Source organism: Asparagus officinalis, chromosome 1 (assembly GCF_001876935.1).
Source record: "Asparagus officinalis chromosome 1, Aspof.V1, whole genome shotgun sequence".
In the NCBI taxonomy this organism is placed as follows: Eukaryota; Viridiplantae; Streptophyta; class Magnoliopsida; order Asparagales; family Asparagaceae; genus Asparagus; species Asparagus officinalis.
In genome coordinates, this window is record NC_033794.1 from 23045239 (window position 1) to 23108417 (window position 63179).

At 38.9% G+C, this 63179-nt stretch overlaps 1 protein-coding gene across 1 annotated transcript; it reads right to left on the reverse strand.

Moving 5' to 3' along the window:
* LOC109821395 (rop guanine nucleotide exchange factor 1) lies at positions 29507 to 37545 on the reverse strand. Its single transcript, XM_020387586.1, has 5 exons — positions 37284 to 37545; positions 36389 to 36505; positions 35760 to 36301; positions 30387 to 30737; positions 29507 to 30012 (listed from the first exon to the last, which is right to left on the reverse strand). The coding sequence occupies exons 1-5, from the start codon at positions 37543 to 37545 to the stop codon at positions 29578 to 29580; spliced, it is 1707 nt and encodes a 568-aa protein (XP_020243175.1). The 3' UTR covers positions 29507 to 29577.

Genomic DNA, 63179 nt, shown 5'->3' on the forward strand with positions numbered 1-63179 from the left:
ACCTGCGCCAGCACGGGTCAGCTGCTGCTGACCGGCAACCCACACGGGTCAGCCGTTGCTGACCCGCACCCCCCGCGGGTCAGCAGGTCCTATAGCACAGTCTTGATCCTCAAACGCATTTTTAACGGGTCTTTTGTTGTTTTCTCAGGATTTGTTTATTCCTGAGTGTCTCAACTGCTTGAATATCATCCATAAACGTGGTTAAGCTATTATTAACTGAAGATAGGGTCAAATCATTTGTTCTTATCCAAATACCCTGCATCCGAAGCCCTATAAATACAAACCTAGGGTCTCCTTACAGAGGGGGCGAATTATTATCAAGACGAGGAGGTGATGTCGAACTTCAGAGCCAAGAGCCATGAATTTCAGCAAGAGCTAGCGATATCCCAGCGAACTTCGGCATAAAGAATGAGTCTTTCGAAGGATCTAAAGCATGTTTCCACCTTTCCTTGAGATTAGGCTTGGTCTTAATCTCGAGAAGAGTACTGATTTTGTTTGGTCGATATCAGTACTTCAGCGAATACTTCTTTGGTGAAGTTAGAGCTCTGATCAATTATTCTGTCAACCGGATCTGATACGTAGGCGGTCCATGGATATCAACGTTCCCGGCACAGGCAAAGATCCAACGCAAGCAGAGACTAATAAATAGGATATGTGTGTTGTTTGAAAGAGATTGTAATCAGTTATTTCCATTGTGTAAAAGTCTTATAAAAAGACTAACTTTTTGTTGAGTTTATTGTAATGCCTGAAGTTGTAATAGATTCAATCACAATGAAGAAAACAATTTCCGACCCAAACATCGATATCTTCAAAGGGATGTATCGGTCAATATTTTTTATAACGATCGATATATTAGGAAAAAAACCCTAAATAGAAAAAAATAAATACTAAACCATAAATATTATCAAGTAAGGTCTTTAACATGATATCTCGGCCAATATAGCGATATACTGGCCGATATTTTAATACATTGCCTATAAGAGTAATATTTAAAGATAATTTAAATATAAGTTTTTTGATTTTAGATCTCCAATAATTCTATATTATTCCCTCAAAATTTTAAAATTGCTTATAATTTAAGGGACGGATATCGAGTTATTCAAAATTTAAGGGACAAAAATGTGAACAAGCCAAATTTTAGAAAAGTGTTTTTTAAACTCTCTCAGCTATGGAGATTGTCTCAAAAAACCCACTCAATTAATTTAATTTGGCAAAACATCCTAGCTATAAGAGTGTTATAAATAACCCCACTTAACTTTGGTACGATTTTGGAAAGCACCCCTCGACTATAGCGTGTCTCATAAAAACTCCCTTGATCTTTTACACTTCTCTCAACAAAACCCCTTAATGTAGTTACTTGAATATGTAATTTAGAGAAAATACCCTCTTGAAGAAAGCTATTGTAGTTATAAACTCTCAATCGATAATAAAAGGATCACGGCCAATTTTTTTCCCTTCTATATCTCCTCTTTTTCTTTAATCTAGAAAAAACTAAGCTAATTCTTTTTTGGTTGAGGGATATTTTTGTCTTTCCAAATCAAATACTTGTCAAATAATAGATTAGACTCAATGATATTAGTTCTGAGAGGTTAAGTGAGAAAAGTTTATAGGATTAAATCAAAGAATTGAAGTTGAGAAAGATTATTAGTTGAGAAAGATTATCTACAACACCTCAAATTTGACGAAGATTTACTCAGTTTCAAGTTAGTAATTTTCATGGCCAAAGGCCCGGGTTCGAGGTTTATCAACCATGTCCCTTTAGTATCCTACTAACTTGGTGACTGGATGGGGTAGAGGACCCACTTCACATATGGTTTACTGGTCAGGCTGGATAGCTCAAACTTAGGTCTTGGCTCGGGGATCCTTCTGCCTGACTAAGTTTCCCTCATATCAAAAAAAAAAAAAAGTTGAGGGAGGTTTTTTAACATTGTCCCCTGTAAAACCCCTTAAATTTGAGTATATTGTGATATATAATAATAAATATATTATATGATGATAAATAACATATTTTGATGTTTGAATATGCTAGAGATTGATTTGAGATCAATCCAATGTATATATACGAGTATAGAAGAGAATCATGCACGAAAACATGCAAAATCTGAATCTGTGTTGTTAGTAGTCGATTAGTAAGGCCATTAGTCGACTAATAGTAGTATTAGTCGACTAGCCGGGTTGTTTTTAGTTTTCTTATGGGTTTTGGGTTGGATTCGTTTTGTTTCGAACCCAGTTGTATATATGCGTACATATACTCATACTAAAGCTCTTTTTACCCTCTTTCACATAAGTTTAACACCAACCACCTTCCTCATCAAACCCTAACCCTAAAGTGTGAGTTTTGGGAGAGATCTCGAGGTATTTGTCGAGAGAAAGACGAGGCTTTACGGTTCTGACAAAGAAGGGATCTTGCACGCGTGTTCAGGAGTTCAACACATCGTTTGAGGTAAGATCATCTTCATCCAAATCTGTTCCTATAGTTAGTTAAAGTTTTGAAGATGTTTAATTGATGTTTTCATGATTAAGTATAACCTAATGTGATAAAAATCAGATTTTTGATGATAAATCTTAACACTATGCTAGGTCTGAAGTTAAATCTTTGCTGTTGATGATAGAAACTTGATCATGGTCATTAGGTGTTTGCGTCGAAAGTTAGTTTATTTGTAGCGGAATCCATTACACTTGTTTATCAATTAAAAATTCAAAAAGAGTTAATCTTTTTATAAGATTACTCGGTTATACAAATAAATCAAAAATTACAACTCTCTTCAAACACACGCAGAGGACGTTTATCACTCGCTACTTACGTGGGATCTTTACTTGTGCCAGGGACGTGTTAGTCCTTGGACCACCACGGATTAGATTCGGTTGACAGAATAAAAATTTAATACTCTTACTTCAGAAAGGAAACAATCACAGAAGTGATAATCTCGACTATGCGAGAATACAACTCTTCTCGAGATCAAAACCAAGTTTGATCCGAGGAAAGGTGAATAGGACCTCAGATCTTTCGAATAGCTCCCTCTTTATGCTGAAGTTCACCAAGATCTGCTAACCCTCCTTTGAAATTCGTTCTCCACTCTTCAATTTGGCAGCACCTCGCCCAGATTTTAGATCCTCTTAAATGAAGGCTCTAGGCTTGTATTGATAGGCTTTAGTTACAGTATTTTTTGATAAGAGTTGATGATCTGGCATTATCCTTAGTTAATAACCGCTTAACCATGTTTAGGGATAGTATCAAGCAGTTGGGGGCTCTGGAATAGAAGAATCCCATGAAATCTCGTCGAAAAATGCGTTTTGGGCTCTTTCAGGCGCAAGCCACCCCACGGTGACTCGGTCTTGATTGAGCCACCATTTAGTGGCTCGGTCTTGCTGAGCTATTGGCTTTGGCTGAGTCCTTTCAATGTGACTCGGTCGTCAGGGGCTATTTTGGTCTTTTGGGTTTTGACTTGTTTTGTCGTTACACGTATTTTGTTGTTTCGTTGACTTGTACGCTTCATCAGTTCACTTGATGCTTTTTGTTAACTTGGAGGTGGCCGACGAGTGTGTGGGCCACTTGGAGCTTACTGATGAGCGTGCGGGCCACTTAGAACGGTGAGCGCGCAGGCCACTTGGAGCTGGCCGGTGAGTGCGCGGGCCACTTGGAGGTGGATGATGAGAGCGTTGACCACTTGGAGGTGGCTGATGAGCGCGCAGGCCACTTGGAGCTGGTCGATGAGCGTACGGGCCACTTGGAACTGGTCGGTGAGTGCGCGGGCTACTTAGAACTGATCGGTAAGCGCGTGGGCCACATGGAGCTGGTCGGTGAGCACGCGGGCCACTTGGAGCTAGCCAGTAAGCGCATGGGACACTTGGAAGTGGCCTGTGAGTACGCGTTCACTTGCTTTGTCATTCCGGTGATTTGTTACTACATCATCAACGCTTCGCCGAATCACTTTATGCGCTTGTCGATGTCAGATATTCCTCCTTGACTTGGATAATGACGTTCATCATCTTCTCTTCATCTTAAACTGCATGTGGGAATCTATAGGCAATTTTTGACATCTACAGATACCACTTCCAAAGTGTTTCAGTCTCGTTTTTTTTATAGAAGTACCTGAAATACTTTGGATGTGATAGGCCCAACCTTTAGTCAGTGTAAAGGACCTATAATTACCTCCAGTTCTTAACTTCTTTAATTCTCAGTCTATTTAGTATTTTATTGAATAGCTAAAGTTATTCTGGGTCTGTGTTTATCGTCTGACCGTTGTCGAAGTCTCAAGTTGAAACTGCTGTGTTGATCTCTAATTTTAGCTCGTGCCATTGAGTCGACGTTGAACTAACTATCTTTATCGAGGATTCGTATCTGAATTATGGTTGAAATCCTTAGGATTATCCTTTGTTTCGGAGTTGATCTGAGCCTTGTTTTGGTAAGAATTGACAATACGTTGACTGACATTGATATTGATTGCAACGCGTTGGCCGGCGTTAACCTTCATTGTAGCACGTTCAAAGTCCTTTGTGGAAACTTCAGCTGGAATTGATGTTCTCCCGTGTGTTCAAGTCACGAGACCAACTGATGAAGCTGGTGCGTCACTGACTATCGTACTTATAGGATTTTTGGCAAATCCTCAGCCATAAACAGGTTTGACGAGCCTTTACCAACTACCATTTGAGTTGGGCTAACATGCGGTTTGTTTAAGTCCGTTCCACAGGTGACGTTATGCTAAAAGAATGAACTCTCTTAGACTTGATGCTATGATATTGAATACTTAGACTTCGTTATTTTTTACGGGAATAGACTACCCGATAATACGTGTTAGGTGTTAACTTATCTCTACTTAGGATTCAAGATAAAATTCCCCGTATGTGTAAGGCACAGATTTTGACATTATTAATAACAACCTGCCACGATGTCGAATACGTGGGCTTTTATCCTTTTTACGGTGAAAGACTAACCGGCAATGCATGTTAGGTGCTGACTTATCCTTACTTAGGATTCGGGATAAAATTCCCCGTACATGTAAGGAATGAATTTTGGCATTATTAATAACGGCCTGTCACGATGTTGAATACGTGGGCTTTTATCCTTTTATGATAAAAGACTAACCAGCAACGCGTGTTAGCCGTTGACTTATCCCTATATAGGATTCGAGATAAAATTCCCCGTGTATGTAAAGAACAAATTTTTGCATTATTAATAAGAGCCTACCACGATGTTGAATACGTAGGCTTCTGTCCTTTTTACGACGAAAGACTAACCGACAACGCGTGTAAGGCGTTGACTTATCCCTACTTAGGATTCATGATAAAATTCTCCATACGTATAATGCATGGATTATGGCGTTATTAATAACAGCCTTCTACGATGTCGAATATGTGGGCTTTTGTCCTTTTTTCGGCGAAAGAACTAACTGGCAACGCGTGTCAGGCGTTAACTTATCCCTACTTAGGATTCGGGATAAAATTCCCCATGGGTGTAATGCATGGATTATGGCGTTATTAATAACGGCCTGCCACGATGTCGAATACGTGGGCTTTTATCCTTTTTACGGCGAAAGGACTAATCGGCAACGCATGTTAGGCGTTGACTTATCTCTACTTAGGATTCGGGATAAAATTCTTCATGCGTGTAAGGTATGGATTCTGGTGTTGGAAGGTGGTGTCTTTTCTTTGGGCAAAGACGAACCCGATGCTGGAGAGAAAAATTTTTATATTATATCTCCAGATGCAAAAGAAACTCAAAGTGGAATGTCCACTTCAAAAATTCGGATAACCATAAATGTCGGAAGGTTTAATTACCTAATCTGAAGGCGGATTTCTCATTTATCGAGAGGTAACTCCAGTTTTGGCCCTAACTATAGGAAGGTTTGACCAAGTGGGAGGTTTGAGATGATCCTAACTGTAGGAAGATTTGATCGCTCGATTTGAATGTGAACCTCTCGTTCATGAAAGTAATCGAGAGAGGATTTTGTCTTTGGTCCTAACTATAGGAAGGTTTGACCAAAAAATAATGGGAGTGAAGATACAACTAACACTGGGAATGTTGACTCGTAAAGATCACTCGGTGGGTTTTTTAGTGTCAAGTGGCTAGGACTTAATACGAAGGGGTTTGATGATTGCCATGGATTAGCAGCTTGAATTTTTTAATACCATGTTGAGAATTTAACATTGGAAGTTTTAAGTGTACCAACACAATGGGAGTGTGGATGGACTCAGTCGAAAGAATTTCGGTGGACCCACTGTCAATTAATTTGATTAGTGAGAGACTTTATGATGGAGGACCGTAAATCATCAAGCACTCCATAGTTACACTATGGGAGTTTCATGAGGGAAGATTGACCGAATGAAGTCATCTCATCTCGACGAAAGAGTGCTCGAAAAATCACAGTGGGTGGGTTTTAATCATCTTGGAATGATTAAATAGCCATAGTGGGAGGTTCTTAATCATAATTTAGAATGAATTATTCCGACGACTGGTTTTTACCATGAATAATCGGTTTTGGGTTATCCTTAAGAATACTATGTGTAGTATCCTTCCGGAATTTCCCTTTGGAATGCATTGAGGTATCCCACCCCTAACTCTTTGGCGCACCTGAATCCAATTGTATTCGGCCATATTGTTGGGTTATCTTTTAGAATATTAAGAGTAATATTCTCCAAGAGCTTCTCGTTATTGGAAATAAGGGAAGCAGTTTAACCCCGTATACCCGTCGGAGGAATGGGAGAAGCAATTTAACCTCTTATACTCATCGGAGGAATGAGAGAAGCAGTTTAACCTCTTATACTCATTTGAGGAATGGCAAAAGCAGTTTAACCTCCTATACTCATCAAAGGAATGGGGAAATTAGTTTAACCTCTTATACTCATTGGAGGAAACGTTCTCATTCAGCTTATTTCGGCGTTATGATGTCGGCGTCGACCAAGGCTTGAATGCCGTTCTTGAGAGTGAAGCAAGCCTTGGTAGGATGAAGAATACTCCTGTGGTACGCACAGTACTTTGGATCCAAAGTATTGTTAGCTTCCTCCTGATTCATAATAGGTGGCAGCTTGATTTTGTTATTTTCAATGAGGTATTTGAAGATAGCTAGAACATCTTTATCCTTGAAAGAGTACTCTTTTGGAGTTCCAGATCCGGAGTTCTTTGCTGCTTCTAAGGTTGCTATTGTGACGTCTGATTAGCATCAACAACCGCTGCATATGCCTTTCCCTTACCACGAGAAGAAAAATTCAAGTTCAGGGGGTTAGTCGTTGGTTGGCCTCTTTCAAGATTTTTTTTCTTTTGATAAAGTGTTTGGCTTGTTCCCCGCATAATTTTAATTCTTTTCATGTTGTGGATGGAACGACCCCCAATTGGCTTGTAGCACATCAATGGAGAGATTATTATGGCATGTCTACAAGATGAATTCCTCTATGACAGGATCCCTACAATTCATTGCCTTATTGTGGAAGTGTTTAACAAAGCTATCAACTAACTCCCCGTCCTTTTGCTTCTCATCCAAAAGGGCTCCAATCGACACTTCGGTGTCATCATCAAAGAAGTTGTTGAGGAACGAGTTTTTCATATCATTCTAACTGTTGATACTTCCTGACTTGAGATGGCAGTACCAATCGAAGGTGGCCCCGTGAAGGATGCCAACGAATGACCGGACCATCAAAGGTTCATTGCCGGAGATCACACCCAGGTGGGACTTGAAGTAAATTAGGTGTTGAGTGGGTGAGTCCTTTCCGTCAAACGACGTAAAGTTAATTAGATTGAACTTCACCGGATATAGGATTGACTCCTACTCCCTTAGGTAAGGACATGGAATACCAGTCTTCTTTACCTCTTGAGCGGACATCAATACGTTGATCTTGCTCTCCAGGTCTTTCATTTTCTCGTCCTCACTCGCATTTTCCTTCGGGCAATTTCGAGGAGGAATAACTGGACCACCCCCAGCATTTTGGTCAAAAGAATGGGTATCATCATTGAGATTCTCATCCACATCTGAATTGCTATCTACCTGATTAGTAGCGTTGTGACGGCTAGATTCACTAATCTGATTTGATAAAGCTTGAATCTGTTGATCATGCAATTCCCTTATCTGTTGCACAATCATTTCCATTTTGAATTTGAAATTCTCTTTCTGCTTGGCTAGAGCGTCTTCGAGGATTTTGGCCATTTGTTTAGTGTTAATCATGAACACCTCACGAGATTGTCCTGTGCTAGACACTGTATTGTCGGAAGCGTTCGCAAAGTTGGCGTCTGATATTTCATCCTCCGAGTGTCCTCCATTCGGTCTGGCCTGGGTTTTCGAGCCAAACCCGGGCCCAGACCGGCAGGCCAAATGGATAGCCCTACTTTTGACCGTCTCTCCTTTTTATATCTTGACAGAAAATCGTCCACACTCTACATCACTTTGGTCCCACTTCAATGCAAACTAGTTAAAGGATGTTGGAATTATCTCGTGCAAGCATAGATTTAAATCCTCTTCAGTTATATGATAATTCACGAGTATCCAATTAATCCGATTATTATCATTCATTCAAATAGTGGTAATCCTGTGTGACATAATCTTATCTTTTAAAATCGGATCTACGGTAAGATTGAGCTAATTGGACTCTCTCTAATTACCATTAATTGAAGAGGATCTTCATCCAGTGAGCATATATACTCCCATATTTTTAGTTGGAGTTAATAGTTATTGTACCTTACATTTTTGAAATTTTAATTTGATCACTAGCCTCTAGTAGGTCCTTTAGGCCCCGTTTGGCAAAGGGTTAAAGAAGAGGGGTTAAAGAAAATGATTAATGTACTTAGCCCATTCGATAATCTGAATGACTAAATTATTAACCCGTTAAATAAGTTTAATTTTAGCCCTTGTGGACAATTTTAGTATTTGGGAATAACAATCATTTTGACTATTTTCTTTATAATTAAAAGAGTTAACTCTTAATCATTCTAAATGGGAGTATTAGTAAATCTCTCATTTTGAGAGGTTAACTCATTTTAATCTCTCTAGAGGGGTTAACTTAACCCTTCAATATTTTTTATGTTTGGTAAATTATGAAAGGTTAACTCACTTTAACCCTTATATAGATTTTTTGTATTTAGCGGGTTAAGAAGGGGTTAAGTCTCCAACATAGGAGGTCTTTGGTCTGACTTCAAATACGTCATCGATAAATTAGTCAGAAAATACTTCTCCACTCATAAAAGGTTGTCATGGTTTTTCTATTCTTTGGATTTTATTTTATTTTATTTTATTTTACTTTATATTTTTTGAAAATTGTTATGGCAATTCACCATACAGAGTTAGAGATGCCGAAAGAATGTCTGCATAGGCCCAAGAGAGCTATGGTCCAAACCAACTTAGAGGCTCAAAAGCCCAACCAAGGTTAAGTCTCTCGGCCAGATGAGCAGATAAGCCATCTTTCGACCAAGGGTCATCATGACCGACTCGAAGTGTGGGATCAGTCGCCCCATCGTAATTAAAACGACTCTTCGAGCAGACGACTCGACCATACACTCGACCGAAAGCTCACTCGACTATCAAATTATAATGATGGCTCGCAGATCAAACCGCCTCGACTAAAGGGATAAGTTCCGACCAAACTCACTTCAGATGTCAATCGACACAACAGTATTGATTAGTCCCATCAAGATTTCCATTCTGACAAACCTTGTGCCCAAGCTGCTTATTCTGCTTACAAGTCACTTCCCAAAGATTGTCATGATGCTCTCCTGTGCGCGAGTGACTTCTCCTCTAATCGTCAGCCTCCATCTGGAGAGAGAAGGACGGCTAAGCAGTCGACCTATTCTATGCCCTGCCTCTTCTGACAAATCTAGGATACTGAGAAACCATTTCTCTCCTATACCTGAGTGACCTCCCTTCCAATCACCAGCTGACATCTGGATGGAGAAGGATGACTCAGCAGCTCTACTGCTCACCTCTCAACTGCCTCCTGTGTATCAAAGCCGAGGATCAACCTCTCACAGGCAAGGAACAATAAAAGGAGGTAAGTTTTTCTGTGAACTTCTTCTTCACAAAAACAAGGAACCTACCTTGGTTGAAAAAGAACTAATAAACTCTCAAAAGAGTATGCTCCAAGGACCTCAATGGCCCAAGGAGCTTCCCTCAAACCTCACTCAAGCTCTCAAACTGACTTGACCGTCGGAAGTACCACGGGAGAAACAGTGTTGGACCCTAGAGGGGGGTGATTAGGGTCTTGAGGTAATAATAGTGCAATAAAAAATATGACAAGCAATACACCACAAAATGAAAAGCCAAAGTAAAAGAGATAATGTAAGAAATCCTTATCCAAGTGAAACGCGATGTGTTCACGAGGTTCGGTCCATTGACCTACGTCCCCGCTCCCTACTCTCGAGGAGAATCCACTACACAACCCGATTTGAAAGCCGGAACTTCTTCTACACAATGATCTCCACGAGATCTCACGACCACACAATTGATCTCCACGAGATCACACTCATAACAGTAGCAATCGCAGGAAAGACTCTCTCTTTACAGTAGCCCTATGGCAAGAAGATAGATTGCGCTTGAAGCTTGGGATGTGAAAACAAAACAGTGAATAACAAGATGGAAGTTGAAGCTCTTTGAAAACAATAAACTTGAAAATAAGAGTTTTGCAATTAAAGCTTAGGTCTGAAGTAGTTGGGGTGTTGGGTATTTATAGGAAAAGAAAATAGCAGCCAAAACCCTAAAGAATAAGACAAAATCCCCCAAAACGAGATTTCTGATTATGTACAAAAATAGTCGTTACAATGTTATGAGTCGACTCAGTACTGTTCATGAGTCGACTCATAAGTAGCCGTTACAGGCTAAAAACTAACTTATAGGTCGACTCATAAAATTCATGAGTCGACTCATCATACATGGGTCGACTCATGAAGTTATGGATCGACTCAGCAGAAACAAAACACATTTTCCTGCACAGTTTATGAGTCGACTTATGACAGGCATGAGTCGACTCAACCTGTCTGGGTCGACTCATGATGTTATGAGTCGACTCATCAGAAACAAAATATAAACTACACAACAGTTTATGAGTTGACTCAACACTGTTCATGAGTCGACTCAAGACATACACATAGCCTGTTTTAAAAAAAATGATTTTCAAACATCTTTTAAAAATAGCAAATAAAATCATAAAAATATAAAACTTTTGAAAATGATTATAAACATGATAATAAACATGCTACAAAAACTAGTTTTCAAAAAGGATCTTCCAAATAAAAAATATCATTATTTTACAAAATAGTCCAAAACATGAAAATGTAAACATATGAGTTTTGACATTTTAGCTTAACCATGTTTTGAAACATTACAAAATAATTTTGTAGACTTAGTAAAAGATGTATATATTTATTGGTAAGTCCAAAAACTAAGAATATAATATTTTCACAAAATTGTATATTTTGCAAACTTTTCAAAAACAATAAATATTATTTCATTGAACTAAATAAAATTGATATTTATGAAATCATATATATGCATATAAGTATGAAACAAGAAATGTATTTTCAATTGTATTCAATTGTTTCATATTAAAACTTAAAAACTATGAAACCAAAACATATATGTATATATATAACTATATATATACATAGAAACCACAGTTAAAGTGTGTATATATATATAACTACATATATATACAAATAAACTAATAAAATGTGTGTGTATATATGATTGAGCTTAAAGTACTTAACACACATAATATAAACTCCTAAACTAGATTATACCCAAGCTTGTGATCTTCAACGAAGCTCTATCTTGGTACACTTACGGATGAAGCTTGAACTTGGATCTTCAACTTGAATTGCAAGGCTTCACTCCACGATTCCTCCAACCTCCCTTGGATATGATTGTTTTGACGCAATTCCATCCAACCTCCAATAAATGGTACTAACAAGCTTGATATTCATATTAACTACAATATCACTCAACAAGTAATTAGTACCGATAATGGTGGTTGTAAATCATCATCAAAACATAAGGGCTAACAAACGGTCCCCGCCCTCCCAAGGGTTTCTTCTTGTTTGTGCAGATGGATCAGGAATTCCAGTCCAAGGATCGGGCGTAAAGTCGGAGGAGGAGTCGGCCCCAACATTCATCCTCTCCATTCTCCTTAGCACCGCCAGGATCGAAACTGCATCCTATGGCAGAAACCTCCCATCGACTGTTTGTTCACGAACATCAACAGTTTGGCGCCCACAGTGGGGCTTCACGAACATCAACAGTTTGGCGCCCACAGTGGGGCCCACTCTCTTCTCTGAGAAGAAATGCCTAATTCCAAACAGGAGCCTGATCCTTGTTCCTAAAGAATATTTGAATTGCACCACTCAAACTAAACAAAGCCTGGAATCGCATCATTCAAGCTAAGGAGGATTAGCCTATGGCTATGAGGAGCCAAGATAGGCGTAGCCCTCGAGGGATTCAACAGCTTTTAGGGGAGTATTCGCTAAGTGGAACCCTGAAAGCCCTCCAAGAAAAGACACACCACTATGGTGATTGTCTGGCTTGAAGATGATGCACAGGATCCTTATTGTCGCCATAGATGAAAACCCCACCGTTTGGATAGCCAAAAAGCTTGGGGTTGGATCACAAATAGAACCCTAAGGGTTATGATCAGATCTAGTATCGCTCAAGCTCCTTGTCGGTAATGGCTCATACGAGTAAGGAGCAGCGATTAAGTCTGTGGCCGGCTCCTCGGACCATCATCGCCTTCAAAGGAGAGTCCTTCCTCACCAAGGATGAGATTACAGGGAAAACTCAAGGGCTCTCCATCTGGTCTTCTCAGGAAAATTAATAGCCTCGGCACCCCAGCAAATGCTCAGAACCGCCAAAGTCAAAGTTAGACCTGGTGGTCTAAGCATGTGACTTACACTCCCCCTACGAGAAGGCTCCTTCCCTCATAAGATGGTCCGACCGTCGCTATCCCTGGAAACCATAATGGGAAGTCAAGATCCCATCAAATTCAAGGGAACAAAGCTTCGGCGCATGGAGTTCTCACCAACAAGAAGCCCCCATCACAAAAGTTGCCTGGGCCTCCTCCGTCGAGCAACATCCTCCAAAAGCTCAAACAACAGAATATCGGGCTTAACAGAGAAACCGACGGCTGACAAGTAAGATCTGTTGAAAATCACCATGTCCACTATCGACCAGCAAGGACCTTAGCAAAAACTCAAAGTTTAGAAAGGTCCTTGGCTGATAAAATGGCGAATATGTCGACAGCTCGGCGACATCTAAAGCCAAACAGCTCACCATAAAAAAAAAGAGCAACCCCTGATTCTAGGCGTTCCTCAGTTTGGCAACAAAGATAGCCAATGGAGCAACAGCTCGCTCTCGTCAAAATTGGAAAGTTCACAGGCGAAAAGAAACAGCCAAGGAAATCTTCGTCTCAGTGATCCTGTCCCTAACAGGAAGCCGTCTCTAAAATACATCTGAGCAGAGAAGAAAGATTTCGACATCACACGAGCGATGAGAATGAGTGAATTGTACTCTATCATGTATAAATTTCAAAACAATCAATGAGAATGTCAAATGAAAAGAAAGACATCAAAGACCTAGTCAGCTAGGCACACGACTTCTCGGTCGAAATAAAGACCTTGGTACCTAATCTGGATAAAACCAAGGCACGACGACTCCTCGGTCGGTCGTAAGACCCTGACGTCGCCTCAGGAAAGGCCCACGGCACAATGACCCCTCAGTCAGGCCCTGACGCCATCTCAGGATAGACTCAAGGCACAACGACTTCTCAGTCGGAACAAAGCCCTTGGCTCTTCTTAAAGGTAAGCCCAAGGCACAACATATGGTCTGATTCCGTCTGCTCCATCGACCATAGTGGTCAAGACCTTGGCTCCTAATCTGGATAAGCCCGAGGCACAACGACTTCTCAGTCGGCATCAAGACCTTGGTACCTCCTTAGGGTAAAACCAAGGCACAACGACTTCTCAGTCGGAACAAAGCCCTTGGCTCTTCCTAAAGAATAAGTCCAAGGCATAACGACTTCTCAGTCGGCATCAAGACCTTGGTACCTCCTCAGGGTAAAACCAAGGCACAACGACTTCTCAGTCGAAACAAAGCCCTTGGCTCTTCCTAAAGAATAAGTCCAAGGCAAAATGACTTCTCAGTCGGAACAAAGCCCTTGGCTCTTCCTAAAGAATAAGTCCAAGGCAAAACGACTTCTGGAACAAAGCCCTTGGCTCTTCCTAAAGAATAAGTCCAAGGCAAAACGACTTCTCAGTCGGAACAAAACCATTGGCTCTTCTTAAAGGTAAGCCCAAGGCACAACATATGGTCCGATTCCGTCTGCTCTCATCGGTCATAGTGGTCAAGACATTGGCTCATAATCTGGATAAGACCGAGGCACAACGACTTCTCAGTTGGCATCAAGACCTTGGTACCTCCTCGGTGTAAAACCAAGGTATAACGACTTCTTAGTCGGAACAAAGCCCTTGGCTCTTCCTAAAGAATAAGTCCAAGACAAAACGATTTCTCAGTCGGAACAAAGCCCTTGGCTCTTCCTAAAGAATAAGTCCAAGGCAAAACGACTTCTCAGTCGGAACAAAGTCATTGGCTCTTCTTAAAGGTAAGTCCAAGGTACAACATATGGTTCGGTTCCATCTGCTCTCATCGTCCATAGTGGTCAAGACCTTGGTACCTCCTCAGGATAAAACCAAGACACGATGACTTCTCAGTCAGAATAAATCCCTTGGCTCTTCTTAAAGGTAAGCCCAATGCACAACATATGGTCCGATTCCGTCTGCTCTCATTGGCTATAGTGGTCAAGACCTTGGCTCCTAATCTGGAAAAGCCCGAGGCACAACGACTTCTCAGTCGGCATCAAGACCTTGGTACCTCCTCAAGGTAAAGCCAAGGCACAACGACTTCTTAGTCGGAACAAAGCCCTTGGCTCTTCCTAAAGAATAAGTCCAAGGTAAAACGACTTCTCAGTCGGAACAAAGCCCTTGGCTCTTCCTAAAGAATAAGTCCAATGCAAAATGACTTCTTAGTCGAAACAAAGCCCTTGACTCTTCTTAAAGGTAAGCCCAAGGCACAATATATGGTTCGATTCCTTCTGCTCTCATCGTCCATAGTGGTCAAGACCTTTGTACCTCCTCAGGGTAAAACCAAGGCACAACGACTTCTCAATCGGAACAAAGCACTTGACTCTTCTTAAATGTAAGCCTAAGGCACAACATATGGTCTGATTCCGTCTGCTCTCATCGGCCATAATGGTCAAGACCTTGGCTCCTAATCTGGATTAGCCCGAGGCACAACGACTTCTCAGTCGGCATCAAGACCTTGGTACCTCCTCAGGGTAAAGTCAAGGCACAACGACTTCTTAGTCGGAACAAAGCCCTTGGCTCTTCCTAAAGAATAAGTCCAAGGCAAAACGACTTCTCAGTCGGAACAAAGTCCTTGGCTCTTCTTAAAGGTAAGTCCAAGGTACAACATATGGTTCGGTTCCATCTGCTCTCATCGTCCATAGTGGTCAAGACCTTGGTACCTCCTCAGGATAAAACCAAGACACGACGACTTCTCAGTCGGAATAAAGCCCTTGGCTCTTCTTAAAGGAAAGCCCAATGCACAACATATGGTCCGATTCCATCTGCTCTCATCGGCTATAGTGGTCAAGACCTTGGCTCCTAATCTGGATAAGCTCGAGGCACAACGACTTCTCAGTCGGCATCAAAACCTTGGTACCTCCTCAGGGTAAAGCCAAGGCACAATGACTTCTTAGTCGGAACAAAGCCCTTGGCTCTTCCTAAAGAATAAGTCCAAGGCAAAACGACTTCTCAGTCGGAACAAAGCCCTTGGCTCTTCCTAAAGAATAAGTCCAATGCAAAATGACTTCTTAGTCGGAACAAAGCCCTTGGCTCTTCTTAAAGGTAAGCCTAAGGCACAATATATGGTTCGATTCATTCTGCTCTCATCGTCCATAGTGGTCAAGACCTTAGTACCTCCTCAGGGTAAAACCAAGGCACAACGACTTCTCAATCGGAACAAAGCCCTTGACTCTTCTTAAAGGTAAGCCTAAGGCATAACATATGGTCTGATTCCGTCTGCTCTCATCGGCCATAGTGGTCAAGACCTTGGCTCCTAATCTAAATAAGCCCGAGGCACAACGACTTCTCAGTCAGCATCAAGACCTTGGTACCTCCTCGGGGTAAAACCTGTTAGACCCTAGAGGGGGGTGATTAGGGTCACAAGGCTATAAAAGTACAATAAAATTAAGACAAACAAAACACAATATCCAAAAGCAATCAAAATAGAGGACATAGAGTTAGGAATCGTTATCCTGTGACGCACGATGTGTTAACGATGTTCGGTCCGCTGACCTAAGTCCCCGCTCCTCACTCTTGAGGAGAAATCCACTACACAACCCGGTTTGAAAGTCGGAACTTCTTCTACACAACGATCCCCTCACGATCTCACACTACACAGTTGATCTCACTAGATCACACTCCCACACAATTGATCTACACAAGATCATGCTCTCAAAATAGTAGAAATGGTGTAAGAATCCTCTCTTTATAATGTCCCTATGGCAAAGAGAAGATAACACTGAAGCTGGGATGTGAAACACAAAAACTCAGAAGAAACTGGTTTGAAAATGAAGCTCTGTAAAAACGTTCTCCGAAAGATTTTTTTAAAGATCTAGGACTCAGAGGAAGAAGAAGAAGATAGGTTTAAATAGAAAACACAGCTGTTTGAAACCCATACCCAATCTCCCAAAATCTGGAAACAGAACAGCGCTGAGATCGTGTGAAATCGGCACTGAAAAACTGTACCATATTACCGTTTAAAACAATCGGCGGTCGACCGTGACTTTATCGCAGTCGACCGCGAGGCAGTTCAGAAACTTACCAAAAGTCCAGAGACTTTCGCGGTCGACCGTGACGGGTCGACCGCGGCGGTCGACCGTGAAAGTTTCTGTTGCCCACTGACGAGTGAGCTCAGGCGCGGTCGACTGTGGTGGTCGACCGCAATCTGATACACTCAAAACCTGATTTTTGACTCATTTAAAAATATTTATAAAATATTCATTTGACCTCTGAAAATTGTGAAACTTTGTAAAATGTTTTTAATACTAAAAACAAATTATTTGGAAAAGGAATTTTGCAAATAGGTCCTCATACTTATGAAAAATAGTATTTTGTGAAATACGTTCAAAACTATAAGTATGAAAACGTGTGTGTTGATATCCCAATAGCTTCAGATGAAATCTAAACTATTTGCCTACATGCTAGCACTAGAGAGAAAATAAAAACTAGTTAATATCCTCACGAGAATACAATTCTTGAGTCTTGATATAGCTTGAGTTGGATGAAGCTTTTAATTAAATTTGGTGTTCTTGAGATAACGTTGCTTCATCACTATGCCTCATCCTCCTTTGGATATCATCGTTGTAGCGCATATTCCATCCAATCCTCCATTATGTAGCACTAACATGCTTGATATATGAATTCACTACATTTGCACTCAATAAGCCATTAGTACCGATAATGGTGGTTGTAAAACATCATCAAAACATAAGGGCTAACAATCTCCCCCTTTTTGATGATGACAACCAACCATTATATAAGAGCAAAAATAAATATAGCTTATAAATAGGTGCTCCCCCTATCTATGAGCTCCCCCTAAGTATGTGCAACAAATAAGGAGATTTCTCTCCCCCTTTGTCACCATCAAAAATGGAGAAAGCGAAATGCATGCAAAATAGACTAAACAAGCAAACAAATAGAACTTTCACACATTGCATAAGCCCAAGCCATTTCTTATGCGACAAAAATCATCCTCACCAAGAGGCTTAGTAAATATATCCGCTAATTGAGATTTTGTGTCAACAAACACTAGGGATACATCTTGTCTCTCTACATGATCACGTAAGAAATGATGGCACACATCAATATGCTTAGTTCTAGATTGCAAAACCTAATTTTTGGAAATATTTATAGCACTCGTGTTATCACAAAAGATTTTTATATTTTGAAAATTCAAATCATAGTTAACCAAGCTTTGTTTCATCCACAAAACTTGGTCACAACATAAGCCGGTGGTAATGTATTCCGCTTCCGTAGTGGACAATGCAACACAATTTTGTTTCTTGGAAGCCCAAGAAACATGTGAATTTCCTAAGAATTGGCATGTTCCACTCGTACTCTTACGATCTACCTTACATCCGGCAAAATCGGCATCACAAAAACCATATAAATCAAAAGAGGTGCTCTTTGGATAAAATAAACCAAGATTAAAAGTTCCATTAACATACTTAATGATCCTTTTAACCGCAATTAAATGAGATGTTTTAGGAGAAGCTTAAAAACGTGCACATGCAAACACACTAAACATGATATCGGGTCTACTAGCGGTGAGATAAAGAAGACTACCTATCATACCTCGGTATAGTTTTTGGTCCACATCTTCACCACTTTCATCCGCATCAAGCTTGACACTTGTACTCATGGAAGTAGGCGCATGCTTAGAATTCTCCAAATTGAATTTCTTCACCAATTTCTTAGCATACTTGCTTTGAGAAATGAATATCCCATCCTTAGTTTGCTTGACTTGGAGCTCGAGAAAGAATGTAAGCTCTTCCATCATACTCATCTCAAAATGAACTTGCATAACTTTAGAAAATTCCTTGCACAAAGATTCATTAGTAGCACCGAAAATGATATCATCAACATATATTTAAACTAAAATGAAATCATTTTTTCTTTTTCTCACAAAAAGAGTGTTATCAATTGTTCATTTTGAAAAAATCATTTTCAACAAGAAAAATAGAGAGGCGAGCATACTAAGCTCTAAGAGCTTGTTTCAACCCATATAAAGCTTTTTGAACCCGGTAAACATGATTAGAAGAAACATGATCTATGAAACCGGCGGGTTGCTCAACATATACTTCCTCTTCTATAAAACCATTTAAAAAGGTACTTTTAACATCCATTTGAAATAATTTGAAATTTTTAAAGCTAGCAAATGCCAAAAACATCCTAATAGATTCCAACCTTGCAACCGGTGCAAAGGTTTCGTCATAGTCTATGCCCTCCTCTTGATTGTATCCTTGGGCAACCAAACGAGCTTTATTTCTAGTAACAATGCTATGTTTATCAAGTTTATTTCTAAAAACCCATTTTGTTCCAATTACACTAGCATTGTTAGGTCTAGGAACTAGTTTCCAAACATCATTTCTTTTAAAATTGTTTAGTTCCTCATGCATAGCTAAAATCCAAAATTCATCATATAAAGCATCATTAATCTTTTTAGGCTCTAGTTGAGATAAGAAAGCAACATTACCACACTCACTCAAAGCTTTTAAGCGAGTAACAACTCCTTGTGAAGGGCTCCCAATTATTTATTCCTTTGGATGGTTTGATGCGAATTTCCAAGCTTTAGGAAGTTCAACTTGTTCATGAGCATTGGAGCTATCCACATCCTTTTGTGCTTCTATAGAGGGTGTATCATTGATTTGTAAAAAATCTAATCCTCCCTCAACATCATCATCATCATCTTTCCTAGGTAAAACAACTTGAGAACCAACATTAGTCTCATCAAAAGTTACGTTTATAGATTCTTTAATAACGAGAGTTCGTTTGTTGAAGACCCTATAAGCCTTACTTCGAGGTGCATAACCTAAGAAAATACCAACATCAATTTTGGAATCAAATTTGTCATGATGATCTTTTGTATTTAAAATAAAACATTTGCAACCAAAGATACGAAAATAACCAATAAAAGGAGTTTTTCCATAAAATAGTTCATAAGGAGTTTTCTTGATATTTGGTCTAATTAAAACACGATTTAAAACATGGCAAGCCGTATTGACGGCTTCCGTCCAAAAATATTTTGGCAAATCAAATGAATTTAGCATAGTGCGTGCCATCTCGTGTATGGTGCAATTTTTTCGTTCAACAACACCATTTTGTTGTGGTGTTCTAGGAGCGAAAAACATGTGAGTTATACCATGATGAGCAAAAAATTCATAGAAAAAATTATTTTGAAATTCACCTCCATGATCACTTCTTATTTTAACAACTTTCAAATCTTTTTCATTTTTAATTCTTTTGACACGATTAGAAAATTCTTCAAAACAATCATTTTTATTTGCAAGAAATATAGTCCATGTAAACCGAGAAAAATCATCAACAATCACAAATACATAGTGTTTGCCTCCAAGAGAGGTAACACGCATAGGACCAAATAAATCAAGATGAAGTATTTGCAAAGGTTTAGAAGTCGATACCTCATTGATGGATTTGAAAGAAGATTTTGTTTGTTTACCTTTGGTATAATCTTCACATATGGTATCTTTGATGAAGTACAAGTTAGGTAACCCTTTTACAAGATTTCTCTTAGACAATTTTGATATCAATTCTATGTTTGCATGTCCAAGCCTTTTATGCCAAATCCAAGGGTTTTCATCAATTGCCGAAAGGCACTTCACATCTTGATTCGTTAATTCATTCATCTCAAAAATGTATACATTAGATTTGCGATTAGCAACAAAAACAATTTTTTCATTCATACTAATAATGCATTTATCCGGTTTAAAGGAAATATCAAAACCTTTATCACTCAATTGGCTAATGCTAAGAAGATTATGATTCAATCCATTAACCAAATAAACATCTTCTATAACGGGTGAAGGTTTCTTACCAATAGAACCTATACCAATGATTTTATCTTTCTCACCACCACCGAAGGAGACGCTGCCTCCTTCAATCCTTGATAGGGTTACAAATAACTCTTTGTTGCCCGTCATATGATGAGAGCAACCACTATCAAGGTACCACATCTCTTTACGTCGTTGCCGTGATGTCCCCTACAAGAGAGGAAGGTGTAGTAACTTTAGGTATCCAAATCTTGGGTCCTTGGTGGTTAGTAAACTTGGTACCTTTGGGTACCCATGTTAATCCATAAAATTCATAGTTATCTTTAATTCTACAATGAGTAAAAATATGATCATGTTTCATGCAATACGTGCACACAAAATTTCTTTTGTATGTATGAGCATGAGAATCATGAAACCTATTTTTACCATGGTGATGATGATTAGCATAAGCATGAGTGGGTCTAATCCTACCACTCTTAATTTCTAGTCTTTTAGCATAAGCATGAGTGGGTCTAATCCTACCACTCTTAATTTCTAGTCTTTCAATCTTGGATCTTAATTGCTTGTTCTCAAAATCGAGATCTCCTAGCAATTCATCTTTTAGAGCAAGAGAGGTTTCTAGTTGTTCTAGTTTCACATCACAAGAAGCATGCAACTTTTTAAAAGAAGAAAATTCCTTTGACACTCTTTTAAATTCAATGTTCAATTCTTCTAAAGCCGTAGCTAGATCACATTGCATGTAAAAAGATTCGCTCTCGGTGTCGGATATTACCTCATGTTCAAGGGCCATGAAACAAATGTTGGGATCATGAAGAGCAAGTTTAGCTCCTTCTTCATTACTATCCGAAGCACTTGGTTCGGTTTCCTCCCATCCGGCATATATAGCCTTCTTCTTCTTGTACTTCATGTACTTCTCCTTGAGCTTGGGGCAATCCTTAGCGATGTGGCCCGGTTCATTGCATTCAAAACATTTTCCTACACGTGAAGGAAATTTGTTGTTAGAACGGGGATTAAACTTCTTATTCATTTTTATGAGTCTAGAAATTCTTCTAGAGAGATGAGTCACTTCTCTAGAAAAATCAACTTTACTATTCGATGACGAAGAGGAGTTATCACTTGCTCCTTTGAGAGCTATGGTCTTCGATTTTGATGATGGCTCCTCAACTTCCTGTGAGGGCACTTCCTCCTTCTCCTTTCCCTTGAGATTTTTCTCATGAACCTTGAGCTTGCCGATGAGGCCATCAAGAGGTAGAGTGGTAAGGTCATGAGCTTCTATGAACCTTGAGCTTGCCGATGAGGCCATCAAGAGGTAGAGTGGTAAGGTCATGAGCTTCTTCTATCGCTGTCGCCTTGGGTTCCCACAACGGAGTCAATGAATGGAGAATCTTGTAGTTCGTCTCTTGAATAGTCAATTTTTTGTCAAGACCATGCAATTCATTGATAATGTTAGTGAAGCGAGAAAACATAGCATCAATTGATCATTTGGAAGCATTTGAAATAACTCATATTCATGCATGAGCCCACTAATTTTGGATTCCTTAACTTGGGGGGTTTCTTCATGTGTAATACATAATTTCACCCATATTTCGTATGCGGTTGCACATGTGGAAACCCTATTATACTCATTAGGGGAAAGACCGCAAATTAAGGTATTCATAGCCTTTGCATTGAGATTGGCTTGGTGCCTTTCTCTATCGGTCATAGTCCCAACTTTGGGCTTTTCTACATATTTTTTCTCTATGAGTTCTAGGATGTCAAGGTCAATGCAACGAAGATAAATCCTCATCCTAGCCTTCCAATAAGCAAAATTACTACCGGTGAAAAGTGGTGGTCTAGTGGTGGATTGTCCCTCTAGCATATGCACATTCATTGACGCATCCATAAGATCTTTTCTCTAAGGTGATTAAACCAAAAACTAATATAGAGACCAAGCTTTGATACCAATTGTTGGACCCTAGAGGGGGGTGATTAGGGTCACAATGCTATAAAAGTGCAATAAAATTAAGACAAACAAAACACAATATCCAAAAGCAATCAAAATAGAGGAGATAGAGTTAGGATCCAAAAGCAATCAAAATAGAGGAGATAGAGTTAGGAATCGTTATCCTGTGACGCGCGATGTGTTAACGAGGTTCGGTCCGCTGACCTACGTCCCCGCTCCCCACTCTCGAGGAGAAATCCACTACACAACCTGGTTTGAAAGCCGGAACTTCTTCTACACAGCGATCCCCTCACGATCTCACACTACAAAGTTGATCTCACTAGATCACACTCCCACATAATTGATCTACACAAGATCAAGCTCTCAAAATAGTAAAAATGGTGTAAGAATCCTCTCTTTACAATGTCCCATTGATCTACACAAGATCAAGCTCTCAAAATAGTAAAAATGGTGTAAGAATCCTCTCTTTACAATGTCCCTATGGCAAAGAGAAGATAACACTGAAGTTGGGATGTGAAACACAAAAACTCAGAAGAAACTGGTTTGAAAATTAAGCTCTGTAAAAACGCTCTCTGAAAGATTTTTTAAAGATCTGGGACTCAGAGGAAGAAGAAGAAGATAGGTTTAAATAGAAAACACAGCTGTTTGAAACCCATACACAATCCTCCAAAATCTAGAAACAGAACAGCGTTGAGATCTGTGAAATCGGCGCTGAAAAATTGTACTATATTACCGTTTAAAACAATCGGCGGTCGACCGTGACTTTTTCGCGATCGACCGCGAGGTAGTTCAGAAACTTACCAAAAGTCCAGAGACTTTCGCGGTCGACCGTGACGGTCGACCGTGGAAAATTTTTAGCTCACGGTTGACCACGGCGTTCGACCGTGAAAGTTTCTGTTGCCCACTGACGAGTGAGCTCAGGCGAGGTCGATTGTGGCGGTCGACCGCAATCTGATACACTCAAAACCTGATTTTTGACTCACTTAAAAATATTTGTAAAATATCCATTTGACCTCTGAAAATTGTGAAACTTTGTAAAATATTTTTAATACTAAAAACAAATTATTTGGAAAATGAATTTTGCAAATAGGTCCTCATACTTGTGAAAAATAATATTTTGTGAAATACGTTCAAAACTATAAGTATGAAAACGTGTGTGTTGATATCCCAATAGCTTCAGATGAAATCTAAACTATTTGCCTACATGCTAGCACTAGAGAGAAAATAAAAACTAGCTAATATCCTCACGAGAATACAATTCTTGAGTCTTGATATAGCTTGAGTTGGATGAAGCTTTTAATTGAATTTGGTGTTCTTGAGATAACGTTGCTTCATCACTATGCCTCCTCCTCCTTTGGATATCATCGTTGTAGCGCATATTCCATCCAATCCTCCATTATGTGGCACTAACATGCTTGATATATGAATTCACTACATTTGCACTCAATAAGCCATTAGTACTGATAATGGTGGTTGTAAAACATCATCAAAATATAAGGGCTAACAAAACCAAGGCACGACGACTTCTCAGTCGGAACAAAGCCCTTGGCTCTTCCTAAAGAATAAGTCCAAGGCAAAACGACTTCTCAGTCGAAACAAAGCTCTTGGCTCTGTTGGCCCTATAGTTTTGATGATGTTTTGTCAAACAATTTATAGCTAATATGTTTTCTAGTTTTCGTTGTTTGGTTTTTCTCTTTTCAGGTAATTCAACACATGACAATCAAGAGTTAAAGATTCAAGTTCATGTGTGTGCATTCACCTAGGTATAAGAGTAGTTTGCTTACATATATTGTATGTTTATATTTAAGCTCAATATATGAACACTTAACACAGATTTGACGTTTTCTATCATATAAATGATTTTTCATCAAACTTTGTTACAATAGTTTTTATTTCATGTTTACAGCTCATTCATACTTTATTATATATATATATATAATGTATGCATGATATATATATATATATATATATATATATATATATATATATACGTGTTTACAAGTCATATCTCAATTTTCATGTTCGCGAAAAACAGGTTTTATGAACACTTTTCAAAAACAGTGAGTTTTTACAAACGAAATTTACTTTTCCAAAATTTCCTTTTCAAACATGTTTATTTCATCATTTAGAAACTTTCCCCAAAGTTTTACTATTTTTGAAATTGATTTGATATTTTTAACGTACTTTCAAAATCAGCCCAAAACCTGTCAATTGCCATGTATCAGTTTACGATCGACCGCCACGGTCGACCGCCAGCAGTTAATCTTCTTACTATGCCTATTAGTTGTTCGCTGTCGACTGTGATGGTCGATCGTGGCTCCATCCAGAGACTTTCACGGTCAACCGCCACGGTCGACCGTCAGCTTTTAAATTTATTTTTCTGTAGTTTTATGCTTCACGGTCGACCGCGACATTTTCACGGTCGACCGCCGAACTCATCATTGCCTTCTCAACGGCTATATTCTGATTTGATTCTCTGAGGCTATATTGGTCATTTTAAGTTGGTTTTGGCTGATATTTTGAGTGGGTATAAATACCCCATTGCTCTTCTCTTTCAACATACCAAGAGTTTGTTTTTACAATAAGTTTTAACAAGAGATTAAGAGTTGTTTAAGAGTTGTTTAAGAGCTATTTAAGCTGATTTCGTTAATCTGTTCCAAAAGAAGTTTTCTACAACAAGAAGAAGCTTTCAACTCCTATTTGGGATCATCATCTACTGTTCTTCTTATTTATTGAGAAGTTTTCTAAACTCTTTCTTATATAGCTTATTGATTCATTTTCATAACTTAGCTATATTTTATTGAGTTACATATTTTCATTCACTGTTATCACACACTGTATTGAGCTTAATATTCCATACTATATATTGTGGGTAGTGGTGTGTGATTTAGTGAGTGTGAGCTTCATTGTGTTCTCATTTATTATCGAGAACAAATCATTGTATTTAATCATTGTTGTGAGTATCACTTGTAATACACTTATACACCGAGAAGAAGTGTGAGGCGTGAGACGGAGTCGAATCCAATAGGAGTGGTGTTGGTTGACGAACCTAGGGAGAGGTTGCATCTGAGCACTTGAGGAGGAGGACACGGGCTAGGTTCTTACACTTAGTGTGTAAAGTATGATTGCATAGTGTTTGTTGTGTGAAAGTTTTCGATAAGCTTGTAAAGCGAGTGTGTAGAAGTTCCAGCTTCCAAACCGGATTGTGATAATGGAGATCTCCTCGAGGTGAGGAGCGGGGACGTAGGTCGTGGTGACCGAACCTCGTAAACATATCGTTTGTTTGTGTTTTGCTTAGAGTACATTTTTATTTGTACTTATTCATATCATTCTTGCTCATATCTATCTCATATCATTCTTGCAAGAACAAATTAATCAATATAATTTTAATTGGAATTTAATCGGGATTAGATTAGCATAAGACCCTAATCACCCCCCCCCTCTAGGGTCTAACAGGCTCTTCTTAAAGAATAATTCCAAGGAAAAATGATTTCTCAGTCAGAACAAAGCCATTGGCTCTTCCTAAAGAATAAGTCCAAGGCAAAACGACTTCTCAGTCGGAACAAAGCCTTTGGCTCTCCCTAAAGAATAAGTCCAAGGCAACAACGACTTCTTAGTCGGAACAAAGCCCTTGGCTCTTCTTCTAAGAATTAAACAAGGCACCACGATTTCCTAGTCGGTTCCAAAGCACTTGGCTCCCCATCAGGAGTAGCTTAAAGTACAAAGACTCCACAAGTCGGCAATCAAATCTATAGTTCCCCACCAAGATAAACCGAAGACAGACCCAGGGTCAACTTCCATAAAAGTTATTTTCCGACCAAACAGGAAAAACAAAGACGTTGCCACTCATCAAAGGCCTCCTGGAAGAACTCGGCCCCTCTGAGTCAGCCCCTCTTTTACAGACCTCCGTTGGTGGAGGAAGGGTCTTCAGATCAGAGGAGGACGAGGAGGACCACCCCATCTTAGGAAACTCTTCTCTGTCCAGAGCTTTGGCCTCCTGAAGATCAAGGCAACACCAAAGATTCTCAAGATCTCCAGCCTCAAGATCACCAAGAGCCATCTGTTCCAACACATTCTCTTGCACCTCAGGCCAACCTGAACAGGACAAAATATTATTGGCGCCAAACACCTAGACGAAGAACCTCCTCCATTCTTCGTCCAGCTCTGGGAAATTGGCATCCAGACGAAAATCGCCCTGACAGTGGAAAAAATAGTGGAGGTCCCCCTCAACAGACCCCACACTAACCATGTGCCCGAGCAGGCTGATGTTGGGCACCACTTCCGCCTCGGAGCAGGCGTCAATAAACGCCATCAAAATATGAATGGCGTGTGGATGAAATTGGCAGGAGGAAACACCCAGAGCTACAAAAACTTCCCTGACAAAGGGATGCAACAGCAGGCGCAGTCCACATTACAGATGTGCCCGATAGAGAGGCACCCGATCCTCGCCGTGCATATGAACCGGAGTCAAGCTGTCCAACACCCCTATGGTCATCGTCACACGAAAAATGTCATACTGATCATGCAACCAGTTTGCCTCGTCCAAAGTCATCCTCAACCTAGATAGAAACAAGATCATGAGTTTCTTCTCGCGGTCATTCTGAGGAAAAGCCATACTAAAATCTCTTAAGAAGTCAAAAGAAGGATCGACGAAGAAAAATGTTCTTGGTAAAGAGTGCTCTTTCAACAACACCAAGAATTATTTATAAGCCTCCAAAGGAGCATGCAGAAGAATTCAAGAGGCGCCCTCCTGGTGAAATTAAGGAAGATCCATTTTGAAAATCGGAAACGAATCGCTCGGGAAGGCTAACAACCACTCGTAACTCGCACCAATCAATTGGTAAGTATGGCGCCTTTCACTCTACCCACGACACCTCGTTTCCTTTTAAAAAAAAGCGGTTCCCAATGCCGACCATCAGTGCATAGAGATTGGCAGTTAGAAAGACCTACGTCACGTCTCCAACCACGATCAACTAGCCTAAAATCCCCAAGATATGGAGCAAACTTGTATCTATTTCACTCGAACCCGACTAAAGTCAACTCCGAATGAAAGGGGCCAACTGTTATGGTAATTCACCATATAGAGTTAGAGATGCCGGAAGAATGTCTGCATAGGTCTAAGAGAGCTATGGTCCAAACCAACTTAGAGGCTCAAAAGCCCAGCTAAGGTCAAGTCTCTCGGCCAGACGAGCAGATAAGTCATCTTTCGACCAAAGGTCATCATGACCGACTCGAAATGCAGGATCAGTCGCCCCCTCGTAATTAAGACGACTCCTCGAGCAGACGACTCAACCATACACTCGACCCAAAGCTCACTCGACTATCAGGTCGGCAAATCATAATGATGGCTCGTAGATCAACCCGCCTCGACTAAAGGGATAAGATCCGACCAAACTCACTTCAGATGTCAATCGACATAACAGTATTGATTAATCCCATCAAGATATCCATTCTGACAAACCTCGTGCTCAAACTGCTTATTCTGCTTATAAGTCACTTCCCAAATATTGCCATGATGCTCTCCTGTGCGCGAGTGACTTCTCCTCCAATCGCCAGCCGCCATCTGGAGAGAGAAAGAAGGCTAAGCAGCCGACCTATTCTATGACCTGCCTCTTCTGACAAATCCAGGGTACTGAGAAGACATTTCTTTCCTGTACCTGAGTGACCTCCCTTCCAATCGCCAGTCAAAGGATGACTCAGCAGCTCTACTGCTCACCTCTCAGCTGCCTCCTATGTATAGTCAAAGTCGAGGGTCAACCTCTCAGAGGCAAGGGACTATAAAAGGAGGAGAAAGGAGGAACGCATGAGGTAAGTTTTTCTGGGAACTTCTTCTTCACAAAAACAAGGAACCTACCTTGGTTGAAAAAGAACTAATAAACTCTAAAAAGAGTACGCTCCAAGGACCTCAATGGCCCAAGGACCTCCCCTCAAACCCCACTCAAGCTCTCAAACTGACTTGACCGTCGGAGGTACCACAGGGAAAACGGTCCCCGCCCTCCCAAGGGTTTCTTCTTGTTTGTGCAGATGGATCGGGAACTCCAGTCCAAGGATCGGGCGTAAAGTCGGAGGAGTCGGCCCCAACATTCCTCCTCTCCATTCTCCTCAGCGCCGCCAGGATTGAAACTGCATCCTATGACATTCCTCCTCTCCATTCTCCTCAGCGCCGCCAAGATTGAAACTGCATCCTATGACGGAGACCCCCCATCGACTGTTTGTTCACGAACATCAACAAAATTGCTAACACTTTAGCAAATAACACTATCAAAAATTTGTAGGAAGGAGAAATTTTGGGGAAATGTGAAATGAGAGTTCTGCTAAATTAATTAGTTGCACCAAAAAATTTAAAAATACAAGTTACAAAAGTGTTCAAAAATTATCAAAAAAAACAACCTTAACAATTTTTTAAAAATTGAACAATAAATCTTATGAAATTTGCGAAAGTAAATCAGGTATAAAGCAAGCCCTGCCACGTACAGACTCTAGTAGAATTGTTGGATCCTTACAAAAAAGGGAACAACAATCTCTAAGCTAGTAGAGATGTATCCACACAAACATAAATCATCTCTTACATTAAAAGCTCTAGTCATTATTGAGTGCTTCTTCCATATGTAACCCTCTGACAGTCTGACTTGAGTGTTGAATCAAATGAATATCATATCCTTTCTTGAGTATAACACAACCCATAAGTTTCTAACCAAGTCATCAATAAAACATTTCTATTAAATATACTTGGATATCAGTTAACAACTGAAGTTCAGTTATAACGGACCACAGTACAGCAACAACATCAAAACTTGAATTAAGTTAGCTCCTAAACTTTCGAGAGTGTTAGCAGGACCACTCCCCCCGCCCCCCGCCGCTCCCACTCGCCGCCCGCACACTGGCGCGGACCTCAAGGCCCCGCCCGCCTCTTCGATCTGCCACGCCGCGCCGCCTCTCCGCCGCCTCCGCCCGGCCCCCGCGCCCCCCACCCACGAAAAAAAAAAACATTGCACCTACGCAAGCTTCTTATATGAGATTTCCTGTTTGTTCGGTTTATATCAATCCCTTTCAGGAGCATCTCCTGCATCCTTTCTAGCACTTAGATTTCCAGTGTATGACCAAACTCTCTCAACATCATCCGAAACAGGTTTTATCAACTTCATATTTTGCCGAAGGCCAATATTTTCTTTGCTCAGTGTAGAGTGTGATCTGCCCGGACTTAAAGTAACCGGGGTTGAAGCACAAAATGTTGGTGTGGCAAAAGGAGAAGCATAGGGGGTGTTTTGAATGGAAAACGGGCTCGGCGAGATTCTTTTTTGAAGAGGAAGTCCTCCAAAACCTCCACCTCGGTTGAATAAAGAGACTGCCTCAGCAGCTACAGATCTCTTCATTGCATCATCTACATAAATTACATCATCGAGCCTGGCCATTATATTGAATGCCAGACTCTCCATCACTCTCGAATAGCTCTCCAGGATGGACTGCCCCACATCCTGTAATTGAAAAATAGTACTGTCAAAAAAGATAGCTCTTTTATCATATGAGACCCAGAAATCTTCATTAACTCTATGTTAGACCCCCAAGTCCTCAATTTCAAAATCAGACCCTCAAAATCTTCATATCTGTTTAAAATGGGGGTCTTATATAAAACAACCTAGTAGATTTGAGGGTCCCATCTAAAACAACTGAATAGATTTAGGGGTCTCATCTGAAACAAATGAATGCATTTGAATTCTCATCTAGAAATATGAAGATTTAGGGATCTAATATAGAATTATCAAAGACTTAGGGATCTAATATAAGTATAACCCAAAGAGAAAGTAATTGGTGAACATTATCCAAGATGATGCATATTGAGGATAAAGACCTTGTTGTACTGAATCTTGTTCATATCAAGAACAGTCTGTGGAAGACCTGGGTACTGGCGTCTTAGGCTCTGCAACAGGCTCCGCGCCCGTTGTGCTAGAAAATGTGTGCTTCCTGCGTAGCTAACAAGACCCTTGACCTTTCCACTCCATGATTTCTTCGCCTTGGAATGGAGTGGATGCCTTTTTTGGTGTTTCATCATCCAAATATGAATAGCTGCTTCAACCCTGTTTGCTATTTCTAGAGTATCATGCTCCGAGGATAAATCTAAGCAGTCAAGGAGACACTCGGGAGAAAACTGATCAGCAGTTATGTAGCGGTAGATTATCTCACCTAAACATGATTTTCCACTCTGTAGAAACAGTTAAAATCAAGGTAAATAAGATGAACTGGGAATTGGGCATAATATAAAAGGTTACATCTAAACATACCCAAACCCTTGCAAAAATCATTTATAACTAAACATGATCATATCACTATCCAGAAAAGCCATTGCAAAATATATTGGTAGTTTACAGTTCACACGTGCCAGACTAGCATGATGTGACATATTCATTGTTTAAAGCGATCTTGAGTTCAACAAGTAACTCAAAGATGTTTACAAGGAGGAATCTTTCCTGATTAGAAGTAATCACATAATAATTGACTGCTGTCACTCAAATTAGCTGGCCAATATAAACAAGGTGACTCATGGCATTTTACCTGCCCAAGTGCAACCTTTAATATATGAATACAAGCACATTGCAGAATCATGCACGCTGATGGACTGAAGAAACTAATGAATCCATGTCCTAAAAACCCTTAAAAAAAAGTCAAGTAATTTCTTTCGGGGTATGATCTTTCTCATAAAAAATAACAAAATAGAGTTTTGACAAGATTGTAGTTATACCATATTTCTTTCAAACCTAATATAAATTTTGAATTGTCCAAAATTCATGACTGAAGCAATCTAAATTTTTTTAAAACCTACTTGTTTCGTTCTATCCGCTATTTTTTTAACTTTTTTTTTTTCATAAGATGTTATTAACAACAATCTAATATTTCTGAACCCAAATGTTTCTACAGTTGAGACATTCAGTCTTGATACCAAAAGTAAAGACCAAAAACCAACATGGACAGATTTCAAAACCAGGGCAAAGTAATCTTCTAGGTCAGAACTTGAAAGGATTCGAATGCACTTCTCTGACAACTAGATGAATTTATCTAGCACAAGCTAAAGAATAAGGGGTAAATGCAAACGCAACACAAGTGCTATACATGCGCCATTTATGTGCTTATGGAATTTTTTGAAATAAAATCCAACAAACTTGTGGAGACAATTGGAGAAATCAAGGCAAAACAATATATATCATTAAACCAACAAAAAGGTCGTATTTACATGTATCATATTGCACGTAAATCACATGACAAAAAAGATGGATTCCAGGTGCTGGACGGAAGATGTTTGAAGAATAAGATGTATTGCTGTATGAATTGTGGAAGGTGTTCAAGAACGTGGCGAAGTGCAAATTTTGTATTATATACAAATCCACACATTTGACAATGAATGCAGCATATATTATGCAAATCACATACAGGGTAGTGGAATGTTTCCCGTTTCAGCACTAAATACAGGCTATTCATTCAGGTTTTTCCTTTTTTATATTAAATTAGACATGTTCAAAGTTAGGAGATAATCCTATATGTTTGATTTTGAGAGTGCACATCTTAAGGAATAAATCATGAAATGGATAAATTTCGCAGAACATAAGCATATCCACAAACAAAATAAACATAAAATTCTTCAATATATGCTAAATTTCAACAAAACAGCAAAACATAGATACATATATTTGCAGCAAGAAGACAAGTGTCGATGTAGATAACTGAAGGTCATGTCTGGTACTCACCGGGATAATAATTCAATAGAAATAACGTGATCCAAATATTAGCGTATAATTAACATTAGCTCATTTGACATGTAATGGAAATGCAAAACAAGACTTAATCTCCATTAAGACGACCCCAAAATATTATTATTTATATAGCTACATTTTTTAAGAGAAATGATATCATGTTTATTTTTGGATTTTATTAAGGGAATTTTTCACAAAACCACATGAGTTTTAGGGCATTGTGCACAAAAGTCCCCTAAAGTTTACAAATTAGAGAAATCCCCCTGAAGGGCCTGAACTTTCAAATTATACAAAACCACCTGAACTATTGCAAATTATCATAAATGGCATTAACGTGATGGGTAACAGGACCGAATTACACTTATTAAAATTGACCAGTTTTAACCTGAAAAACTTAGAAGTAAAAAAAGTTTATAAGGACAATTTTGTCCAAAACATATCGTGTGTGAAGCAAGTAACTTAAAGCAATTGCCATGGTCATGGTATTTTAGTGGCACAAGTTCGGGGGATTACTCTAATTTCTAGAGTTTAGGGGTTTGTGCAAAACACCCCAAAAATTCAGGGGGTTGTAAAATCTACCCTTTTTTACTCAGGCAATATTCAATAATAGAAAATCTAACATCCAACCTGAAGAAATTCAACTAGATATTGAGCTATGTTAGATGGGTATGGGTACGGGACATAGCAAATTTGTAAAATGTAGGGTACAAGTACACGGCTATATAAATATTTGTATACACATATATTACATATTGAAATTAGTAGTTTACATGAGATGAGATCAATATTTTGTTTCGCGTATTATATTTATGTGGACTATAATTTGAAAAAACGCTCATTTATTAAACTAGGCACCCATATGACCATTAAAATCATAGTTTGGAATCCAACTAGTTTCAAGAAGTGGATGTGAAGTGTAGGATTTACGTCTAAGAAAAATTTGATAAGTGTTCTAAATTAAAACATGTATTGTTTAATTGAGTACATGCCGAAATAAATGTATGCACATATGCAAGAAGTGTCCAATGAGTTTTGGTACAGGTACAGACAGGGGTATCTGTTGGATATGGGTATGGCTTCAAGATAGAAGCACCAGGGTAACATAGATATTGAGTCAATTGAACAAAACATAAGCACAAGTATTAAGATCTGAATCATGAAAATCAATTTGCCCCAAATCACACAAGCACCTCGAATCTTTTTCATCTGAACCTCGCCTCAAGAATCTTTTTTGTCTGAACCTCATAATTTCTCAATTCTTATAAACAAGGTCATAGAGCTGTATCACCTCTAATTTCTTAGTTCTTATAATTAAGGCCATAGAGCTGGGCTATACACCACTAGCATTTTAATTAGTTTAATATTGCATAAAGGAGACAGAGAAGTTTCAGTGTTAGTAGAAGATTGAACAATGTACTACTTGATGTACACATGTAACAATGAATATAACATAGAGCTGGTGTGGAATTATTTTGATCACTTTGGCACTTGACATTCACTTTTTCTGTCCAATCAGCATCCCAAGCTAAGTACGACCAAATTTAACTTTCAATCTTCTTTTTGAAACTATTTATTCAAAATTAAATATAAGCATCTTGCTTTTTCCCATATGTACAGGTTTGTCTATATGGGTACATGTGCATACTAAAAGGCAAAACTTCATTGTAGGTCCCTAATGTATTTAGCTAAATTTCATTTGAGCCCTCAACGTTTAAAAGTCATCAACAGAGATCCCTAACGTTTTCTCTGTCATCAAATTTGGTTCTTTTTGAGATTTTCCGTTATCTATCGCTGACGTGGCAATGGTCTGTCTTTTCTCTCTCCTTTACGGCACGTAGCTCGCTACAAGCTTTAAAACTATAAATGACACCCTAAAAGCCTTGAACAGTACAAATATCCCCCAAAAACTTTAAAAGATACAAGTGGTCCGCTAAAAAATTTACAGCCAACCCCTTAAAATTTTTGAAAATTATAAATAGCACCCTAAAAGTTATTTGTAATCTTTAGAACTTTTAGGGGACTATTCGTAAAAGCTTTGAACATTATAAATATCCCCCAAAAACTTTAAAAGATACAAGTGGTCCGCTAAAAATTTTATAACCAACCACCTAAAAGTTTTGAAAATTACAAATAGCACCCTAAAAGTTATTTGCAATCTTTAGAACTTTTAGGGGACTATTTTTGTAAAAGTTTTGACGGTCTATTTGTAAAAATTTAGGTGTCATTTATAGTTTTCAAAACTTCCATGGTTGTTTTGTATATTTTCTAGGAGGATTTTTTTTAATTTTAGGGGGTTATTTATAATTTTCAAAAGTTTTATATATCAGTTTAGATAATTTTTAGGGACACCTGTTTAGAAAATATGTAAACATCCCCTAGACGTTTTAAAAACTATAAATGAAACCTAAATTTTTACGAACAAATCCTCAAAAATTCTACATATAGCCCCCGAAAGTTCTAAAAATTACAAATAGCTTTAATGGTGCTATTTGTAAATTTCAAACTGTTTAGGGGTTTGGTTGTAAATTTTTAGCGGACCACTTGTAGCTTTTGAAGATTTTAGGGGCTATTAATATTTTTCAAAACTTACAGGGTGTTATTTTTAATTTTTAAAATTTATAGGTAGCTACGTGGAAAAAAGGATAGAGAAAAGACGGTCCATTTAGCGGCCATGTCAACAATGGATAACAGGAAATCTCTAAAGGACATAATTAGATGAACGGAGAAGATGTTAGGGATCTCTATTGATAACTTTCCAACATTGAGGACTCAAATGAAATGTGACTAATGCAATAGGGACTGATAGTGAAGTTTAGCTTACTAAAATCCTTCCCTAAGAAGCAAGAAAGTGCCCTATGAATACTTGAAACTAGGTAAGAACAATTTTCTCACAGGTGTTTCACTTCAAAGCTCAAGGTACACTAGTTGCTAAATGTGCAATAAGTAATTATTTGCAACATGAAAATAAAATTATTCCAATGTGCAACAGTGACAGATTTAACTACCACGAAGTTCACTAATTCTTCTGGGTGCATTGAGCTTTCATGAAACGAATATCCTCAAATAACTGTGTACACCAATCCAATATGTTTGCAATAATGTACCGGTTCAATGTATATGGGGAAAATTATGCATGCATGCAGCGACCTCATGTAAAATGATGATATTCTTGAGTAACTAATTTTTACCATTTGAATACAATCGTGTGCGTTTATATCTAATTTGATTGTAATATAAGATCTGCTTGACGCTCCAAGACAGCTACTACCTTTATATCACACAGTAAATGTGCACACAGAAAGTTCAATGGCTTTCATACACTATTTATAAGTCATCAATAAAGCAGAAGGAAAAGTTGAACAAACATGAAGCACTTTTTTTGGAAAATTAAATTAAACTGAAATTGTTAAAGTGGTGAAAGTAAACATAGCTGCACAAGCTTCAATCAATTTCCACAGAATAAAAAATTTCCAGTATACCTTAGGCAAGTTCACCAAATATGCATCAGGAATTTCCATCTCAGCAAGCACCCCACTATTAATCGCCATTGCAGCCTTAAGTATCTGACTTGCACAATCTCGACACTGCTGCAGTTTCTTTCTTGCTTCCTCCGACAATCCATTTGGCGGGACTCGTGGACACGGAAGCCACCACTTTTCTTCTTGCCTCAATGATGGCCTCCCAAATGAAGAAGACGGGTAAGCCCCACTTCCATCCTCATCAGCATCAGCAATCAGAATTCCGCGGTCAACATACCAAAACTCAGTGTCCCTAAAACCATCAAGCATCCCAAGAAGCATTGCATCGAGCTTCTTAAGTGCCGGTAAGTTCATGTGGAGATCAGAGCGAGGATGCGAAACCATCACTTCAAATGTCCCACCTCCAGGAAATTCTTGGATTGACGGGATGAGTTCCACTATTGAATCACTAACACATACCAACCAGTCCATCTCACGAAGCCACATCGCCTTCTTTTGTGGTGCTAAGGGTTCTAACCTCCAAAGCTCCCCAAATACAGTGGCTAAATGAATCGATTTTGTAGAAAAAAATCAGTAGAAGGTAAACTATGAGAGAGGGATAAAAAGCTTGGCGGAACATTCAAGTTTACCAGAGAGATTGGTAATGGCATTTGATATGGCAAGAGCAGTGCAGACTCCCTTTCCTCCACCAGACATATCTTCTCCAAGGAGTAGCTTTGCGAATCGTTCCTTCATCATCTCAACCTCTGAGAGAAGTACAACAACGAATCGATTAAAAGTGAGAACGATAATATCATAACAACAACAATAAAGCTTGTCAACCCAAATTATTGGGATCAGCATTATTCTCAGCCAGCATTGTTAAAAGGCATATCCATTCTCAAATAATTTAAAAGAAAATGCCCTTACGAATTGGATATTTTCTTAGTGTTCTAGAGTCTGCTAGTGTTTTTGGAATGGCAAAAAGAGAAATCTCCATTCCAAAATTAAATAATAGCACATCTCAACTTCAATATATCCACTTCTGATAATGAATCATTGAAGATTTTTAACTCAAATTTCTGGGATCAGTTCTCAGTCAGCAGCAGTATTAAAGGTATTTCCACTCTCATATACAAATTAAAAAGAAAAATGCTCTTAACAATCAGATATTTATACCCTAGACTATACTGTCTTTTTCAGAACAACAAAATAGGGGAAATTCCAATCCAAAAATTGAAGAAAGCACATAGCATTTTCATTATATACAGTCTGAAGAAATGAACTTTTAAAACTACATTTTCCAATTTATACATTTTAGTGATTATTAGAAGTACAAGAAAGTTTTAAAATCCACCAATTTCCTTCAGAATCATGAAAATTTCCTTAATTCCATCTACATTTTCTTCAATTCTTCCATAATCCCCACATCACTAACATACACAAAAATAAACCAAAAAAACCAGAATCAAATGTACGGATTTGATTGAACAAAAGAGCAAAAATATCAGATCCAAAACATAGGTAAACGAATAAAGAGCAAACCGTTAAACTCCGTCTCCCTCTTCTCGATCTTCCCCTCCCAGAAAACAACATCAGCGTCCGCCATCATCGCCATCGCGGCCCTCGCCGTCTTCATCGGAGACGAGGCCATCGAGCTCGACGCCCCACCGCAGCCTCCGCCTCTTCCCCCGCCGGAGAACCTCCGCACTGAGAACTCCGACGAGGTCTCCGACTCACTAACATCAGCACTAGGGCTATAGCTCCCGCACCGATCGGAGGCGTCCTCCGACGTCACGCTCCCCATTTCCGAAATCTATCGAGAATCAAAACCCTAACCCTAAACGTGCATTGTAGAGAAAGGGAAAGTCTTGCTCTTTGTTAGATTTCTAGAGAGAGAAATTTTTACTTTTTTTTTTGTCTGGGTTCTCTCTCTAGACGGGGGTTTGGAGCAGAGCTGATGGAGCTGCAAAAGCAAAAGAGAAGGCGTTTGCAGGTGTCACTGTCTGCCGCTTCTCTCTCTCTCCTTCAGTAGGGTAGGGCCGGTCCTGTGGGTCCCCCACTCCTCTTCTTTTATTTGTGGGGATTCTTTGTTCTATCTTCACCCAGCCTTTTGGTCCTGATGCGTGCCACAAATCATTGAAGGTTATATTTTACCCCAACCCCCTATAAACATTTGGAGTTTTGCACGTAACCCCATTTAACTTAGTGCAAAACCCCATTTGACTTTGTTCATTTTGCTTCAGAACCCCTGAACTTTTCGCCACTTAAATCCCCTAAATTAGCACCACGACATTTGACAAATCAAGTGTAAAGCATTTGACAGAAAATGGCGAATAATGGGTAACGATACTGTAGGGCACATGCAGTGAAAAGTTTGAAGTCCATGGTGTTTAAGTGAGACACCCCCAAAGTTTAGGGGTCGAAGTGGAATAAATAAAGTTTGTGGAGCTGTGCTGATTTCTCAAAATTTCATTATGTCAGGGGGGTTAAGTGAAATTTATCCGTAAAATTGAATAATTTTCATGACCCCGATAAAATATTTCGTCACCTATACACTATAATAATGTCTAGCAATGAAGTTTCTGTAATTCCACTGTTTATGTTTTTATCGTGATTCACGCAAACAGTACGTTGTTTGTGCGGTTTCAATTTCCAAAGGTTAATGTTGAATTAATCAATTTTCAAGCTCTTATAAGACAAATTTGGAGGACTTATCCATTTTTATTGCATGCATATCGTACTATATGCACGATGGAAAACGTAAAGAGTATCGAGTAAAAAAAAATCCTTAATTTAATATTTTGAATTATTTTCTTCATTTAATATAATGAATAAATTCCTTCATTTACGGTGAGTTGTATTGGGAAAATGCAAAGTCAGAAGAATATTAAAAAATAGAAAAGTTATATGTATGAGTGGAATCCCATAATTTAAGCGGTTTAATTGGGAGGATTTGAACAACTGAGTTAGAAACTTTACATATATTTTAATGGGATTTGGATTCTTTCAAACAAAAGTAGTAAAGAAACAACTATTTTTAATCTCAATCATTAATTATCCAGTAGATGATTAAACATATCTAAATTTAATACTTATCAGACTCTAGTGTATTGCACTCATTCACTTCAAAAAAGCTCATAATCACTCACTAGATGATTAATAGTAGAGAATAATTTATCTATATCTATATTATACCACTAATACAACAGTCACTAGGGCAGTCACGTGACATTCTTTTAGCTACTTGCTATCCAGCCAAAACTTTTTGCCATAAACTATTTTTGGCAATAAAATTTTCAGTCTTTTTGTTAACAAACTATCTTATAATTAACTCATGGAGAAAATTATCTTTGGCAAAAAATAACTTCTACTTTATAAATAATCAACAAAATTTCTGACTTTTTTGTGTATCATCCTAAAGAAAATCTCCAAAGGAAAAAATTTTAAAAAAATTAAAAGAGAAAAGATAATAAACTTTTGCTAATTTTTTTTGAAAGTGTTGATATTTGGTGGATTTTCTATGATTATTTTCCTAAAAGTTCTCTAATGTACATGGATGAAGATGAGTTAGTTAGGGTGTATAATCTTTAAAAAATAGTAAAATCTATAACTATCTTTTAGATGTGATTTTCAATGCATATGAGATTTTTATAAGGGTATAGAATATTAGAAAATTGTGATTTCAAAAATAATAATTGTTATGGGTGTTCCCTATTACTTACAAATATGCTATCCCAAGAATAGATCCAGTCGAGCCGGCGTCACTCTCCAAAGACGACTCGAAAGGCAGACTCAGTCGGGCGAAAGATTGCTGCTTAGCAACCGGCCGACACTTCCCCGAAGGCGACTCGGAACATTACTTCCCAGCATTATTTTACCATTAATGGTCATCATTACGACTTCACGTCACCCGCAGATAAGCCTCAACGGCTCCTGATTCCCCACGCCACAGAAGTAACTCCACATTACCCGCTGACAAACCTCAACGACTGTTGATTCCCCATGTCACTGAAGTGACCCGCCATCACTCATCAATCGACACGAATAGGGTAGAGGATGACTCAGCCTCCAGCTCACCCCGCGCCATCATCATGAGCCGCCTCCTCACTAAATACCTGTTCTACCCTTGGCATCCTCTATAAATACAGACGCTATTCATCCTGAAAGGAGGTTCGATCTCTCCCTCACTACCTAAAAAAATTCTCTAGTCACATATTAGAAGGAGATTCTATTCCTCTATTGCTGGACCCAAGTCCACCAGCTGACTTGATCATCGGAGGTACCATGGGGGAAACAAGTCTCGTACTCCCGTGATTCTTGTGTGTGCAGGTGATCCGCCCACCCCGAGCTCTAAGAACTAGGCATAAAGTCAAAGAAGGAAAGCGGCCATCCATCCCTCTCGACGATCCAATCTCTCGACGATCCAGCAACTCTGCAACCCTCATTGACTGTTTGTTCACGAGCATCAACAGTTTGACGCCCACCGTGGGGCTACTTTCCTCTTTTTGAGAAGAAATGTCGAGTTTTGAGTGAGGAGTGGACCGATTTCCTACAATGGGACCTCCAAATTATGTGACTAGGGGTGTGCAACGGTCGGTTCGGTTCGGTTTTTATTAAAATTTGAACAACCAAACCGAACCGCCTATAATTTAAAGCCGAATCAAACTGTTGCAAGTCGGTTCGGTACGGTTCGGTTCGGTTTGTTCGGTTCTAACTTTATCAAACTTCTTATCAAACAACAAACTGTGTTAAAGAAAAAAATATCAACAAAGTAGGAGATTATGAAGCATTAAACACTGATATAATGATATTGTTTTTAACCCATAATGATCCAGAAAATGAGTTTAGAGTTTGAGTCTTTGACTCTTTGGGGACGGGTCGGGTAGGGTTTTAGATCAGAATGAGTAGTATTACACTATATTCGGTCGGTTCGGGTCGGTTCGGGTTGAAAATTTTTCAAACCGACCCGAACCATTCTACTCATAAAACCGATTTTTTCGGGTCGGTTCAGGTCGGTTCGGTCGGTTTTTTCGGTTTGGACCAAACCATGCTTAGCCCTATATGTGACCCATGGTCAATTGGAGCAGACGGTAGACAGACTCTCTTCATCTCTGAAAGAGCAATTTGCCACCCTGACCAATGAACTCCTCTGACGAATCCCGTGGCAGCCACGCGCCATGAACGACCTCCACCACTTGAAGACCGGCGATCGAAAACTCACACCCATGAAGTGTCGCAGGACACACCGCGGCCTCCTCCTAACCACCACGAACAAGCAGAAGATTGCCCCAAGCAACTAAAGAATGACAATAAAAACCCCGGTCCTAGCCATTCGGAGGGACGTGCCAAAGGAAAGGTTCTCAGAAAACCCCACCGCCACGACTCCTCAACTTCGTCAACCACTGCAGGGGCCTCCGGCTACGATCGAGGGTACAAACCAATTTTTGATACCATCGAAGAAAATACTCTGTTATCTGACAAGGTAATGGAATTCCTGTTTGAGAAATTTAAGATGCCTCACCTAGAGACGTACTCAGGCGAGGGAGGAGCCGCAACTATATTGGGTTGTATATGAACTTATTTTGATAAATTTTGTAACTTTCCTGAATTTTCAAATACTAAACTTTTGAAGATAAATTGTTGTTCATATACATATTCGTGTGTGTTTAATTCATGGTTGAATCATGTATATATTGTTGTTTGCAAATAAATTGGCATATATATGAGTTATAATTCATTGTTGAATCATGTATATATTGTTGTTTCCAAATAAATTGACATATATATGAGTTACAGGTAAATATACAAAACCTGCACAGCAGCTGTGCATGCTGGGTGACCTGCAACTTCACGGGAGTTGAAATCCCGTGAAGTTGCAGTCACAATTTGCCAGAGACTCGATTCTCTGGAATTGCTGACTGTAACTCCACGGGAGTTCAACTCCCGTGGAGTTTTAAGCAGAAATTACGCTTCACGGGAGTTGAACTCCCGTGAAGTTTAATTTCTCAATAAACTTCACGGGAGTTGAACTCCCGTGATGTTTCGGAGATTTTTTTACAAAAACCGACCTGTTTTCAGCGCTGGGCTGAAAACAGGTCGGTTTTTGCAATTATTTTGAAAAGGGGTCGGTTTTTGCAATTAAATGTGTAAAAGGGTTGGTTTTGAAAATTTGTCCTACTATATGCACGATGGAAACTGTAAAGAGTCTAGAGTAAAAAAATCCTTAATTTAATATTTTGAATTATTTTCTTCATTTAATATAATGAATAAATTCCTTCATTTACGGTGAGTTGTATTGGGAAAATGCAAAGTCAGAAGAATATTAAAAAATAGAAAAGTTATATGTATGAGTGGAATCCCATAATTTAAGCGGTTTAATTGGGAGGATTTGAACAACTGAGTTAGAAACTTGGGAAAATGTTTCAAGGCCCTAAAATAAAAAAGCGGTTGTGACTAGGCCCTCCATATTATTTTTTCGGTGACAAAGCCCCCAATACATAAAGTACTTGTGTTTCAGCCCTTGTTTACCTTTCCAACACACCACAATGAGAAAAAAAATTCTAAATTCCAAAATTACCATTAACTCATTACCCAAAAACTGCCAGCCCCCCGCCCCTCTCTCTTTCCTCTCTTCTCAGGCTTAAACCTCAGCGAAATTAGGCGAAGGCGGCAACGAGAAGAAGCCGCCACCATCGGTGAACGTGTGAGGAGGAAGCTCCTCTTCTTGCCACTGTCGGTGAACATCTTGCGAGAAGAGTTGGACTTGGATGTGAGGGCGTAGGCTTTGATCAGGGTGATGAAGAGCTGCTCGTCGTAGCGGAGCTTGGATGCGGATGAGGCGAGCGTGGTCGAAAATGGAGAGGGAGGTTAGCGGGTCGGGTTGGATGCGGATGAGGCGGGCAATCTTGTTGGGGTTTATGTGAATTGAGTCCGATGAAGGATTTTGGTCTTTGTGGGCGAATGCCCTCATGGTCTTTTATTGCAACTGTTGGCTCTTTAGTGGCATTAGTATCAATTGTTCATTTGTTCTTCGCACCTCTATTTTCGTCGTCGCTTGATTACTTTGAGGTAGGGAGAGCACAGTGTTCGTGTTCTCCGGTTAATTCGTCTGCTGGATTGAAGAGTGAACATTTGGATGGTAATTCAGAGTTGGGTATTGATTTTGATAAACAATTCCTGGCCGATTCTCACGGGGCGGTGACTTATCATGGTGCGTCGTGGAAGGCTGAGATTGGAAAGTGGTTTTCTGGCTACGGTGATGTTTTGAATGTTGTTGATGTTGTTGAGGTGTGTGTTGGGCGAATAATTTTTAGTAGTAAATTTTAGTTGTTTAAGTTGCAGGTTAAGGTTTATGCACAGTTGTCATCATATGTAAATTTACTTGATGAATTGCCTTTGAGCTTTTGATAGAAAGTTATATGTATTGGAAGAATATAGGAAGCAAAAGGTGCAAGAATGACTATAGCAACCAAGGAATATGCAATCGGGAATTGGGGCAATGCAGGTGTTTTCATGGGTTTTCTGGTTAGTATTCCACATTCTCCATTTGATTTATACAAGTATATAGTAGAAGGTTATGAAATGAATAAAACTTTCTATGCCATTTTGCTTGATCACTGAAAGTTGTTAAGATAGTACATACCCTGATTTTGATACACTAATAAATTTCTGTGTGGTTCGGTTAGAATCCATTAATGAGCAAAATCTTATAGATTTTGCACGTGTTCGACGCGAGGCCTTAATGAGCAAAATCTTATAGATTTTGCATAATATGTTAATTTTCACTGTTACTTGTCAACTTCTTTATAACATGATAATATGCAACTAAATATGTTAACTCAGTTTTTTTTTCATTTTTTATAGGTTATAATGGATGAAGTTGTAGTGGTAGTTGAGAGTGTGAGAAAGGAGTGGGATCAAACATTTGTTCAGACTCAAGAACATGTGAGAGAAATTGAGAATTGAGAGTTGCGGGAAATCCAGAAGAGGGACAGAGGAAGCGAATTCGTTTCCTAGATTGAATAGTGCTGCACAAGACGGAATGGCGGTGCTCAGGTCATTGCAGGTTAAGCTCGACCTTCTAGCCTAGCAACTTCCCACAAAAGAGGAGGTGCAGTCTGCTGAAGAAAAGAAGAAGAAGATGTTAATTTTTATAATAGGACTGTTTGTACTCTTTATTCTTGTGTAGTTTCTCCAGAATTGCTTGAAACGTGTCATGTTTTATTGTTCAGTTGATTAAACTATGTGTACTCTTTATTCTTGTGTAGTTTCTCCAGAATTACTTGTAATGTGTCATGTTTTATTGTTCAGTTGACTAAACTATGTATTCTTATGGTTTGGTTGTACTTAGATCAAAATTTAGTGAAATATAGTGTGTCTATTTAGTGATCAATTTTGGTGTAATTTATTACGATTGTATGTAAAATGTATTGTGGCTGTCATATGAATATGTACAAGTTCATTCAAATAGAACTTGATGTGCATAAAAACTAAAGATTATATATAAAAGACTTGGTCATAGCTTTTTTTAAACGCTTCTACAAAAATAAAGCAGTGAAAGTTAACAGGTTTGGATGAAAGTTAACATAAAGCAGCGAAAGTTAACATACAGTATGAAAAGTTAACATACTACGAGGAAAGTTAACACATTCAATTAAAGTCAACATATAATTATTATAGTTAACATGTTCTGGTAAAAGTTAACATATAGCTATGATACTTAACACACGACCGGAAGAGTTAACATGTAGCTGTTAAAGTTAATATTTACTGCTCGTCTATGCTGAGGAATTTGAAATCACAAAGCTAACATCACACAAAGCTAATTTTTAAAAAGAGTTCTATTTTTAAAAAAATCAGAAAGTTCTAACTAAAATGTAAGTCTATTTTTTAAAAAAAATCAGAAAGTTCTATCTAAAATGTAAGTAATAAATAAACTCTTTTTAAAAATTGGCTTTGTGTGATGTTAGCTTTGTGATTTTAAATTTCTCAGCATAGACGAACCGTAAATATTAACTTTAACGGTCAAGCTTGCTGTAATATTTGTCATCCACACAAACTATTTACACAACTACATTAATATCCACAATAAAGATTCTTATGAGCTTACATGTTTCTTAATGATAGGATAAAAGTTAACTTGAATGAAATTTCTCATAATTCAACTATTGGCCCTTTGTCAGGAGGGTTATTAATATAGGTGTGTTGTTAACTGAGGTAAAATCTCCGGTTTTCCTAAATTCACATCTGAACATTTTTCTTTCCCTTTTCATTCACTGACATTCTGTATTCAAATGAAAGTTAACATGTTCATGTTAAAGTCAACACGTTAGAATAAAAATTAACATATATAGCAGAATGTTAACATGTAATAGTGAAGGTTAACATATTATGATAAAAGTTAACATGTTCAGCTGAAAGTTAACATGTTACGAAGAAAGTTAACAAATTATGGTGAAAGTTAACATGTTACGAAGAAAGTTAACATATTATGATGAAAGTTAAACATATATAAATCGTTCAAGCCCACAATTATGGGTCATTCTCCTACTCAGTTTCGAATACAACCACATAAAATAGCTAACATATCATTAGTTCTCACAAGTTCAGACATGTTTTCTTATACAAATATCTTACAAAAATAACTCTAATCTCCATACAAATCTACGCAATTTAGTATATATGCATTCTTTAGAAAGAAGCTGAGCTTGATCTTCGCAGCTGATACTTTTTTTCTGGTGGCGGCGCAGAATGTAATATCATGTCCAACTCCTGGAAAAAAAACAAATGAAAAAACTTAGTTAACATATTTAGTTGCATATTAACATGTTATAAAGAAACTGACAAGTAACAGAGAAAATTAACATATTATGCTGAAAGTTAACATATTCAGCTGATAGTTAGCGTGAAGAGATGAACAGAGATGAAATATAACATGTTCGTAAGAAAGTTAACATATGCAGATGAAAGTTAACATATACAACTGATAGTTAACATGTTCACATGACCGTTAGTATATAAGATTTCTATCGATGATTCTCCTTAAGGCCTCGCATCGAACACCTACAAAATCTATAAGATTTTGCTTATTAATGGATTCTAACCGAACCACACAGAAATTTATTAGTGTATCAAAATCAGGGTATGTACTATCTTAACAACTTTCAGTGATCAAGCAAAATGGCATAGAAAGTTTTATTCGTTTCATAACCTTCTACTATATACTTGTATAAATCAAATGGAGAATACGGAATACTAACCAGAAAACCCATGAAAACACCTGCATTGCTCCAATTCTCGATTGCATATTCCTTGGCTGCTACAGTCATTCTTGCACCTTTTGCTCCCTATATTCTTCCAATACATATAACTTTATATCAAAAGCTCAAAGGCAATTCATCAAGTAAATTTACACATGATGATAACTGTGCATAAACCTTAACCTGCAACTTAAACAACTAAAATTTACTACTAAAAATTATTCGCCCAACACACACCTCAACAACATCAACAACATTCAAAACATCATCGCAGCCAGAAAACCACTTTCCAATCTCAGCCTTCCACGGCGCACCATGATAAGTCACTTCCCCGTGAGAATCGATCGGGAATTGTTTATCAAAATCAATACCCAACTCTGAATTACCATCCAAATGTTCACTCTTCAATCCAGCAAACGAATTAACCAGAGAACACGAACTCTGTGCTCTCCCTACCTCAAAGTAATCAAGCGACGACGGAAGTAGAGGTGTGAGAACAAATGAACAATTGATACTAATGCCACTAAAGAGCCAACAGTTGCAATAAAGGACCATGAGGGCATTCGCCCACAAAGACCAAAATCCTTCATCGGACTCACATAAAAACATCCTTCTTGCCCATTTCTTGAAACTGCGAACTATGAAGAAAAATAGAACAAATTCAACAAATTGGATCAATCTGAGTCCAACCCAGTTGAACCCAATGATAAATTTGCAAAATAATAGCAAAATCTACATGTGGCGCCACCAGCGCACGAGGAAGAAGAGAGAGGCCATGAAAAGGAACGAGAAGAGGAGATTCGTGTAGCGAATGGGGAGAGGGAGGGCGTCGAAGGCCTGGATCTTAGGGTCGATCTTTGCGGAGGTATCCGCCTGAGAGGAGCGGCGGCGGCGGAGGGGTATCTCCGATGGACATGTTTGAGCGTGAGAAGAGAGAGAGGGCAGTTATGAAATGGGTTAAGGGCAGTTTTGGATTTTGAACAAATGTTTGTCACTGTGGTGTGTTAGAAAAGTAAACAAGGGCTGAAACACAAGTACTTTATGTATTGAGGGCTTTGTCACCTAAAAAATAATATGGTGGGCCTAGTCACAACCGCTTTTTTATTTTAGGGCCTTGAAACATTTTTTCCTAGAAACTTTACATATATTTTAATGGGATTTGGATTCTCTCAAACAAAAGTAGTAAAGAAATAGCTATTTTTAATCTCAATCATTAATTATCCAGTAGATGATTAAACATATCTAAATCTAACACTTATCAGACTCTAGTGTATTGCACTCATTCACTTCAAAAAAAGTTCATAATCACTCACTAGATGATTAATAGTAGAGAATAATTTATCTATATCTATATTATACCACTAATACAACTGCCACTAGGGCAGTCACGTGGCATTCTTTTAGCTACTTGCTATCCAGCCAAAACTTTTCGCCATAAACTATTTTTGGCAATAAAATTTTTAGTCTTTTTGTTAACAAACTATCTTATAATTAAATCATGGAGAAAATTATCTTTGGCAAAAAATAACTTCTACTTTATAAATAATCAACAAAATTTCTGACTTATCATGGAGAAAATTATCTTTGGCAAAAAATAACTTCTACTTTATAAATAATCAACAAAATTTCTGACTTTTTTGTGTATCATCCTAAAGAAAATCTCCAAAGGAAAAAATTTTAAAAAAATTAAACGAGAAAAGATAATAAACTTTTGCTAAATTTTTTTGAAAGTGTTGATATTTGGTGGATTTTCTACGATTATTTTCCTAAAAGTTCTCTAATGTACATGGATGAAGATGAGTTAGTTAGGGTGTATAATCTTTAAAAAATACTAAAATCTATAACTATCTTTTAGATGTGATTTTCAATGTATATGAGATTTTTATAAGGGTATAGAATATTAGAAAATTGTGATTTCAAAAATAATAATTGTTATGGGGTGTTCCCTGTTACTTACAAATATGCTATCCCAATAATAGATCCAGTCGAGTCGGCGTCACTCCCCAAAGACGACTCGAAAGGCAGACTCAGTCGGGCGAAAGATTGCTGCTTAGCAACCGGCCGACACTTCCCCGAAGGCGACTCAGAAGATTACTTCCTAGCATTATTTTACCATTTATGGTCATCATTACGACTCCACGTCACCCACAGACAAGCCTCAACGGCTCTTGATTCCCCATGCCACAGAAGTGACTCCCGACTCCACGTCACCCACAGACAAGCCTCAACGGCTCTTGATTCCCCATGCCACAGAAGTGACTCCACATCACCCGCTGACAAACCTCAACGACTGCTGATTCCCCATGTCGCTGAAGTGACCCGCCATCACTCATCAATCTACACGAATAGGGCAGAGGATGACTCGGCCTCCAACTCACCCCTCACCATCATCATGAGCTACCTCCTCAGTAAATACATGTTCTACCCTTGGTATCCTCTATAAATACAGATGCTATTCATCCTGAAAGGAGGTTCAATCTCTCCCTCACTACCTAAAAAAAATTCTCTAGTCACATATTAGAAGGAGATTCTATTCCTCTATTGCTAGACCCAAGTCCACCAGCTGACTTTATCGTCGGAGGTACCATGGGGGAAACAAGTCCCGTACTCTCGTGATTCTTGTGTGTGCAGGTGATCCGTCCACCCTGAGCTCTAAGAACTAGCCATAAAGTCAAAGAAGGAAAGCGGCCATCCATCCCTCTCGACGATCTAATCTCTCGACGATCCAGCAACTCTGCAACCCTCATCGACTGTTTGTTCACGAGCATCAATAGTTTGATGCCCACCGTGGGGATACTTTCCTCTTTTTGAGAAGAAATGTCGAGTTCTGAGCGAGGAGTAGACCAATTTCCTACAAAGGGACCTCCAAATTATGTAATGTGACTCATGGTCAATTGGAGCAGACGCTAGACAGACTCTCTTCATCTCTGAAAGAGCAGTTTGCCACCCTGACCAATGAACTCCTCTGGGGAATCCCGTGGCAGCCACACGCCGATGAACAACCTTCACCACTTGAAGACCGGCGATCGGAAACTCACACCCATGAAGTGTCGCAGGACACACCGCGACCTCCTCCTAACCACCATGAACAAGCAGAAGACTGCCCCAAGCAACTAAAGAATGACAATAAAAACCCCGGTCCTAGCCATTCGGAGGGACGTGCCAAAGGAAAGGTTCTCAGAAAACCCCACCGACATGGCTCCTCAACTTTGTCAACCACTACAGGGGCCTCCGGCTATGATCGAGGGTACAAACCAATTTTTGATACTATCGAAGGAAATACTCTGTTATCTGACAAGATAATGGAATTCCTGTTTGAGAAATTTAAGATGCCTCACCTAAAGACGTACTCAGGCGAGGGAGATCCTTCAAAACATGTTCAAAATTATTTTGATATAATGAGCATGCTTCAAGTATCTGAAGCACTCCTATGTCGATGCTTCCCCATCACCCTCAAAGGAAGTGCTAAGCTCTGGTGGAATGCTCTGGAGAAGAGATCCATCAGCAGTTTTAAACAACTCAACCGTAAGTTCATTCATCATTTTCTGGCGGACACAAAGCATAAGCTCCCTCCTCACATGTTGATCTAAATGAGGCAAAGACCAGACGAAAGCCTCCGGGCTTACTTTAAGAGATTTCAAGCAAAGAGGTTGGAAGCCAATGATCCCGGAAACGCAGTCGCTATGTCGGCACTTATAGCGGGTCTTCAGGATAATGAACTAGCTGACTCCCTCGCCAAAAAGCCAGTCGCCAACTACGAGCAGCTGATGTTCAAAGGCCATGGATAAATGGATATGGAAGACGCCCGAGCTTATAAGGCATTAGCAAGAAAAATGGAGACTTCGGTTTTCACCCATACGACTCCAACAACTGTGGCCTTCCCTTCAACCCCTCCAGCGACGATGCCGTCCCGGGATCACCAGAAGCCAGAATGGCACAGGTCTCAGAGAAATTACAAGAGGAGGTGGTTTCATTGGCAGAGGAGTTGTTATCGCTCTGATCTTTTTAGCTGCCGATGCTGGGGATCCTACATATGAAAATCGTTAGAATGTAGAAGAAAAATTCATTAAATTTTAAAATGAACAATGCTTACCAGTGGAAGGGATAGCGGTGAAAGCTGACGCTTTACCGAAAGTTACCGCCAGTGGTTCCTCAACACCAACGCCGTCATCCGAAAAAGTCGTTCCCCATGAGGAGCTTTCTTCACCCTATGCCGCAGAAGGTTGAGGTGAGTCTATGATGATTATTTACTTGGGAGCTAACCCCATTGTTGGACTAGGCCTTATGACTCCCATCGTTGGCATCAGCACTGAAGAAGTAGGAGATTGACCTTCGTCAAGATCGTCGAGTATGGCCACCTTAGGCTCGTTTGCAGTGGGCCCAACTTCTTCAACTTGAGTGATTGTAAGCATGACTTCCTCTTGTATTGCCTCTGTAATTAGAGGAATGGAGCCTGAAGCCTAACCTAGGGCTATCATATTAAGAGGTTCCATCACTGGAATAGACTTTGCATCCCTAGCAGTCAATTCATCCTCACCCTCTTCTTTTGACGGATGGAAGAGGCCGCACCTACCAAAGCTGGGCCGATCGCGCGAAGTCCTTATTGATGGGAAATTCCCACAACGCACGATTCCTCCTCCTCCTCCTCTATATGCAATGTGGGAGCAGACTTGAAAGCGTCCTGCATTAATTTTGCCCCCTGTTGAGCTTCGGAAGTTAGGGACTCGACCGACAATTGTCGACGAGTCTATTTGCCTGGATGACTTATGTCTCTTTCAGGGAGATCTCTCTTCCCTGCTTCCCTCTCTTCACGAGTCTAGATCGCTCTGGCTCTTTCTTCCCAAGCTTCCTCTATGGCTTCAGCCCCTTCATCCCCAACCGCCGCTTGTTCACAAGATAAATACTCATCGATCCCCTTCAGACGAGTCATCTTAGAGCCCCTTTTTGATTAGTACATCTTTCTGATCTCCTTCAGATAAGATGTATACATTTTGTATTCAGGGACCTGAGAAGCTGTATGATACCAGTTGTAGAAGCCCAATGCAGCATAGGAGTTGGGCGTCTTATGAGGCAACTTGAATACGGCTCCAGTACAACCAGCTACTGAATAATACCAAGCTCTGGCTCCTTCATATAAGTTGCCAATAAGTGTGAGCTATGAATTGGGATTTTGAATATATAAATGGTCGTAGTCAAATTGCTGGGAGAATCTGAACGACTGATAAGGCTTAATAAAACATTTTCTGCCCTGCCGGAAGATGAGATAGCCCGGTCGGATGTTGATGAGCCATTAAAAGATGCTTCCGTTCAACTTTGTAAAGGCATTAAGGCCTCTCGTATCCAAGTATGTTTCACCATACCCGCCGCCCTCAAAATCGGGGAAGCAACGAAAAACATGGTAATTAAAGTCCCTCGATAAGATCTTCTAGACCATAACCATGTAAAAGCCTTCTTACTTAGTCACCTCAAGCCACTAGATGAACGGAATAAAAGATCCACTGTATGAAGATACCATCGTTATCAGCAAAGGGTAATGTAAGACAAACCATACCACCAAATAGGTGTATGGTACTGGTACGCGAGGGTTAGGAGTCTTCAGAATCTTCTTCCCTTCGGAGCCCGTCTCTTTGACTAGGGTGAATTCGAAAGCTAACTCCCGTAGGCCACTCTACAGGCAGTACGCCATCGTGGAGAGGAGATTTATCGGTCTCCCATGAGCTAGGAGATCCGCAGGATAAACAACTTCGGCCTCGATGGATTCGATTGGCTTTGTAAGCACAATGCATCATTTCAGCCATAACATCAAAAAGCCAGCAAATAGGGCCATATCAGAAATGGGAGTTTGATCCTGGTGGTGAAAGATGTCAAACTCAGTGAATGGGGGGGGATATCCTCCTTGGCCTCATTAGTGTAGTGAGCAGTAGTGGTATCAATACGAGCCTTAATGTTATCGGGAGTGCTTGCAGCTAGACGGGTCACTTCGGTATCTTTCTGATTCAAGTTCTAAAATAAGTACTCAACCAAGGACTCTTGTTTAACATCATCCCATCTCAGCCCCATTAATTGTGCACAAATGTGTAAGTAACACATCACTTCCCAGAAAGTCTCATAACTAGTCGGGCTTGCCGCCTTCAAAATGGTGAGCTCTTCGGTTCCCAGGATAAATTCTTCATACGTCAACTCTCCAAATGGCAAGCCAGAAAACTCATACATTTCATGAAGGGTGAAGCCTAATTCCCTAACTGGAGTAAAGAAGGTTATAATGACTTTGCATGGCGAAGAGGTTATAATGACTTTGCACAATTCCGTATCGGGTGGCCATCATAGGATTCCACAATTCCGTATCGGGTGGCCATCATAGGATTCCTAAGGCTGGAATTGGTAAGTGGTTCTCTTAGCTCTGCCAAAATGAATGCGAGCCCACCATCCCCCATCTACAGAATATACCCATCCGGGGGATCAAAAATCTTGAGCAGGAAATTCACCTTTCACCGCAATAAACTTTTTGACGAAGATGTTCGCTAGGTTGGCCGCCTCGCTAACTGGATATTCCCTCTGGACCAGGCTAAGTTTTAGATCTGCTAATTGTTGACCATAGCCTACTGAAAAAACACCCTGATATATAAGCTCTCCAATGGATACACCATCTTGTTCTTTGATAAGATCCCACTCCATATGCCTTGGGATGGAGGTGCTCTAAAAATATGATAAAGGGTACATCCGCTCTATGTTGGGCAGGAAGAGGAAGTGATCATCAACTTCCTAGAGCATCTTATAGTTCCCGTCATACATGGTCTCGGTGTTAATTTTGACGGGGTATCCAAATAAGAATGTCGGCTTCTTTAGAATTTTTCGGTCTACCATCTCGAGTTTTATATCTGTGACGATAGCCCTAAGAATTGGCAAACTCGCTCGATTGATGATTTCCAATCGCTCCTTATTCTGGACCTGGAAGACTGAAAGTTCTCGATGAAGGTTGAAAGTCACGTTGCCGTCTGCACACCCTTCGTGACTGAAGTGGTGATGAAAGGAGAGTGGTTCTTTGGAATAGTGCACTACAAAGAAAAAAGATAATAGTTTGTATCTAAAAAGCAGATGAGATAAAAACAAGTTTAAAAGGCTTAGTAAAAAATGCATGAAGGGTCACCCCTGCGTTTCAAGTCAAATCGTGAGGGTCAGCCTTGCATTTCAAGTCAAAACGCGAGGGTTAGCCCCGCGTTTCAAAATCAAAATGCGAGGGTCACCCCAGTGTTTTAAAATCAAAAATCGAGGGTCAACCCCGTGTTTCAAAATCAATATGTGCGGGTCAACCTCGCATTTCAAAATTAAATTGTGAGGGTCAGCCCTGCTTTTCAAGATCAAAACACGAGCCTCGTGTTGAATACAAAAACTTGTTGAAACAAGTTTTAGGGTTTGTTATTACCACTATTAAGCGGGGCAGCAGCAGCGCTGTCACTGGCGGAGCCGACGACGGGTTCGAGGAGACCCTAGCGGCTTTCTTAGTTCGAGACGAACTCTTGAGAGGTGCCACTGAGTTTTTATCGGTGAAAATTGCTGGTTCGCCGGAGAATTTGAACGAGTGCTCTCGTTAAGTTAAGAAAGCTATAATTAGAAAATAAGAGTGATTTGACTCTTGTTTGACCTTTTTGGTCTATTTAAAGGACAATCAGGCTGTCAAATCAATGTGGGATTCTAGGCAAGAATCTCACCCAAAACACGAGCCTTGCGTTCACCAAGTCAGTTCGAGAATTGATGTCGAAGGCTCCATATACAAGCATGGTTGAGAGCTTGATGTACGTGATGGTATGTATGAGACCAGATTTGTCACAGGCAGTGGGTATGGTATCGAGATACATGCATGATCCATGAGTGGGTCATTGGGATGTTGTGAGATGGATTTTGAGGTACATTCGAGGTACGCTCAATATTGGTTTAGTTTATAAGTGGGACACTACAGGTGGGCAGTTATGCATTTGCTATGTTGATTCGGATTATGTTAGGGATTTGGATAAGCGTCGGTCTACGACGGGGTATGTGTTCACTTTGATCCGTACGCCAGTGTGTTAGAGATGCACCTTACAGTCGATAGTGGCTTTGTCTACGACGGATGCAGAGTATATGGCGATTACGGAGGCTGTGAAGGAGGCTATTTGGCTTCGAGGACTTTTGGAGGAACTTGGTATATCGCAGCGGTCCGTCACTATTCATTATGATAGTATGAGTGCTATCTATTTGGCGAAGAATCAGGTTTTTCATGTGAGGACGAAGCACATTGACATTCGTTATCACTTCGTTCAGGATGTTCTTGAAGATGGAGATGTGGAGATAGTGAAGGTTCACACGAAGGATAATCTCACGGATATGCTCACTAAGATGGTTCCGAGCAACAAGTTTGATCATTGTCGAAACTTGTTGCACATTCGTGATTATTGAGGCCGTTGACTGCCATTTGGGTGAACTACATGAAGGCTTGATTCCCTTGGCAAGAGGATATGTAGGCAGTCATTTATAATGTAGCTGATTTGAGAGTAGATACCGACGTTTGGAGTTTGTTCGCATTCTCATTTGGGTTCTCGACTTGTTGTGGATTGAGTCCGTTATTGTGAATTGTTTCACGGCGTACTGAACACAACAAGTGGGACATTTGGTTGTTTTGGTGTTGGTTCAGTTTTGGGAAAACTTCGTAAAGGTGGAGAATTGTGAACGTGGGGGCTACCACGTTCTCAATGTTGGGAAGCAAAGCATGTGGGGCCCACGAGCTTTGGAGAATTTGTGAGATCACGTGAATTTTGTTTCTCACGCTGTGATCAATGGGCTAAGAGGCCCACCCGATTTTGTATTTATAAGAACAAAGTCGGTTCCTAGGTTTTTTAGGTGTGCAAAGAAAAAAAAGTCGGGTGCTTTTTTTTTCTTTTGGCAGCGCGTAGGCAGAGGGGAAAAAAGGACGTTTGGCAGCTGTGCTTGGTGAAGAAAAAGCAGCAGCTTTTGAGAGGGTTTTCGACATCCTTTTGAGGGAGATATTTGTGTAAGATTTGAGAGCTTATTTGAGGGTTTAATTTGTGTGATTGTAAACCCTATTTGTATTCTCTCTCTCTCTCTCTCTCTCTCTCTCTCTCTCTCTCTCTCTAATAGTAGATCTCCCCCTCCTTGCCCCGTGGACGTAGGCAATTTGCCAAACAAGGTAAAATTAGTTTGTCTCGCTGTTTGTGTGATTTATAATAGCTTATTTAGGTTCCCTCGACAGGTCAGTCCTAGAACTGATAAGAGGAAGAGCTGATATCTCACTTTGTTGAGATATTTTACTTTTGGTTCTTATTTCTTTGGTGAAACAAGAATTCCTATTGTGATCTGTCGAGGTGCTGCCGAAATTTCCGCTGCGCACAACATATAACTCATACAATTAGCTGTCATGTCTAAGATATAGTCATTTTTTATATTATCTTAAAAATAAGAAATTTTCAATGGTTGAAATTATTGTTTGAGAAAAAATTATTGAAATTTCTTTAAGAAAAAATTTTATATATTATTTTATCATAACAGTCACAAATTTTCTAATATTATTTTGTAGGTAAAATTACACTTTCAAATTTAATGTTTGATATCCAAGATGCTAATCAATCCAAACATTCTTGAAGTTGTGGATCTAAAGAAGAGAGAAATTAATGAATCCTTTATGTCTATTTACATTAATTTGGACATTATTATAATTAAATTATAGTTCATCTCTAAGGCTCAAGCTTGGATAAAAATTTTTGTCTTAGAGATTTACTCAAATTTCGACTCAACAAATTTACTCACTGGAAGATGAATTCTTGTCCTTAACTGAAAGGAAGATGCTTGATGAAATCAAAGACATACAAGAGGTGATTAATATAATAAAGTGACTTGATGACCCTACATTGCATAATATATTATTAAGATTGAAGTATTTTATCATTGTAGTGAATTTCTCGAATTAAATTATTGTTTGAAGTGAATTAAAATGTTAATGCATTTCTTGTTTTACATATTGTTGCATTGAGAGAAGGTAATTGTAGATGATTTAATAAGTTCTTAGTATTTTTAAATCATTCCGTATAAAGTTTATTAATCTATATGGTAATTGAACAAATACATTATACATAGTACTGCATATTCTTACAATTCTGAATATTTATTGGTAATTTAAGTATTTATTTTTATTATTTTTGAACTAACGTCTTCGTTTTTATACTTTGTTTTTGTGTTTGTTAACATGCCAACTTGCAAATGCGTGACATTAGCTTCTATTAAAAATATTCAAACTAAGTACAATTAGTTTTATAACTCCTACAATAATTGTCAAAAAAGGTTAAAGCTGAAGACGGTAAATATCGGTGTGATGATTTCTCTGACCATCCGAAATTTGTTATTCCAAGATACATCTAGAACTTTTGTGTACCAATATTATTTCAATGATTTAATATTTCTGCAATTGTTTTATAATCATAATTATTGTAACCTTAGGAACAAATGTTAGTTGTTTTTGTTTGTATTTTATTAGGTACAAGGTGTTGGGAGAACCGCGCGTGTTCTGAGGATTCACAAATTTGTCGAGAGAGAAGGCACACAAAGCAATTGATAATAGCACAAACTCAAACTCAAAAGTTTAACGTGGTTCGACAAATTTCCTACGTCCATGGGGCAAGGAGGGGGAGTTCTCACTATTAGAGATGAAGAGAAATACAAATAGGGTTACAAAATCACTCAAAACCCTGAAACAAAGCTCTCTAAACCTCTTACAATTCTCCCACAAAAGGATGCACAATACTCTCTCAAGAGTCTGCTCAAATCGTCCTTGCATAACCCTAACAAATGTGTTTAGGGTTATTTATCAACTCACAATGAAACGGATCAGAAAACAAAACCAGGCCCAAACCCGCTACGCGGTCGACCGTCGAACACATCATGCGGTCCTCACAAATCTCCCACAATTGGATGCAACAATCCTCTCTCAAAGACTGCTAAAAACATCATTCCTTAATCCTAATTAATCGTGATTAGGGTTATATATCAACTCAAAATGAAATGGATCAGAAAACAAAAACATGCCCAAACCCACTACGCGGTCGATCGTCGAACCCATCGTACGGTCGACCGCCAAAAGTCCAGAGACAAAATCACCTACAAGGTTTTGGCACAGTCAACCGTAGAACCCATCGCGATCAACCGCCAAAAGTCCAGAGACCAACCCTGTCATGTGCACGTTCGCGGTTGACTGCCGCACTATATGCGATCAACCGTGAAGCTTCCAAAATGCCTCCTGCTTGTTTTCTCCAGAACTTCATCGCCGTTTCTACAAATCTCCATCTTGGCGAAGTTTCTCCCAAAACTGAGCCGACACCAAAACATCCAAATGTCCCACTTATTGCATCCAGTACAAAATAGAATCAACCCACGACAACGGACTCAATCCACAATAAGTCGGGAACCCAAACGAGAGCTCAAATAATCCCCCCCCATCAAAATCAACAAATCCAACCGGCTACATAAAAAAGACTGCCTATGTATCCTCTTCCCCAAGGAATCAAGCCCCACGTAGTTCACCCAAATGGTCGCAAACGACCACAATCAACTAGAAGAATTTTCAATCCTTCACCAACATCTCGATCATTAACACTAAAAAATCTACAACTTATAACACCTGCTACAATCGAATCATGATCCTGAACATCAAGTTTCTGATCCTCAAATTCATCATCTATATCACCATCAACAATATCTCCAATCTATGTCACCCCAGCTAGAATCCCAATCAATATAGAATGATCTGAAGTATGTGGAATAGTCTCCACCCAATGTGAAGTAGCATCACTCTCCACCCGCTGTGATACATCTATAGTCTGTCTCAAACTCTTCACCTGCTGAGAGTCAATTAGCTCCCTCATCGAAGCCTCATCAAAAGTGACATTCCCAGACCAAACTTCCAATTGAGTGAGAGTCAATTAGCTCCCTCATCGAAGCCTCATCAAAAGTGACATTCCCAGACCAAACTTCCAATTGAGTTTTACCTCCTATCACAGTCGAAGCCTCATCAAAAGTGACATTCCCAGACCAAACTTCCAATTGAGTTTTACCTCCTATCACAGCAGTCGACAACCCTTTAATAAGGTGACTCGAATGTGTCAACACCCCAGTCCACAAACTCTTCTGCAAACCATTGCTTGACCATAAATATTGATCCTTCTCCAGCAAGACACGGTTCTCCAACTTTACCACCCCATCTAGTTACCCTAAGATTTCCTCTCCAATAAAGTGTCTCCAATTGCCTTGAGCTTGGCACGAATACAGAAACAGATCCCTCTTGTACTTCTCACTAAAATCAGAAAGGAGTATCGTCATCCTTCTGTCTTTCTTACACTTCTTCAACATATTGTAGACTACTAGGACTTCTCTCAAACGGGACTTGGTTGCAATCCAAACATGCCTAGAATAGTCATGAACAAAGAAAACCAAATATCTATTAACACTCATTGATGCCTCCTTGGAAGGCCCCCAAATGTCCACATGAACTCCATCGGAAAGACCCTTAGCTCGGTGAATAGAGGTGCTAAATTTCACCTTGGTCTTCTTGCTCACATCAAAATGTTTACTGGACTTCAAATTGTAGGTCGATGTACCTTTCTCCAAATCAATACTGGAATGACCAAGCCTCAAATACCGCAGTCTAGTCAAATCAATAGAAGTCGCCAGCTTTCCACCTGTCATCGTATTTCTAATCAAATAGTACAGGTTATTATTCCTGATGTCCTTCATCATAATCAAAGAGTCTTTCACAATCTCGAGAACCATGTTCTCAATACGAACTTTTAGACCCTCTCCAACTAAAGCTCCAATCGAGATTAAGTTCTTCCTCAAAGAAGGAACATATCTCACTCTATATAACTCTCTAACCATCCCATCAAACATCTTAATGCAAATTTTACCTATCCCAAGGACCTGACATGCACGGTTATCACCCATGTATACCACACCACTATCTAGCTTCTCAAAACTAGAGAACCATTCCCTTTTAGGGCACACATGATAGGTTACACCACTATCCAACATCCACTCAGATTCCTCTGAACAGTCAACTATAGGACTGATAGAAAGTGAATAAACAGATGAGTCAGAAAGATTACCATCCGATATGACGATGTTTGCTTCTGATGATAGTTGCTTTTCCTTTCCCTTCTGCTTGTTCTTCATTCATTCAGTGAGCTTTGGACACTCTACTCTTTCTTCTAATGACCAGTCTCTTTACACCAAGCACACTGATCTTTACTAACTGTAGGATGCCCTACTCGAGACTGTGACTTCCCATTCTTCCGGTTTGGATTCTTCCCTCTTACGATCAATGCCTCTGCTATTGTATCACTGGTATACTCCTTATCTTTCTTATTTAGTTGGTAATTCACAAGAGCAGTAGTTACCTCACTATACGAAAGGGACATCTTTCCATTAATTAATGTAAGAACAAATGTCTCATATTCCTCATCTGATAAGGAACTCAATAGCAACAATGCCTTGTCTCATCCTCTATAATAACATCCACATTCGCAAAATTCGCAAGAAGCTTCGTGTATCACTAATTGAGATTTCCTTCTTCAACTGGAAACGGTAAAGTCTTCTCTTCAAATGCAAGCGATTTTTAACACTCTTAGTCAAATACTTGTTTTCAAGAATTTCCCAAATCTTCTTTGCAGAAGTCTTATTCATCACATCATACTTTAGATCATGCGTTAAACAAGACCTAATAACACCACACGCCATTCGATTCATCTTCTTCCAAACCTTCTCTTCTATATCATCTGGCTTGCCATACAATTCCAAACCTCACATCTTCATAATCCAAAATTATTCGTGCCATTAAACTTCTCCACATCTATCTTCATAGAGTGGATATTCAAACTCTGAATGGTCTTCACGCCAGAAGCACCACCCTCAACACCTTCTTTCACAGACATCTTCCACAAAACACCAACAACCAATGAGGAACAAACTGAAGAATAGATCCAAATTGAGAAAAAATAAATTCTTTACCAAAAAAATCCCATTTTTCTCTCCAATTGAAACCCTAGATGAGCTTCCAAATTGATCTACTCCTCCACCTAACCCCAAGTGTAGCCTGAAGCTCTGATACCACTTGTTGGGAGAACCGCGCGTGTTCTGAGGATTCACAAATTTGCCGAGAAAGAAGACACACAAATTAATTAATAATAGCATAAATTCAAACACATAAGTTTAACGTGGTTCGACAAATTGCCTACATCCACGGGGCAAGGAGGAGGAGTTCTTATTATTAGAGATGAAGAAAAATACAAATAGGGTTACAAAATCACTCAAAACCCTAAAACAAAGCTCTCCAAACCTCTCACAATTCTCCCACAAAAGGATTCACAATACTCTCTCAAGAGTCTGCTCAAATTGTCCTTGCATAACCCTAAACACGTGTTTAGGGTTATATATCAACTCACAATGAAACGGATCAGAAAACAAAACAAGGCCCAAACCCGCTACGCGGTCGACCGTCAAACCCATCGTATGATCGACCGCCAAAAGTCCAGAGACCAAATCGCCTACAGGGTTTTGGCGCGGTCGACCGCAGAACCCATCGCGGTCGACCGCCAAAAATCTAGAGAACAACCCTGTCATGTGCACGTTTGCAGTCGACCGCCGCGCCATGTGCAGTTGACTGTGAAACTTCCAAATTGCCTCCTGCTTGTTTTCTCTTGAACTTCGTCGCCGTTTCTACACAAGGTCCAAGTTTTAGTTACTGATCATACAAGCACAACATAATTTGTTTTGTTTGACCGTGAAGCTAAGCAAGTTCTTCATAATTCTGTGACTGAATTGAGAGAAAGATTAACAAAAGTATATAATATATATTCTTTTCGAAAGCTATATGTTCCTTAATTTTTATCATTAACTAATCTATTTTTGTTATTTGTCATATTGATAGGAAGTAGACGATGATTCATTTCCTAAATAGTTAGGTGTCTTCGTTGAAAAGAGATTTTTATTCAATATTGTAGTCTCAGACTCAATCAAAATAGGCCTCATATTTTGTTGTTTAAGTGATTGATGATGAAAAATTGATAACTTCTTTCGTAGATAACTCAGACATTAATTAGGAATAAAGTATACCTTTGCCTTCTTTATTATTTTAAATTTAATTATTGAGTGATGATTAGGGATGCAGTAGGTCTGGATACGGCTTGGATATAATACTTACCATATCCATATCCGCTTACACATCACTAATACAAATATGGGTGTACCTTAATAAGGAAATTTCATATCCATATCCGCTACATTTGGATTCAGATACGAATGTACATGTAGACATATAAGTGAATATGCATTCATATACAAAACAGATACATGAAAACTAAATAATATTGAAAAAATATAGTTTGTTTGATACAAAAGAGTCTATTACTACATTTGTTAGATCTTAAAAGCTAAGATTAGACATCTTGATCATCAAAATTAATCTCAAATCCATAATCAAAGGAGTAAAACTATTGTAACAATATGACCAATATGTATTTAAATATTTTGGATATGGATCCCAATCTTTCACTACAAAACCCTATCAATAACATACTGTATCAGTCATAGATTTGATCAACCATATACATACCCTAATAGATACACCCTAATAGATACAGTTACAGATTTTTTTTTTTGATACGGATGTGGTTTAGCATTCCTAGTTATGATTGTTAACATGTGGTATTGTTTTTATTTTAAAATTATAGTCCTTTAGTCATTCTAAGTAAACTAGAACTAATAAATTTTATCAACATATTTTAATAAACTAAAAAAATTATATGCTCTGATGTTGAGATTTGAAATATATATGCATAATTGAGGTAGAACTTTGATTTTCTTTGAATTGGTAGGAGAATGAAAAAATCAAGGATATTTTAATGATGAAGTCGAGTCTTCTAAGAAAAATAATGCACTTGATCATGTAAGTATATATATTTTTAATATATAATTATATTCATTAAAGCTATATTAAAGGGAGGACCATTGGAAACCCTTATCTAATGGTTTAGAAAGTCTTCTTATGAACATGCCTCCATATATATTTATCTTAGAAATTCTATTAGGTAACAAAACTCTAGATTAATTGTGGATATTAAGTCATTACAGTATTGTTTCAAAAATTGTGATATATGTTAACTATATTAATATTTTAAACTGCAGGACCCCATTTCAATTAGTTGTGAGGATGAAGTTGACGTTTGTTCTTCAAGTAGTATTACTCCTTCCAGGAGGACGTTGGATAAAGAGCACTCTGCAAAGATGAGTACACATACATGTCATACAACAGAGTGCACAAGTATGTCAACAGTGAAGAGAATGACTAAGACATTTCTTGAAGAGATGACTAATTAGACCACTTTTTCCTTTTTGTTGGGAGTTGTTAGACCTCTATTTACATAGTTTTATCAGATTTTGGTTCAGCATTTTAGTTTAAGATAGTAATAGTTATAACTCTATATAAGTTACCCATATAATTTTGATGGTTTTGGATATTAAAAAATTACATAATTTATTTGTTTGAGACGTATATTTAATGTTAAATGATCTTTTTACCATATTTTTTATTTTCTATAATTTTATTCTTGCTAAATCTCCTACGAGTTCCCAATTTTGCTTTTACCTATTTAATGTATACTAGAGTGATTATAATTCATCCATTTTTTATTATACTAATTAGTATTCATGATTCCTTCCATTTATGAGTATACCAAACTAAATAAGTATGTGCATCGCACGGGTCCGAAACTAGTATTTGATCATTTAACAAACATATTAAATCTCCTAGTGTTATAAACCTATATATGAATGTCCATAAACTCATGAATTTATTTCTCCCCATTTGACTTTTAGAGTTATTTCTAAAGTCTTATGTTATAAACCTATATATGAATGTCCATAAACTCATGAATTTATTTCTCCCCATTTGACTTTTAGAGTTATTTCTAAAGTCTTATGTTATAAACCTATATATGAATGTCCATAAACTCATGAATTTATTTCTCCCCATTTGACTTTTAGAGTTATTTCTAAAGTCTTATGTTATAAACCTATATATGAATGTCCATAAACTCATGAATTTATTTCTCCCCATTTGACTTTTAGAGTTATTTCTAAAGTCTTA

Bases quoted from the DNA above. Each gene is read 5' to 3' on its own strand.
- LOC109821395 (XM_020387586.1), bottom strand. From the start codon at position 37,545: ATGGGGAGCGTGACGTCGGAGGACGCCTCCGATCGGTGCGGGAGCTAT. The intron at 36,506-37,283 runs GTTTGCTCTTTA...TACTTCTCTCAG, and splicing joins GAGGGAGACGGAGTTTAACG to AGGTTGAGATGATGAAGGAA. The intron at 30,738-35,759 runs GTATACTGGAAA...CTGTTTCTACAG, and splicing joins ATTTGGTGAACTTGCCTAAG to AGTGGAAAATCATGTTTAGG.